The sequence below is a fragment of the Panthera uncia genome (assembly GCF_023721935.1).
Source record: "Panthera uncia isolate 11264 chromosome B2 unlocalized genomic scaffold, Puncia_PCG_1.0 HiC_scaffold_25, whole genome shotgun sequence".
NCBI classification, from domain to species: Eukaryota; Metazoa; Chordata; class Mammalia; order Carnivora; family Felidae; genus Panthera; species Panthera uncia.
Genome location: NW_026057581.1, coordinates 23,276,833 through 23,348,921, shown reverse-complemented (window position 1 = coordinate 23,348,921; position 72,089 = coordinate 23,276,833). Strand labels below are relative to the sequence as shown.

At 45.8% G+C, this 72,089-nt stretch overlaps 1 protein-coding gene across 1 annotated transcript; it reads right to left on the bottom strand.

Moving 5' to 3' along the window:
* Positions 1–37,208: 37,208 nt before the first annotated feature.
* Positions 37,209–66,639, bottom strand: PXDC1 (PX domain containing 1). Its single transcript, XM_049655094.1, has 5 exons — positions 65,817–66,639; positions 51,567–51,658; positions 50,750–50,867; positions 42,517–42,628; positions 37,209–38,456 (listed from the first exon to the last, which is right to left on the bottom strand). The coding sequence occupies exons 1-5, from the start codon at positions 66,070–66,072 to the stop codon at positions 38,339–38,341; spliced, it is 696 nt and encodes a 231-aa protein (XP_049511051.1). The 5' UTR covers positions 66,073–66,639; the 3' UTR covers positions 37,209–38,338.
* Between the last annotated feature and the right edge of the window lie 5,450 nt (positions 66,640–72,089).

Here is a 72,089-nt window from a genome sequence, read left to right as displayed (position 1 = left end):
GATGGTATTTTTTAATGAACATAAGCATTACCCCTTATGCCATCTGTAATCTCTCTCCCCCACCCCCATCTCCAGGCAGCCACTGATCTGCTCCCTGTCACTACAGATTAGTTGCCTTTTCTACAAGAGTCTATAGATGAACTCATATAATATGTAATTTTTTTGTCTGATTTCTTTCACTCATCATACTTACTTGGAGATTCATCATGTTGTGTGCATTAATAATTCATTCCTTTTTATTAACTCTTGAGAAATAGAGGCACACGAATGATTTAATTTTTTTTAACGTTTATTTATTTTTGAGACAGAAGGAAACAGAGCATGAACGGGGGAGGGTAAGAGAGAGAGAGGGAGACACAGAATCTGAAACAGGCTCCAGGTTCTGAGCTGTCAGCACAGAGCCCGACGCAGGGCTTGAACTCACGAACCGCGAGATCATGACCTGAGCCGAAGTCGGAGCTTAACCGACTGAGCTACCCAGGCGCCCCATAGATGATGTAAAGAATCCATTTAGGAAAGCTTGTTCCAGAACCTGGTGTAAGCTCTGTGGAGATTTGGCCACACTGCCCTTCTGCATGCACTACATCCCCCAACAGCAAACAGGTCAACAACTTCACACATATTACTCAGCACATGCCACATGCCAGGCATGAATGTGACACTATGGGAAACAATGGTGAACAAGTCACCACTCTACTGTCAAGGAGTCTTTAGTCTGGTGAGAGAGAATAAGCCTTCATGGTGAGACATTCAGACTTGGTGAGATCTAGAAGTATCTCCTGGATAAAAGGAAGATTAAATTACTTTACCTTTAGTGATAAGTATGTTTTATGACATTTTTATATTTTTGTACTAAAAAATAATGTATTAGTTACTACTGTTATATACCAGATTTCTCCCAAAATTTAGCAGCTTAAAACAACCAACATCTGTTATCAGGCAGTTTCTGTGGGTCTCTAATCCAGAGGCAGCTTCTTGGGTGGTCCTTGCTCAAGGTCTCTGAGGAGGTTGAAATCAGGCTGTCGGATACTGCTGTAGTCACAGGAGAAGTCTCAAGTGATGGAGGATCTGCTACCAGGCTCGCCTATGTCATTGTTGATGGTTCCACTCTTCACTGGTTATTGGTCAGAGATATTTAGTTCCTTGTCACAGGAGCCTGTGCATTGGCTGAGTGATCTCCTGGCCTGGATCTGGATCCCTGCAGAGTGTGATCTGCAGAAGCCACAATCTTTCGATAACCTAATATTGGAAGTGACATTCCATCGCTACTGTCATATTGCATTGGCTGCAGAGATTGGTCAGTAAAAAAAATTTACCCCCCTGGTAAGATGAGAAAAGGACAGCATAACAGTGTGAATATAGGACGAGGCCATCTTGGGAGCTAGCTAGCACGAGATAACTTTGAACAGATGTGTTTACTTAGTCATCATACTTGGTTCTGGGGTGTATTCTGTATGAATGGAAGTTTGATGTGATTAAATCTGCCAAGAACATTGAAATACCACAATGGGTTTGAATAGGACAGATTGCTGGTAAAAGAGGGAATATTGTTGCCATACCATCACATTCATCCCCATTTATTTACATGTCACGGATTTGTTTCACTAAGACGGTCCCCCCAGTTACCATGGCAACAGTTTTCAGAGGTAAATTTCACTCAAGCACAAATGCCTTGTGAGAAACAAAATTAAGGAGACTTGGAACAAAGAACAGAACAACTGTCTTTATTTTTACCAATGGGCCTGGACAATTTAAAATTAAGCAAGGGAGGTCAAAGAGAGAGTCTCCAAAAGAGCTTCTTTTTAAAGAAATGTTACAGAAACATTAAAAAAATTAGAATTGTGATAGAAAATACTCAAAACGTCCACAGTAAATGACATACAGAAATGTGAAAAAGAGCCTCAAGTGGGGTGGGGAATGGAGGAGTGGAAATGGAGGGTGGCAATAAGGACTCCGGAGACCTAAGAAGGAACTGGTCTCAGTCATATCTCCTGAATTAATTCTCTCCAGAATTTGGTTCTGGTGAAGTCTGTGGTTTCAGCTAAGTCAGTTGACCTCTCAGTGTCATGGACACCTTCCTTCCATCTTCTTCCCAAAGCTGTGTTGGACAATGTGAAACCCACATCTGAGGCTCCCAAATGAAGGGATCCTTCCCTTGCAGAACCCCCAAGTGCCTCCCAGTACCCCCACGTGCCCCAAGTGCCCTTTCCTTGCCTGTTCATTCCAGGTCAAATGAAAAAAGATCAACGCAGGCCATGCAAAGCAGACTCGTTGGGAAACAATCTTGCCATGTGTGGGGTAATAGAAAATACATACTGGTATCTGTCCACAGTTCCTGGCACACGGCTCCTGAAACCCTTGCAATTTCATAAGTGATAAGAGCTCAGGAGCATTTTTTGACCCTGGGTCCTGACACGGAGCTTTTGAAAATCTTGTGATTTCATAGGCAATAGGAGTGTCTTTTGTTCTAATGAGGCAACTCTGGGTGAGGTCCTGGATGAAGGCTGGTCACAGGAAAGACCAAGCCATGATTAGGAGCTTGGAATTTTCAGCTCCACTCCCATTCTCATGAGAAGGGAGAAGGACTAAGGGCTGAAAATTGAGGTAATAATTGATCATGCCTACATGAAGCCTCCACAAAAGTCCCAAAAGGATGGGGTCCAGAGAGCTTTCAGGTGGTTGAACACATCCACCCTTGGAGGGTGACACATCCCAACTCCATGGGGACAGAAGCTCCTGCATTCTTGCCCCTCCCAGACCTTGCCCTATATATCTCCTTATCTGGATGCTCATCTGTATCCTTCATTGGATCCTTTAATAAACTGGTAAAAGTAAGTGTTCTCCTGGGTTCAGTGAGCCACTCTAGCAAATTAATCAAATCCAAGGAAGAGGGACTTTAGAACCTTCAATTTATAGCTGGCCAGTATGAAGCACAAGTGATAATCTGGGCTTTCAACTGGCATCTGAAGTTGGGGAGAGGGCAGTCTTGTGGGACTGAGCTCTTGACCTGCAGGATGTGATCTCCAAGCAGATAGTGTTAGAACTAACTTGAATTGTAGGACACTCAACTGGTTTTGCAGAGAATTGGTGGATCTGTGGGAACCCCACCCCCACAGTGTAATGGCTCTTAAAATCAATACACCATGCATAAATCTTGAAACATATGTCTCAGGAAATTGAGGTAGGAACTTCTCACTGCCTGCCCAGGGCTTTCCTGGAGCAGTTGACTCCTCTACCACCTCTGAATGATGTTCTGTTATCAAGTAAGAAAGGGCAACTAACAACGTCTGACATAAACATTAAAATTTCCAGGTATCATTATGAGTTTGGAAATTTCTCTTTGTAATTCTGTATATTTTGAGCCTATGCTTGAAAAGCATATAAATGTGCCACATTTACATGTTTTTGGAGTTTTTTTTTTACCATTAACTAATGATTGTCTTTATCCGTATTAGTGCTCTTTTTATATCCTATTTTTTTCTGATATTACTTCTTCTGTATCACCTCCTTCTTAGTAATGGTATTTTTTTGACTATTAAATTTTATGTGTGTTTCTTATAACATCAATTGACTGGATTTTGTTTTTTATCCAAGTTAAGAGTCTCTGTTTTAAAATAGGTAAGTTTAATGTGTTTATATTGATTGAATTATGAATATACTTATACTTATTCTGCCATCTTCTTTTGTATCTTCTATTTACTGTATTTTCCCTCCTTCTCTTTCTTTGTTCTCCTTTCCTGTCTTCTTACGGGTTTTCTTTATTCCATTTTTCTTCCATAATTTTTATTTATTGTATTTATTTTCTTAAAGGGGAAATCTCTTTCTTTTAATGAAATGCTGACAAATAAATATAGAAGGAATGATAGAATTAGTAAAAACCATTTTAAACCACTACAGCAGAGATTGAGGCAAGAAAAAATCCTCCATAGATGCTAAATCCGGAAAGGAAATTTTGATAAGGAATGGGTTATTTATATGGTCTCAAAGTGTCTCCCCACAAGTTACTTATTAATTACAAAAGGACAGATTTTAGGAAGATGGCAGCGTGAGAGGACGCTGGACTCACCGCGTCCTGCTGATCACTCAGATTCCACCTACACCTATCTAAATAACCCAGAAAACCACCAGAAGACTAGCAGAATGGATTCTCTGGAGCCAAGTACAGATGAGAGGCCCACCAAAGAGGGTAGGAAGGGCGGAGAGGTGGCGCACTACACGGACTGGAGGGAGGGAGCCAGGTCAAAGCGGCAGCCCGCTGGCCAAGCAGAGGCCCCGAATCTGGCTTGCAAAAACAGAGGGGCCAGACAGAGTGTGTTCAGACAGCAAGCGGGACTTAACATCTGGAAGGTTATAAGCTAACAGCTCTGCTCGGAGAGCGGGAGGGCTGGAGGACAACGGGAAGAAGAGTTGTTGAGCCCTGGACACAGAGCTCAGCATGGCGGGGAACAAAGGCGCTCGCCAGTGCCATCACCCTCGTCCATCCCCCAGCCAAAATCCCAAAGGGAACCAGTTCCTGCCAGGGAACTTGCTTACACCACGCAAACACCCAACGCTGTGCTTCTGCAGATCCATCCCTCTGGGGACAGGTCTGACTCCCTCCCGGTGTCGCAGAGCCCCTCCAGAAGCGGATCACCGATGGATAAGCCAGTTGAGCCTGCCCCTCCCGCCCCTGTGCACCTTTCCGATCCACCCCAGCTAAAACGCCAGATCTCTAGCACCACAAGCCTGGCAGTGTGCAAGTATCCCAGACAGGCCACGCCACCCCACAGTGAATCCTGCCCCTAGGAGAGGGGAAGAGAAGGTACACACCAGTCTGACTGTGGCCCCAGCAGTGGGCTGAGGGCAGACATCAGGTCTGACTGCGCCCCGCCCACCAACGCAAGTTATTCAAGACAGCACAGGGGAAGTGCCCTGCAGTTCCGCACCACTCCAGGGACTATCCAAAATGATGAAACGGAAGAATTCCCCTCAAAAGAATTTCCAGGAAATAACAACAGCTAACGAACTGATCAAAAAGGATTTAAACAATAATAACAGAAAGTGAATTTAGAATAATAGTCATAAAATTAATCGCTGGGCTTGAGAACAGTATAGAGGATAGCAGAGAACCTATTGCTACAGAGATCAAGGGACTAAGGAACAGTCAGGAGGAGCTAAAAAATGCTATAAATGAACTGCAGAATAAAATGGAGATGACCACGGCTCGGATTGAAGAGGCAGAGGAGAGAATAGGTGAACTAGAAGATAAAATTATGGAAAAAGAGGAAGCTGAGAAAAAGATAAAAAAATCCAGGAGTATGAGGGGAAAATTAGAGAACTAAGTGACACACTAAAGAGAAATAATCTACGCATAATTGGTATTCCAGAGGAGGAAGAGAGAGGGAAAGGTGCTGAAGGTGTACTTGAAGAAATAATAGCTGAGAACTTCCCTGACCTGGGGAAGGAAAAAAGCATTGAAATCCAAGAGGCACAGAGAACTCCCTTCAGACGTAACTTGAATCCATCTTCTGCACGACGTATTATAGTGAAACTGGCAAATACAAGGATAAAGAGAAAATTCTGAAAGCAGCTAGGGATAAACGTGCTCTAACAAATAAAGGGAGACTGATAAGACTCGTGACGGATCTCTCTACTAAAACTTGGCAGGCCAGAAAGGAATGGCAGGCAATCTTCAATGTGATGACCAGAAAAAATATGCAGCCGAGAATCCTTTATCCAGCAAGTCTGTCATTTAGAATAGAAGGAGAGATACAGGTCTTCCTAAACAAACAAAAACTGAAGGAATTTGTCACCATTAAACCAGCCCTACAAGAGATCCTAAGGGGGATCCTGTGAGACAAAGTACCAGAGACATCACTACAAGTATGAAACCTACAGACATCACAATGACTCTAAACCCATATCTTTCTATAATAACACTGAATGTAAATGGACTAAATGTGCCAACCAAAAGACATAGAGTATCAGAATGGATAAAAAAAACAAGACCCATCTATTTGCTGTCTACAAGAGACTCATTTTAGACCTGAGGACACCTCCAGATTGAGAGTGAGGGGATGGAAAACTATTTATCATGCTACTGGAAGCCAAAAGAAAGCTGGAGTAGCCATACTTAGACAAACTAGACTTTAAATTAAAGGCTGTAACAAGAGATGAAGAAGGGCATTATATAATAATTACAGGGTCTATCCATCAGGAAGAGCTAACAATTATAAATGTCTATGCACCGAATACCGGAGCCCCCAAATATATAAAACAATTATTCACAAATATAAGCAACCTTATTGATAGGAATGTGGTAATTGCAGGGGACCTTAACACTCCACTTACAGAAATGGATAGATCATCTAGACACACGGTCTATAAAGAAACAAGGGCCATGAATGATACATTGGATCAGATGGACTTGACAGATATATTTAGAACTCTGCATCCCAAAGCAACAGAATATACTTTCTTCTCGAGTGCACATGGAAAATTCTCCAAGATAGATCACATACTGGGTCACAAAACAGCCCTTCATAAGTATACAAGAATTGAGATCATACCATGCATACTTTCAGACCACAATGCTATGAAGCTTGAAATCAACCACAGGAAAAAGTCTGGAAAACCTCCAAAAGCATGGAGGTTAAAGAACACCCTACTAAAGAATGAATGGGTCAACCAGGCAATTAGAGAAGAAATTAAAAAATATATGGAAACAAACGAAAATGAAAATACAACAATCCAAACGCTTTGGGATGCATCAAAAGCAGTCCTGAGAGGAAAATACATTGCAATCCAGGCCTATCTCAAGAAACAAGAAAAATCCCAAATACAAAATCTAACAGCACACCTAAAGGAAATAGAAGCAGAACAGCAAAGACAGCCTAAACCCAGCAGAAGAAGAGAAATAATAAAGATCAGAGCAGAAGTAAACAATATAGAATCTAAAAAAACTGTAGAGCAGATCAACGAAACCAAGAGTTGGTTTTTTGAAAAAATAAACAAAATTGATAAACCTCTAGCCAGGCTTCTCAAAAAGAAAAGGGAGATGACCCAAATAGATAAAATCATGAATGAAAATGGAATTATTACAACCAATCCCTCAGAGATACAAACAATTATCAGGGAATACTATGAAAAATTATATGCCAACAAACTGGACAACCTGGAAGAAACGGACAAATTCCTAAACACCCACACACTTCCAAAACTCAATCAGGAGGAAGTAGAAAGCTTGAACAGACCCATAACCAGCGAAGAAATTGAATCAGTTATCAAAAATCTTCCAACAAATAAGAGTCCAGGACCTGATGGCTTCCCAGGGGAGTTCTACCAGACGTTTAAAGCAGAGATAATTCCTATCCTTCTCTAGTTATTCCAAAAAATAGAAATGGAAGGAAAACTTCCAGACTCATTCTATGAAGCCAGTATTACTTTGATTCCTAAACCAGACAGAGACCCAGTAAAAAAAGAGAACTATAGGCCAATATCCCTGATGAATATGGAGGCAAAAATTCTCAATAAGATACTAGCAAATCGAATTCAACAGCATATAAAAAGAATTATTCACCATGATCAAGTGGGATTCATTCTTGGGATGCAGGGCTGGTTCAATATTCGCAAATCAATCAACATGATACATCACATTAATAAAAGAAAAGATAAGAACTATATGATCTTGTTAATCAATGCAGAAAAGGCATTTGACAAAATTCAGCAACGTTTCTTAATAAAAATCCTTGAGAAAGTCGGGATAGAAGGAACATAGTTAAACATCATAAAAGCCATTTATGAAAGGCCCACAGCTAACATCATCCTCAATGGGGAAAAACTGAGAGCTTTTTCCCTGAGATCATGAACACGACAGGGATGTCCACTCTTACAGCTGCTGTTTAACATAGTGTTGGAAGTCATCAGCAATCAGACAACAAAAGGAAATCAAAGGCATCAAAATTGGCAAAGATGAAGTCAAGCTTTCACTTTTTGCAGATGACATGATATTATACATGGAAAACCCAATAGACTCCACCAAAAGTCTGCTAGAACTGATACATGAATTTACCAAAGTTGCAGTATACAAAATCAATGTACAGAAATCAGTTGCATTCTTATACATTAATAATGAAGCTACAGAAAGACAAAGAAACTGATCCCATTCACAATTGCACCAATAAGCATAAAATACCTAGGGATAAACCTAACCAAAGATGTAAAAGATCTGTTTGCTGAAAATTATAGAAAGCTTATGAAGGAAATTGAAGAAGATATAAAGAAATGGAAACACATCCCGTGCTCATGGATTGGAAGAATAAATATTGTCAAAATGTCAATAATACCCAAGGCTATCTACACATTCAATGCAATCCCAATCAAAATTGCACCAGCATTCTTCTCGAAGCTAAAACAAGCAATCCTAAAATTCGTATGGAACCACAAAAGTCCCCAAATAGCCAAAGTAATTTTGAAGAAGAAGACCAAAGCAGGAGGCATCACAATCCCAGACTTTAGCCTCTACTACAAAGCTGGACAGCATGGTATTGGCACAAAAACAGACACAAAGACCAATGGAATAGAATAGAAACCCCAGAACTAGACCCACTAACGTATGGCCAACTAATCTTTGACAAAGCAGAAAAGAGCATCCAATGGAAAAAGACAGTCTCTTTAACAAATGGTGCTGGGAGAACTGGATAGCAAAATGCAGAAGGTTGAAACTAGACCACTTTCTCACACCATTCACAAAAATAAACTCAAAATGGATAAAGGACCTGAATGTGAGACAGGAAACCATCAAAACCCTAGAGGAGAAAGCAGGAAAAGACCTCTCTGACCTCAGCCGTAGCAATCTCTTACTTGACACATCCCCAAAGGCAAGGGAATGAAAAGCAAAAATGAATTACTGGGACCTTATGAAGATAAAAAGCTTCTGCACAGCAAAGGAAACAATCAACAAAACTAAAAGGCAACCAACGGATGGGAAAAGATATTTGCAAATGACATATCGGACAAAGGGCTAGTATCCAAAATCTATAAACAGCTCACCAAACTCCACACCCGAAAAACAAATAACCCAGTGAAGAAATGGGCAGAAAACATGAATAGACACTTCTGTAAAGAAGACATCCGGATGGCCAACAGGCACATGAAAAGATGTTCAACGTCGCTCCTCATCAGGGAAATACAAATCAAAACCACACTCAGTACCACCTCAAACCAGTCAGAGTGGCCAAAATGAACAAATCAGGAGACTATAGATGCTGGGGAGGATGTGGAGAAATGGGAACCCTCTTGCACTGTTGGTAGGAATGCAAACTGGTGCAGCCACTATGGAAAACAGTGTGGAGGTTCCTCAAAAAAATTAAAAATAGACCTACCCTATGACCCAGGAATAGCACTGCTAGGAATTTACCCAAGGGATACAGTACTGATGCATAGGGGCACTTGTACCCCAATGTTTATAGCAGCACTCTCAACAATAGCCAAATTATGGAAAGAGCCTAAATGTCCATCAACTGATGAATGGATAAAGAAATTGTGGTTTATATACACAATGAAGTACTATGTGGCAATGAGAAAGAATGAAATATGGCCCTTTGTAGCAACATGGATGGAAGTGGAGAGTGTTATGCTAAGTGAAATAAGCCATACAGAGAAAGACAGATACCATATGTTTTCACTCTTATGTGGATCCTTAACAGAAACTTAACAGAAACCCATGGGGGAGGGGAAGGAAAAAAAAAAAAAGAGGCTAGAGTGGGAGAGAGCCAAAGTATAAAAGACTCTTAAAAACTGAGAACAAACTGAGGGTTGATGGGGGAGGGGAGGGTAAGTGATGGGTATTGAGGAGGGCACCTTTTGGGATGAGCATTGGGTGTTGTATGGAAACTAATTTGACAATAAACTTCATATATTGAAAAAAAATAATTACAAAAGGACAAATAATAACTGTACAGTAGGGAAAGCAGAACAAAATACAGGCTGTTCCCTCAAACATGTCCAAAGATTTTCACTTATTCCTTACTAGGAAGGGAATGAGGAATAAGATCAGATCCCACTGACTGTATCACATACGTCTTTGTTATAAATTCTATGCTTGAGTTTACCACACAAGGTACGTACACCTAGAGGTAGGGTCATAATTAACCACTCCCTTTACCCTTTCCATAAAGCCTGGGTTTTGTTAGAGAACCATGCCACATCCAGATTGAGCCCCACCTGATCCTCCTTCAAAATCATCAGCATTCAGTATTGAGAAACAAGGCAAGGGACTGTGAGTGAAAGTGAGTGAGTTGAGCCTTCACTTATGGAACCCTAACAATGCCAAGGGCCCTCAGGCAGACAACCAGCACATATGTGTGCTACCCTTCTGTGCCATTCAAATCACCTTCCAGTCCTGTTGTATCTACCTAATATTCAAACATCAAATTGTGGCCTACGTGTCTTTCTCTACCTCCAGCAGAAAACCCCAAAGGTTAAGGACCTTTTCCTTTTTTTTAAATTTTTAAATGTTTTTTTTTTTAATTTATTTTTTAGACAGAGACAGAGCATGAGCAGGGAAGGGGCATAGAGAGAGGGATACACAGAATCTGAAGCAGGCTCCAGGCTCTGAGCTGTAAACACAGAGCTTGACGTGGGGCTCGAAGTCACGGACAGTGAGATCATGATCTGAGCCAAAGTTGAATGCTTAATCTACTGAGCCACCCAGGTGTCCCTATTTTTTAACTATTTTTCACATTCATCATTTAATATCAGAAATTTTTAAACTTCTTTAGCAGCAGGTAGTGGGCTGAATATATGTCCAGTCCACATCCTAATTGCCAGAATGAGTGAATGTGATTTTATTTGGAAAGAGACTTTACTAAAGAGTCTTTCCAGCTATTATTAAGTTAATTAATTAAACTACATTAAACTGATCTTTTTAAAAATATAATTTATTGTTAAATTGCCTAACATACAGTGTGTACACAAAAATAAACTCAAAATGGATGAAATACCTAAATGTGAGACAGGAAACCATCAAAACCCTAGAGGAGAAAGCAGACAACAACCTCTTTGATGTCAGCCACAGCAATTTCTTGCTCAATGCATGTCCAGAGGTAAGGGAATTAAAAGCAAAAATGAACTATTGGGACTTCATCAATATAAAAAGCTTCCGCACTGCAAAGGAAACAATCAACAAAACTAAAAGGCAACTGATGGAATTGGAAAAGATATTTGCAAATGATATATTGGATAAAGGGTTATCCAAAGTCTATAAAGAACTTACCAAACTGAACACCCTAGAAACAAATAATCCAGTGAAGAAATGGGCAGAAGACTGAATAGACACTTTTCCAAAGAAGAATCCACATGGCCAAGAGACACATGAAAAGCTGCTCAACGCCACTCATCATCAGGGAAATGCAAATCAATACCACACTGAGATACCACCTCACACCAGTCAGAGTGGCTAAAATTAACAACTCAGGAAACAACAGATGCTGGCCAGAATGTGGAGAAAAAGAAACCTTCTTGCACTTTTGGTGGTAATGCAAACTGGCCCAGCCACTATGGAAAATAGTGTGGAGGTTCCTCAAAAAATTAAAAATAGAACTACCCTACAACCCAGCAATAGCACTACTAGGAATTTATCCAAAGGATACAGGAGTGCTGATTCATAGGGGCACATGTACCCCAATGTTTATAGCAGTGCTTTCAACAGTAGTCAAATTGTGGAAAGAGCCTAAATGTCCATCAAATGATGAATAGATAAAGAAGATGTGGTTTTTACATACAATGGAATACTACTTGGCAATGAGAAAGAATGAAATCATGCCATTTGCAGCAATGTAGATGGAACTGGAAGGTATTATACCAAATGAAATAAGTCAGTCAGAGAAAGACAGAGATCCTATGTGGACCTTGAGAAACTTAACAAAAGACCATGGGGGAAGGAAGGAGGAAAAATAGTTACAAACAGACAGGGAGGGAAGCAAACCATAAGAGACTCTTAAATAGACAACAAACTGAGGATTGATGGGGGTGGGGGAGAGGGGAAAATGGGTGATGGACATTGAGGAGGGCATTTGTTTGGATGAGCACTGGGTGTTGTATGGAAGCAATGAATCCCGGGAATATACCCCAAATACTAAGAGCATACTTCTTCCATAATTTTTAAAGTTAAACACTCAATTTCTATTCTTCTTTTGATTATCTTATTTTTGATATGCATTTATAATTTATATTTTAAAAAGGCAAAAAGCTAATCAATATGTTTGTCTTATTCTTCAAAAAGTCAAGGACATCTAACCTTTCTTCCATTTCCTACATTATTATTATCTAGTATTAAAGCTTCAGCATGTTTTTAATTGTCTCTCCAGAGTGAGTTATGATTAAAATTTTAAGAGCTACTTTTTTCTAGTTCTACCAGCAGGTCATTCTAATATTTTTGCTCAACATTGCTTCCTGCATCCTACTCTAGTTCACTTTTCTTCTTGCTAAAGCACTGCCTTCATGGGTCTTTGAGCAAGAGACCAGTAGATAGTAAAATCTCTTAGATGTTGTTCATCAGAAAATGTATTTATTTTAGTTTCTCACTTGAATGAGAGATTTGCTAATCATAAAAATCTAGGTTTTCAGTTATTCTTTTCTATCACTTTGAAGATATCATTCTGTGGTCTTCTGACATTTGTCACTGTTAATGAGGAATCTGAATACTATTCCTTTGTAGATAATCTGTACTTTTCCTTCAGTAATCTGTATTGCCTGCAGTAATTTTTAAGATATTTCTTTGCCTTGTTTTTGTGTTATTTTTTTTGTAAATTCATCTATTTTTTTTATATTTGTTTTCCTTGAGATATGGCACAGTTTCAATATAAAAAGTCATCCAAATTACATTATTAGAGATAATCTGATGAACCTGGAGTTGCAAAATCATAGAATTAAGTTGTCTAAGCACATAAATTTAGAGGCATGTTTTAAAAAACATAAACACACAGCTACAAAAAGATAGCCTATAACACAGAGCAGAATCCTGAGCAGATAGGAGAGTTTGCTGTCCATTTAATCATGAAAAAGATTCTGCTCTTTACCTTTCTATGATTTTGTTTGCTCATGCTGAAGGGTGCAAAGAAGAGGACAGAGGTAATCTTGTGGTTGCAAAGGAAATGGCTAGATATATATTTAATTAATACAAAGCTGCTGAACAGGAAGGATCAGTTATAATGATAATTTTTAGAAGGTTACAAATAAGGAAAATGACAAGGCAAGAATAAACCCTCTAGTGCCGGATTTATAGGAAGTATCATTAGGAACTCATGGTTTTCAATATAAAGGTAGATAGGTAGGTAGGTAGGTAGGTAGATAGATAATAGAACTCATGATCTTCAATATAAAGATAGATAATAGATGATGATGATAGACAGATGATAGATAGATACAAATATGTGTCTATGTGTGGGTTAGTATAAAAAATACATTTATTTTCTAGTCCTGTTTGCTTAAAGGGTCTAGAAACTATGATACACCAATAGCAATGAACGCACATAGTGCCCAGATCTTCATTTCTAAATACCAGTCTTCAATAAAAGGAACCAAAGATCCATGAAGGACTGACTGATTCCAGGGCTAGGATAGGATAAATGCAATAAAAAGTGCCAAGGACATATTGCAGTACCAGAAAGTGAGGAAATGTTCAAAAAGGGTGGAGCTTGTCAAAAGGGCATGGAGAAACCAATTGCCAAAGCTGACACAATTTTAGCAACAAAATAAATAGCAAGAGCATTAGTTATAACCTACAGAATAAAGCCAATATTTATGAGTCCATATTAATAAATATGTAGTTGAGTAAATAAATATTATGGGGAGAAAAGACAGCTCTTCCTTACAGAAAAATTCCAATTAGTAAAGGTACAAAGAATGAAGAAAGTAGAAAATGGCCATTAGAAATCACAGAAATAGTTATTGCAGACAAGATCCTCTGATGGGTGTCAACATTAGTGAGCCAAAGTTTGAGGAGAAATGGGATATTTGCATAGTCTCAAAGTATCTCACCCAAGATAGTATTAATTATAAACGGAAAGATAGTAACTTTAGAGTGGAGAAACCCAACTGACATTACTTTAACCAAGTGCTCAAGGTCAACAGCAGTAGTAAGAGATAGCGACATAATTTTTCCCTTGATATCATGCGCTGAGGAGGGCACATCACTTTTGTGATATTCTTACCAAAAAGGTAAAACCTTAATCTAATTATCAGACAACACCAACCTGAGGGGATATGCGACAAAAATAACTGACTGGTATTCTTCAAAGTGAAAGATTATAAAAGATAAGAAAAGACTGAGGAATCACCAGAGATTGGAGGAGACCAAGGAGCCATGATGTCTAACACAAGGGGAGCCTGAGCTAAGTGATTTGGGGCAGCTCTTCAAAGGTGGAGGAAGGTAGGAAGACAAAGGCATACTTGAGAAAATATGATTAAACCACTTGGTAATTCTTCAATTATGTATAATAATGTAGGATGTTTGAGGTAACTGTCCGTATTTTAGCATTCAGTTTTTTTTAAAAAAATCCTGCTCTAAAATGAATTCTATATTTTTATTTAACAGCATAAAATGTTCATGTTTCATTATTGCACTAAAACCTTCTGCTTTTAGTTTATAATAAAAATATGATTGAACTGAAAAGCACATGAGGCTTAGTTAACTGTCCCTCCTTGATTAGCCACGGCCTCCTCACCATTCACCTGGCGGGGGCTTATCCTAACATCTGGCAAAACATCACAGAAAATGAGCCATTATATGCAAGTGTGTGTTCTTTTTTTTAAGTTTATTTATTTATTTTGAAAGAGAAAGATCAAGCAAGCAGGGGAGAGTCAGAGAGAGCCAGAGAGATAGAATCCCAAGCAGGCTCCGCACTGGCAGTGCAGAGCTCGATGCGGAGCCCAGATTCACAAACCATGAGATCATGACCCAAGCTGAGATCTAGAGTCAAATGCTTAACCAACTGAGCCATGCAGGTGCCCAGATGCAGGTTGGTTTTGTAAACCTGCAGCTTTAAAAAGGCATCCAACAGTACAGACCAGAAGCCTGAGCAGAAAAGAGTTTGCTGTTTATGTAGTCAAGGAAAAAATTTCTGCTCTTCCCTCTCTACAATTTTGTTTGTTCACACTGAGGGTAGCAGAATCCTGAGGAAAGAAGCAGCAGAGAGTTCAATCATATCTTAAGAGCATTAGCAGCCTGAGAGGATGGGGCCTCACCTAGAATTTCCCTACTTTACCAAGGATTCTTGGGGCAGGCTCTTCAACCCCCTGAAATCCTATAGAAGATCTCCTCCCAAAGTAAGACATGTATACATGTAGACAGCAGGTCCTCTTCATGATTCCAGAAAAGAATGGTCCCTCCACCCAATGGAGAGAGCGCCTAAGGACAGAAAAAATGTCTCTTTTTTTTTTTCATAGAAATGTCTCATAGACATTGTTTGTAGAAATGTCTCATCTTTTTTCCCCTAGAATAAAATAAGTAATTCATGGGTCCGTGAGATGCAGATAGTCTTCTGGTGACTTTGGAAGAGTGGAATCTTATGAGAAAAACCTTGTAGTCCTTCATCCATCAAGGTTTAAGTACTGCCTGTGCCATGCCCAGCACTGAGACAACTTCTTAAGAGAGTAACTAGATAGTTTTGTTCACCAGAAATACTGAGTAAGAATTTCTTAGAGGAAAGTTTTCAGTGTTAATGAAGGCCAATGCGCAAGAAAGCCAGCAGCAGAATTCCTGAGGGGACCCTGCAGTAGGGGTGAGTTGAAGGCAGGATGGAAGAAAAACAGGAAGTGGGTGGGGAAGCAGCATGGCAGTGTGAAACCAGGAGATGGGAGAAGGAGAAAGATCTAGTGGCTGCTCCCAGTATGGAACTTTGGAGGGGAATAACATATAAGGTTTCTGAGAGGCTTATTCTATGGTACACTCTGGTACACTGTTTAAACCCCTAGAAGGAGCCTCATTACAACAACAAGTCTACTGCATTTCTTTATTATTCCTCTGGGCTAAAGTTCTTTGTTTTTTGTTTTTGTTTTTTACATATATATATATATTTTTTTTCTTTTTTTGGAGACAGAGAGAGAGACAGAGAGAGTGTGAGTGGGGGAGGGACAGAGAGAGAGGCAAACACAGAATCAGAAGTAGGCTCCAGGCTCTGAGCTGTCAGCACAGAGCCTGATGTGAGGCTTGAACCCATGAACCGTGAGATCACCACCTGATCTGAAGTAGGACACTTAACTGACTGAGCCACCCAGGTGTCCCTGGGCTTATGGTTTTTAGTTGCAATCCATATGGAGACAGGGCCTGGGTGGCCCTGGCAATTTACTATGGCTCCAAATGATGGATTCTGAGATTTCTTCCAAATCTAATAGTTAATTATTGTATGCTTTCTAGAAAACAAAGCTAAGACCGCACAAGCAGACAAAGTGAAGAACGAAGACTTTATCTGAATATTAAAATCACTCAAATTCTGCTCTGAAAAGGGGGGGGGGTGCATTCAACAGTCTGGATTAGAACAGTAGCCCAACTCTACATCATGATGTCATCAGTCTCTCACTTTGTTCTTTTGCTATTTTTATGAATAGACATTATATATATTTTTTCCTTTGGCTTGGCCGTTAGCAGGAGACGATGGAAGCTTGTGAACTTAGCCTTTAAGGCATCTGTCAGGTCCTCCTAGGGAACCTGGATTCCTTCCTGCAGAGGCTTTCCTCCCCCCCACCATGTCTATTGACGCTTAGTAGGAACCAGACCTTGTCTCCCCATTTCCCTGTCCAATGGGCTATGGCACTTCTCCCTTCTTTTTTTTTTTTTCTTCTTTTTCTTTTGTTGAAAATCACTTCTCAGGCTGTTAAACATGAGAGAGACTAATCTTTCCACTTTTTGTATTTTTGGCTATTTTCCCTCAACTTAGAGATAAGTTCACACCCCGTACTGTGATTACATGCTGAGTCATTCATTCCTGCCACCCTCTCCTTCCCAGACTTCATAAGATTCATGTTGCAGAGGAACATCATGGAGCCAGAGTAGGCTGGATGAGTTCATAAACCTTCCCAGCAATGTTTTCCCAGAAGTTGCTTCAATGAAATGTGAGAAATGCTGAAAACATTTAAGGCCACAGAGCAGGCAGACTTTCTGCAATCCGGTCCCCATATAACTTTCTAGTCTTATTCCCCACTACACATCCACTTTGTCAATATCTATTAAGCCATTGTAGGTGCTGGGAATTGAGCTACATGCTGAGGCTATAGGGGAACAAGAACTAAATCCCTGCCTTCATGAGGCTCATAGTCTAGTGGGAGAAAGGAATATTCAACACTGAATTGCACAAATAATCCATTTTAGCTGGGTAAAGTGCTGTAGGTATTGTCGGTACAATGAAAAACTGTATCTGGTTTTTGTCTCAGTTCCTGGCACAGAGTTGCAGAAAGTTTTAGTATTTCCTGGGTGACAGGAGTGTCCTTGTTATACTAGTGAGGTAACCTTGGTGGCTCCTAGAGAGCTTCAGGATGGGACCGGTCACCAGAAAGACCAACCACGTGATTTGGAAGTTGGAATGTTTAGCTGCCCAACCCTCAGGGAAGGCAATGGGGCTGCACATTGAGTTCAGTTGCCTGGCCAAAGATTTAATCAGCAATACCCATGTAATGACACCCCAAAGGACGTGAAGGCAGCGAGGCTCAGTGGAGCTTCCTGGTTGGTGAATACACTGATGTGCTTTGAGAGTGATATGCCCGGATTCCACAGAGAGGGCATGGAAGTTCTGTGTTCCCTCCTTCCCCCATCCTTGCCCTGTGCTGATCCTGATTTGTATCCCTTACAATAAAATCATAATCATAAAGATAGCACTTTCCTGAGTTTTGTGGGTCTCTCTAGGAAATTATCAAACCTAAAGGGAGGTGTGGGAACCCCTGAATTTGTAGTCAAGCCAGAAAAAAAGAATGTATGTGGCCTGGGAACCCCCAAAGTGCAGCTCCCATGTAAAGTGAGGATAGTCCTGATGAGACTGTGCCTTTTGATGTGTGCAATTTGATGCTGACACCAGGTAGTTAAACTGAGCTGTAGGACACCCACTTGGCATTGGAGAATTGGCATCAGAATACAGCAGCACGTGACAAGAGGAATGGGCCTGCTGAAAGGGTCCAGGAATGCTTGAGTCATGGCACTTAAGCTGAGACCCATGGATGTGTTGAAGAGGTGAGGGGAATACTTAGTCTTTGGTGCTCACTCATTCGGCTCTTGCATCTGGAATTCCTCCTCCCCCGTCCCTCCAGATCTGACTCAGAGTCATCTTCCATATGCTTCTCCCTGCCCCGCTTGAGTCCCAAAGCTCCCACCTTCATGTCAGCTACCACAGCCCTCCTTGTCTGCTTTACACCTTTGGGACTGATGGGATGTTGTTCCTTTGCTGATGTGTCTGTTTTGTTCAGAGTCTAAACAATTTGGATTCAACGGCCATGTTCTCCACACAGTAATAATGATAATGGTTAGGGGGGTCTGGATAGTTCAGTCAACTGAGTGTCCGACTTCAGCTCATGTCATGATCTCGTGGCTCATGGGTTCCATCCCTGGGTTGGGCTCTGTGCTGACAGCTTACAGCCTGGAGCCTGCTTCAGATTCTGTGTCTCCCTCTCTCTCAGCCCTTCCTCCACTCATGCTCTATCTTTCTCTCCTTCAAAACTAAATAAACATTAAAAAAATTTTTAAATAATAATATATGTATGTATAGTCCTATACATTGCTAATATATATTGAGTAGGTAATTTGTACCAGCCTCTATACTAAACCCTCCCCAGGAATGCCTCATTTAAACAGCATAACAAATTTATGAGGTAGACATTAGTGTTCCCATTTCAGAAATAAGGAAACTGAGGCTGGAAGAGGCTGAATGATGTGACCAGGTTTCCATAGCTAGTAAGAAGAGAGCTGAGCTACTAGGACCTCTGCACACTTGTCTCATCCTTGCAGTACTTTTCTTGATGATAATAAAACCTGCGTGAAGGCAGTTGATGAAAATCTAAAACTTTTGATAATTGTGGTAATTGCTACAAGATGATAATTATGGGGTGCTAATGCAAGAGCTCCTTAGCCTATATGGTGCCTTCGTGTGAATTAAAAAGATGTGTCCCTCTAAGTGGGCCCAGGGCTTGACTGACAGGACTTGTGGAGTGAAGAGGCACCTTACCTTTGGGAGGCTGCCTGCCTCTGCTCACCAGGCCATAGAATGCTGAATGTTAGTCCCAGTCAGGCACTCGGCTGCCTGCCTTGGAGCAGAGCATTGGTTCTCCAGAGCATGGAGGCATCTCCAGCCCAGACAAGCCAAAGTGTGGGGGCGGGGACAGCAGAGTGAAGGAGCCAATAGCATGTCTCTAGGATCGGAGCTAGGCTCAGAGCCAAATCTCATTCCCTGTGTGACCTGGAGTGAACCAATTCACTACTGAGCTCATTTTCTTCATCTAAAAATTAAAAGGAAGGAAATAATGGTGATGATGGTGATGATAATGATGGTGGTGGTGATGATGATGAGATAGCTTTATTTTGATGATTAAATGAGAAAATGCTTGTAAAGCCCATGGCACAGGACACACTCTTAATAAACGTGAGTTCTTCTTATTTTCAATAAGCCAAGACCTGAAGGATCAATGACACCTGAAGGATCCCTAGGAGAAGAATGGGACAGTGCAAAAGGGACTCTAAGGAGCTGAGTGTGGACTGCTCTCACCCACATGTTTGCTATAAGCTGTCCCTGGATCTGGTACATGGTCTGCTGGCACTTCTGGGAGCTGCTTGCCCCGTCCAGACACCAGCTCTTCCAGGAAAGGATGGAGCTACAGCACTGTTGTCCTGTCTTCCAGCAACTGCTGGGAAATTCATCCCTCTCCCTCTCCACCCCAACACGAGGACAGCCAGTGAATTCTGAGGTCTGCAGTGGATGGATTAAGTGCCATGGATTAATGGATTAAGCTGGTTGAGCTCAACTGTCTGCTAGTGGCCAAAATGGCAGGGACCAAGTAGTAACAAGGAAAGCCTGCTCCCAACCACCTGGCCGGTTCCTCTGGCCATAGTCAGAACTCTGTCCAGACTCCTGAATTAAAACAAAGACAAAGAGAGACTTCAATAACACATCTGCTGAGTGTGTGTGTGTGTGTGTGTGTGTGTGCATGTTAAAAGAAATGGCAATGTCAGAGGTGAGGTGGGAGCCATTTATTTAGTCACATTCTCCCCCAGCTGTTTCAGGAGTTACCACCTCTGGAGAAATAGTGCACTCACAACCCAGCATGCAGGGTGACTGCAGCCCATAGCTGAATTAGCCCTTCAGATTCTCCCATTTCTCCTTTCATGCACATGGTTATGGAAACAGAATCTATAAGTAACTGCTCCTTAAGGATTTCTCTATGCCACCTGGAGGACTAAAGCCCCAGGAGACCTAGCCTCTCAGATCAAGAGAATGTGAGTTTGGAAGTATATATAGAACCCTGGGTTGAAAACTTGATTTTATTCAGATACAACAATCCATAGGTTCCCAGAGAAGAAAAATTTGCTCTATTACAGCTTCTTTTTTTTTTAGTTTATTTATTTATGTTGAGAGAGAGAGAGCACATGTACATGCAAGGGAGGGGCAGAGAGAGAGGGAGAGAGAATCCCAAGCAGGCTCTGTGCTGACAGCACAGAGCCTGACACTGGGCTTGATCTCATGAACCATGAAATCATGACCTGAACCGAAATCAAGAGCCAGATGCTTAACCGACTGAGCCACTCAGGTGCCCCTGCTTTATTACAGTTTGTGAGACCAGGATGGATCTTAGAACTTCACTTCCCTCTCTGGAATCATGACAGACTTCTGCCATGATTTGAGGAGGTGTTGTCGATGTTTGCCCTTTATGAGATGCAGTGAGCAGATTGCTATAGTTGTCTGGAAAAGAGATGGTGGTGAATGGGACTAGCCAGTGGCAGGTGGCAGTGGAAAAGAAGAGAGGTGAATGGATGTGAAATCTAATTTGGAAGTAGAATCTACAGGATTTCTTGATGGCATGAGTGTGGGGTAGGAAAATGTTGGGGCTGTGTCAAGAATGGTTCCCAAGTTTCTGGATGGGTAGATGAAAGTGCCATTCACCAAGATGGAGATTGCTTGGGGGAAAGTAGGTTTGGAGAAAGAATAAAGAAAGAGAGAAAGGAGAAATAAATAAAGACAGAAGGAGAGAAAGAAAGAAAGAAAGAAAGAAAGAAAGAAAGAAAAGAAAGAAAGGAAGGAAGGAAGGAAGAATGGAGAGATAAGTTGCTTTGGACATGTTAACCAGAAGAATATGAAAGGAGGATTTTTTTTTTTTTGTGGTAGTAAACACTACACCATATCTGCACCCAGTAGATAGAGAGGTTGAAGAGGATATAAGAGGAAACAGCAAGGGAGTAAGATTCTTGAAAGATTGAGAATGGATGGGATCAGGAATTCCATGTTGAGAGACTCTGGCCCACAAAGAATAAAGAAGAGGAGAGTAGATGCAAATAGGTCTGTGGATTTGGCAGCAGGAGCTCCCATCTGATGGCTTTTTTTTTTCCATTGGAGTGTGAAGCAAGGTCATCAGCTGAGAAAGAATGTGGAGAGGTGAGGTTTTGGAAAACATGAAGGTAAGAAATAATCGTTTTGGAGAGTGGAAAGTTCAGCTTAGCGGAAAAAAGAGTAAGACTACAGGGCAGTGCTAGGTATTCATTTGGGAGAATGATTACGAATTTATAGTGATGTGAGTCTGCTCTGCTGTCTCCAGAAACATCTTACTGAAGTAAGAGGACTGAATGAGTTAATTCACATAAAGTTCTTAGAACTGTGTGTGGCTCACAGTGAGCACTCAGTGTGTGTTAGGCTGTTATTATTGTAATATTCACAGCAGCAGCGGTGGCAATCAGAGTAGTAGTAGTGCATCAGTTCAGGCAGGGAGAAGGCAGATGGTTGGGCACCCAAGCTTACGTGAAGAGAAGAGGGAGAAGCCAGGGAGTTGAGAATGTTTGCAAGAAACCAGTGATAATGATGGGCCATGGAAGAGGGACTGAATGAAAGCGTTGATAGACTGGAAGAGCTCCAAAGTAAAAAAAAAATTCACAAATAGAAAAATTCATCTTAAAATTTATATGGAATCTTAAGGGACCCTGAATAGTAAAGATAATATTGAAGAACAAAAGAAAAAAGAAAAAAGGTAGAAGGTTCATACTTCCTAATTTCAAAATTTGCACAACTACAATAACCAAAATAATATGGTGCTGGCATAGAGACAGACACATAGATTAATGGAAAGGAGAGTCCAGGAATAAACCTCACATATATGGCCAAATGACTTTTGGCAAGTGTACCAAGACCATCCAATGGGGAAAGGACAATTTTTCCAACAAATAGGTCTGAGACAACTAGATATTCACATGCAAAAGAATGAGGTTGAGCCCTTACCTTATACCATATATAAAAATCAACTCAAAATATTTCAGTGATCTAAACATAAGAGGTAAACTCTAAAACTCTAAAACTCATAGAGCAAAAGCTTCAGGACATTGGATCTGGCAATCATTTCTTGGATATGACACTAAAAGCACAGGCAACTAAAGTAAACAGATAAGTTGGACTTGATCAAAATTTTAAAACTTTGTGCATCAAGGAACACAGTCAACAGAATGAAGAGGCAACCCACAAAAAGGGCAAAAATATTTGCAGATCATATATCTGATGAGGGATTCATATCCAGAATATGTATGTTTAAAAACCATACAACCCAACAACAAAACAACCTGCCTGAAAAATTGGCAAAGGACTTGAATAGATATTTCTCCAAAGAATGTATACAAACAAATGGCCCGTAAACACATAAAGACATAGATGTTTAGCGTCATTGGCCAGTAGGGAAATGCAAATCAAAACCGTAATGAGAGACTGCTTCACACCCATGAGGGTGGCTATTATAAACAAACAAACATGTAAGTAAGTAAATAAGTAAGTAAAGAAATAAACAAACATAACAAGTGCTTGTGAGGATGTGGAGAAACTGAAATTCTCGTGCATTAGTGGTAGGAATGTAAAATGGTACAGCAGTTATGGGAAACATTTTGGTAGCTCTTCAAAAAGCCAAACTATATGACCCAGCAGTGCCATCTTTGGATATATGCCCAAAATAACTGAAAGCAGGGACTCAAAAAGGTATTTGTATAGTCATGTTCATAGCAGCATCATTCACAGTAACCAAAAAGGTAGAAACAACCCATCAACATATGATGGATGATCATATCCATCAACATGTAAATGGATAAACAAAATGTGGTCCAAACACGTAGTAGAATATGACTGAGTCCTAAAAAGGAAAGACAGTCTGACAAGTGCTACGACACAGAGGAATCTTAACGACATTGTGCTGAGTGAACTAAGCCAGTCAAAAAAGGACAAATACTGTATGATTGCACCTATAGAATAGTCAAACTCACAAAGAGAGGAAATAAAATGGTGTGTGCCAGGGGCTAGGAGGAGGGGGTGGGAATGGGGAGATAGTATTCAATGGGGACAGAGTTTCAGAAGATGAAAAAGTTGTGGAGATGGATGTGGTGATTGGATGCACTACAATGTGACTGTACTTAGCGCCATAGCACTGTGCACCTGAAATGGTTTAAGTGGTAAATTTTACGTTGTGTATGTTTTACCACAAATTTTTTTTAAAATGAGAATCAGTGAGCCATCGAGCTAGAAAGAACAGGAAGTTGTGGCCAGAGACTGACGTGTTTGGTTTTATTATTTTGGAGCTGGTAATTATATCATTAAAGTCTAGAGTGTGGCCATGACAGTGGGTGGCTTAGGGGGAGCAGGATGAGATGTTACTGGGAGGAAAGAGATCAAGGAGCTAAGGCTGCAAAGTCACCATCCCTGTGAGTGAGGAGAGGGACTTTGAACAGTGCTGCCCCCTGGAGGTCAGGCATGACTGGGGGTAGAGAGGCACCAGCCTCCTTCATAAGGGGAGGGAGTTTTGATCAGCCTGGGATAAGATGCAAAGTTTGGAACGACCGGGCTGTAGGAAAATGAGCATTCTCCACTGCAGTGGGTGCAGGGAAAGGGGTCCTGGGGCAGAACCAGGGCTCTGCTGGATGAGGTGAAGTCAGGCAGGGAAGGGGCGCAGGGGCCCTGAGAGGCTGCTCTGGCCATCTGGATGGGGTATCTCGGAAAATCTCAGCCACCTCATCAGCAGTAAGAGTCCATATCTGTCTTAGGATTGAGCTCCATGTCCTTGGCTCTGTTGGTTTCCAATTTCATGCACTCCAGGCTGGGAGGAGAATTTGTGCCAAAGATCTGTTTCATGAACACATTTTACAACAAACGATCAAGAATGCAAACACATAAGAAATCTTGGCAGAGCTATCACCAGTTGAAGATCAAATATAATCTGGCCCCAGGAGCCATGGCCCAGAGACAGGGTCTAAGCACATTTCTCCTCCCTGTCCAGAAAGTATAGGCAAAGTCGCTTTTCACACCAGCAGACAGCTGCATCCTGAAGTCAGCATAAGTCATCACTGAACAAACCCTTCTTTCCATACACGAATGAAATCATCAAGAGGCCTTGTCTCCCCTGCCAAACGCTGTTCACATAGCCTCTTGTTTACTAGTAAACCCGCACTGCACACGCCAATTCGTCGTCTTCAATAATTAATCCAGCACATATGAATAATTAAGGCTCAGTTGAGACCTATAGCTGAGAAATCCTACGGTCATTAGGCTTTCTCACGCAGTGTAATGGAAGGAACCAAGAATTCTTTGACAAAGGTACAGTGACAGAGTAGGAAATACTCATGCAGGTGGCCAGTCCCACAGGGAGCCAGATGAGGCATCAACCACCTGCTGCCCAGCCCCGAGGCAAAGTTACACAATCTCACCCCCTTATCATTTTACACCCCAGTCCTTCTGGAGCTGGTGTTTCCTTGTGCTGTGTGAGACTTCGGGCTTCCTCGATCCCTGTGGTGGCAAAATTTTCCAAATTCCAGAACATTCACTTTTCATGAGGGGAAAAAATTTTACTAGCATTTTAATAATAAGAAGATGGTACCCCCCCTCCCCACCTGCCGGTGGCTCAGTCGGTTAAGCATCCAACTGTTGATCTTGGGTCAGGTGCTGATCTCACAGTTCATTAGATCAAGTCCTGTGTTGGGCTCTGCACTGACAGGGTAGAGCCTCCTTGGGATTCTCTCTTTCTCTTTCTCCCTGCCCCTCCCTAATTCTCTATCTCTCTCAAAATGACTAAATAAACATTTTTTAAAAATAAGGAGAAGATAGGCATTCACAGTTCTTAGAAAAAAGAGAGTACTGGGGGAAAGGCAGCCAGTCCCACAGGGTAGCGGGCCAACACTGTGCAAGACACTTCATATTCACCGTAGCCTTTCACTTGTCCTCTTGAACAATTTTGGGGAAAAGCTGGTAAACAAAAGTGTGCCCAAACACTCAGGGTCAAGATCCTTCCTACTCAGGGGCTGTGGTCTTACCATTCCTCTCTGGAGCTGTTCTTTCCTACCACCACCCCCTCACTAATCTTCCCTCTTCATTTCAGTTTACCTGTCACTCCCTCAGGAAAGCCCACTCAGACCCTTGTGCCACACCAGCTTCCTCGATTTACATAAGCTCCTGCTCAACTCTGCTTCCCTGTTGTGATTAAACACTGCCTGATGTGTCCCCGTGTCGCTGTTCCTCCTGCTAGAATGCAAGCTATCTCAGGATGAGGGTCTTCTTCTGTCCTTTTATGCTTGCAGCCCCGGGGCCTGGTCCAGCTGTAATGCCCTTCACATACTTACAGGATGACTCAGCCCAGGTAGGAATGAAGATTTAAACACGCATGGCTCGGATTCCAAAGCTCAGGTGCTTTTGACCACACCAAATGGCAGCAGAAGCGGGGGAGGGGAGGAAGGACTTTAGTGCTCATGATCACAGCTATAATATGTAAGTGGCTTAATATAAACTAAAATCGTAGTGTCCTCCTGAACACTTGTAGAAGCTGCCAGCTGGAGGTGGCAGTGGTAGAGCAAGGGCTTGCCTAACGTGCTTGCCCCAGGGTCAAGTCCAATCATTGGGGAATATGGCTCCTCACAGTCCTGAGGCAACACCTGGCACTTCATCACAGTGTGCTAAGACAATTCAGGGTCCATGCCCAACACTATTTCAGTGTCCGCCTCTGGGTGTTATTGTGATACTGAATCCCCTATTCGTCCCTTGTGCACAGAGACCAAGCCCTGAAGTCCCACCCTCTATCTGCCCTTTGGTTTGAGATTTTGATCCCCTGGTAAAACTTTTAATACCCAGAGGAGGGATGACTCCCTATACTTTAGTCAAGCTTTGGTGCTCCAGGAGAAATAAGCAGTCTGGGAGCTGTGAGAGGCTGTATGTGAGGACATGTGGGGGGGACTCAGGGCCAGACAACAGATACATGATTGACATGGGGAGAGAGATTGCAGATCTACATGGCGCCTAACACCTTTCCTCTCTGAGTTTGCATAGTGATAACAAAAGATGGTCAAAGCAAAATACAGAGTCCTTCACCCTTTGTCTTCACTCTATTTTCCTCTTGTTCCTTGAGCATATTCCTCAGATGCATGCTGAGTGTTTTCAGCCGAATTATCCATGAAAACATCAGACATGAGTCCGTTGGATGATCTGTCCAGGTCACAGTCACCAGCATGGAGCATGAGATGCCCACGAGAAGGCAGCATTTGTACCAACCTCAAAGCCAACAGGTCCCTGTGCCCACTTCCTCAGTTTCCCCCTGCCACAGCTGTAGATATGCAAACTGCAAGTCACTTAATCCTTCTGGTACTCACTTAGAAATAGAAATTTGTATATATAAATATGAACAGTGTGCTTCATCTTTAAGAAAGCAAACAGAAGTTGTTCTAGACCAAATTCCAATATACATTGCTTCCAAAATAGATGCATAGAGCAGAATCTATCATCTATTGCCCACATATTATTTCCTAGACCCTAGAGTTTCACATTCCTTATTTCATTAAAATTATTTAACAAATCTATGAAGAAATTACCATTGTCCATGTTTCCAGCTGAGTAAACTCAGACTCAGAGAGGTCATGCAGCCAGCTGAATTTATGGCCATTCAGTGGTGTGGTGAGATTTGAACCAGGTCTATCTGGTTCCAAGGACTGTACTACAACTATGATGTTATACTGCTGGCTTTGTAAGTTATCACAGCAACTTTGAACCTTGTCCTTAATACATAACTATAAAAGAAGAATTATAGTTACTATTTCCCCACTAAAGGGTAACAATTATGAACTACGATGACCTAACAAGAGACTGGCACTTGAACCCAGTCTACTTAAGATAATCAGAGAGGGAAAGTAATAAATTATGGTTTACAGAAAAGGTTTGGTGGAAAAAGCCAGGTCATAGGAAGAAGAGGTGATACCTACCACCAACAATCAGGCCACCCCAAACCCACCGACACCAACCTAATCTTGGCCCTGCTTGGTATTGATTTTCAAATTTAATTTTTTTAAGTTTATTTATTTATTTTGAAAGAGAGAGAGAGAGCACATGTGCGAGTGAGGGAGGGACAGAGAGAGAGTGAGAGAGAAAGAATCCCAAGCAGGCTTCCCACTGTCAAGCCCATGAACTGTGAGATCATGACCTGAGCCAAAATCCGACTGAGACACCCTGATGCCCCAAAATTAATTTTCAAGCTGATAAGAATCCGTGAAATCTAATCAAGCTCTTAGATTTTTAGAAAATATTGGAGAAAATACAACGTCTTAGGAGTTCTCCATTTAATTCATCATCGAAACTCATTTTTATCTCACTGTGACAGAGCCAGCAACACAGAATGGATTGTGTGGGTTCTAGGCAGTGTATTTGGGGGTTTTGGGGGGGAAGGTTTAAAAAAATTTTTTTTATCGTTTTATTTACTTTTGAGACAGAGAGAGACAGAGCATGAACAGGGGAGGGGCAGAGAGAGAGGGAGACACAGAATCGGAAGCAGGCTCCAGGCTCTGAGCCATCAGCCCAGAGCCCGACGCGGGGCTCGAACTCACGGACGGCGAGATCGTGACCTGAGCCGAAGTCGGCCGCTTAACCGACTGAGCCACCCAGGCGCCCCAATGGGGGGGGGGAGGTTTTAAACAAAACATGCCAAGTGATAAATCTACTGGAAGTCAGAAGCCCCACTCATGGTGGTGCAATGCTCTGCTGTTGGCAGATGATGGGATGGTGGACCGTGGGCCACAGGGTTGTGGCCACAGCTGAACTGCAGAAGCAGGGTGCCTTGGCAGGAGATGGGCAGGCTGTCAGAGCTCCACACAGAACAAATTGGATTCAGGAAAGGCCCCACCCCTCAGGCACCTGGATACTTCAGCAAACCCAGACTAAAGTCCTGCCTTTCCAGCGAGCAGATGCGTCAGGGGCTGGATCAAAGCAAGCAGCTCCTGAGCACCCAGACCACAGCCCACCTGCTGGTGGGGAGTAGTTTGGACTACCCAGCTGCTACCTGCTGTAAGAGCTGGGACCTTTGGAATCCAAACTTGTATGTTGCTTCTAGTGATCCAAGCAGCTAAGTAACCTATCATCCACAGGCCAGGAGAGCACACCCAGGGTCTTTGTCATCCTCAGGTGCCAGTCACAAGGATTTTCCCATAGCAGATAAGCCAGACACAGAGAAAGTATGGTTTATGCTTCCTCATTCTTTCTTCTTATTTTCTTTGTGGTGAGCAAGAGGAGAAATCCCTTCTGGTGAGGGACACGTACAAGCCAGGGCCCATGCTCCCACCCCCACCAGGACTACTGAAGATCAAGTTGAACCAGATTCCCAGAGAGAATAAATAACTCCCCAGGGCACTGTGGGTGTTTGGGGAAAAAGTATTAACCCATTCCGGCCATAATGACATGCTCTCACGACATGCCACCACTTAGCGCCTCCCTGTGTGCAAAGCATCTTTCTAGGGCTGGGATGATGAGGTGAGCAAGACACACTGAGTCGCCGGTCTCACTCAATCAGATCCCAGGCGCCCTGAAGGAATTCCCGAGATTTTCAAAGTGCTCGGCTCTTGTCTGCATGCCGATCTCATACCAGCGGAGTCTAGTTCTAAAGAAAGAAGTTCCTGGGCTTGTGACTCTAACTCGCAAATCCTAGCTCAGAGTGCAGACCAGACTCAAGCATAAAGACCACACAGGCTGTGGACACTGTGCACCCGGCCCCACACTCAGAGGTAGATTGAAAGCTCAAACTGTTCTGTGAGTTGCCTAGTATCTTGAAACTAAGCAGAGGTTGAAGGAGTCGGGGCCCATCTACAATGGTTAAAGAGCACCTTCAAATGCCCTACCAGGCAGTTAGTCAGTACACACCTTCTCACTATCCTTGCTTTTCTGGAATTCTTTTTCTTTCTTGTTTTTCTTTTTCTTCTTATCTCCTCCTTCTTCTCCCTTTCCTCCTTCCTACTATGTTTTGTTTCATGTTTTCACAGGCTAGCTGCTGTCAACTCAAGACTTAGCATCTTAGACACCTCTGGCCACTTAATGTGTTGAGCAGTGCCTGAGACATAATAGATGCTCAACAAATGTTCCTTCTCTTCCTCCTCTTCCCACTCCCTGTCAAGGGCCTTCCGTGGTTTCCCAGGCCTGGATGTGGATGACAACAGCCATGTCACACCAACCCTCATGCCTCAGGGTTGGGAAGTCATTGTCAGCTGTTTGCCTAAATTCTCAGAGGACTAATTTCATGGATTTTATTGCATGCTTCTCTCTCCCAAACAGGAGGCTCTTGGGCTGACTTAATCAAGTCAACACCACTCACAATATGAAAAGAAATAAATTGGGTGGAGAAGTGTCAATCAGACTATTCTCAATGAGTCAAAATTTCAAGTCACTGGGGAACTTTTAATCTAAACATCCAGCCATTCCAGTCCATTTCTGAAAGCCCTAGCATGAATGTTGTTTCCATTTAAACACATTATCAGCTGAAATCAGCAAAATCTTGCTGGGTTGCATGGGATGCCTGAGGGATACCTGATCATTAAGCTCCTTTTGAGTGAAGGAAAACAAACTGTTCATAAAATAAAACTTTATTTTCAAAACCACAAAAATGAGGTGCATCCCACATTGGGTAGCAGCCTTCCTCCCTGGGTCTCACTCCCACTAAATCTATGTCTTTTCAGAAGAAATAAACTCCAGAGCGAAAAAGCTCATATTCTAGACCTGAAACTGCTTTAGAGTCCAGGGCTTGGAGACCATAACTCATGTGTCTTCCACCCTAGCACAGTACCTGGCTTTATTGATAATAGGGACAAGACTGACCCCAAATACTTAAAACAGAGAATTAAGATTGGGCCTTTAAGGGATATAGTGGATTCATTGCAGTAATGGCTCCAACTTGTTCAAACCTCCTTGTACCCATATTGTTGGTAGTGTCTTTCCACATGGACCTGAGTCCATGGACCTGAGGCTTAAACCAATGGACCATAACAAATGTTATGGAAACAGCCTTGAAAAACATTTGCACATTGGGGCTTCCCTTCTTTCTGCCTATGGAATCCTGAGTTCCCATGTGAAAAAGCTTGACTTGACCAGCTGGAGGAGGAGAGAACACATGGAGCAGGAATGATGAGCCATCCCAGGAGCTCTCCTACACCAGCTCTCCTGCAGAGAGCCCAGCCAAGATTGGCCAAGAGGGGTCCCAACCAGCAGAACTACCCGGTGAATCCCAGGACATGGTGCTGATCCACAGAACTGGAAGCTAAATAAATAGCAGTTCAATCACTAAGTGTGGAGCTTGTGTTATGCAGCAAAAGCTAAGTGATACAAAGGCTAATTTCCTTCATTGAAAAATGAAACAAAAAACTCCTACACATCTTTCACATGTAAAAATACTTCTACCGCCAATAAGGCTTTATTCAACAAATACATTCATTCTTATTCGTGAGAAATTTTATATGCTCAGGTATACTTTTGCTTCTTACTGTGGCAATGGCAAAATTTTTGAAGCAATCGCACTTTCCATCAATAGAGGCCTAGTTATATTCACATGAATTGTTGGTGGGTGTACAAACTGGTCTAGCTCCTGAGGAAGACGATTTGACAATGTCTACCAAATTATAAATTAATGTACCCTGTAACCCAAATCTTTTGCTTTGGAGGGATTACTCTACAGATATATCTAGATGTGTATTGTAAAAAGGTTCTTCTCTGCAATATTGTTTGTAATAACTGAAGAATATTGGAAACAATGCACACATCTGTCTGGGGACAACTGGTTAGATAGAGTACTTCCACAATGAAATGTTGTGCAGATGCCAGCCAAGGATGAAGAAGCTCTTTCAGAATTGATAGATAAAGACGCTCAGGGTATCTTTTTAAGTAAAAAAGCAAGATATAGAGAAGTGTGCATAGTATGCTACCTTTTGTGTGAAAAAAGTGGAGAGTACAAAAAAAATGGGTAAATGTATGCTTATATTCATATAAAAACTCTTGGTCGACAGATGAGGAACAATGAAAGTGGTTACCCAGCTGGGGGTAGAGGGTTGGGGGAAATGGTATATGGGGAAGACAGGAAGGAAAATTTTCATTGGTTATCTTTTTATTCCAATCAGGTTTTTTCCCTCATTATTCCACCAAAACTGCTCTTGTTAAGGTCAACAATGACTTCCACTATGCTAAAATCCAATATTCTTTTCTCCATTGTCACCATACTTAGTTATCAGGAGCATTGAACACACTTGATCTGTTTCTTTTCCTGAAATACCATCTCTGCTTAGCTTCTGGACTCCACATTCTCTCAGTTTCTCTCTTACCTCACTGGCCCTTCTGATTCTTGTTTTCTCTTTTCTTCTTTTCTCTCAGTGTTGAAGGGCCCCAGGGAATAATCTTCGGAACTCTTTTCTGTCTACACCCACTCTTATGGTGATCAAATCCAGTCCCATGGCTTTAAATAGTTTGTCTTTTATTTTGGTAATTCCCAAATATCCACCCTCAGATCTGCTCTCTTTCCTGAACTTCAAAGCCAAGTAATAGTGATAGTCATTTCAAATTTAACATGTCCAAATTATTTCCTGCTCTTCCTTTCCAAAACCTGCTCTGCCTTTGGCATTTCAGTTGAGGGAAACCAAATGATCTGGTGCTTGGGCTCAAAATCTTGTAATTACCCTCTCATACCCAGTGACCAACCCAACCACGGTTCCTTACTTCCAGTGTTACCACCATGGTCTACAATCATCTCCTCCTGGATTACTGAAACACCTCCTGACTAATCTCCCTACTTCTACTCTGCCCCCTCAGTCCTATTCTCTACCCAGCAGCCAGAATGACCCTTATATACATCATATCTTATTACTCCTCCTTTCAAATTCTCCCTGGGGTTCAATCACACAGTAAAGCCAATGCCTTACTGTGGCCTATAAGATCACCCCCAATATGTGCATATGTTAAAGAGCCAGGTGAATACATTAAAATGTATATACATTCATATATACTTCTGGAGTATACCCAAGAAACTGGTCATAATCATTGTCCCTAGGGTAGCTAGGGCATAAGGACGAGCAGGAACTTGCTTTTCAAAGAGCACCACTTTGTATTATTTTGAATTTTGTATCATGTGCAAACAATATCTACTCAGAACATAAAGTCAAATAAGATTGCCATTGAGAGTTACATTCCAAAATTAACACTTAATTGATTAGAATTAAGATATGCGAATTCTCCTTTAATAGGAAGAATGGATCCCAAGACTTGACTGCAAGACATGTCTGAATATATTCAAGTGTCTCAAGAAAGAATGTGTCTCAGAGAAGAAGTGCATTGCAGAAGCAAATCTGTTCAGTGCCTACCAAGCACCATCCATTCGAAAAATCTTGATCCACCCAACCAACTCTGAGTTTTTGGTCCAGTAGGAAGCCATAATTGTTCGATCCAAAAGAACATAAAGGATGAAAATTTATATGCCCCCACCTCCCACCAACAAACTCTTCCTGGAGAAGTGTTTCCCTGCTGAGCAAGGATGCTGCAGGGCCAAGAAGAGGGTCTACCCTCCCATAATCCTCATCTGAATATTTGAGTCAGATAGGCAAGGCCATCCTGACTTTGGAGATGTTACTGCTTGTAACATTGGTGAGGTCATCTCTATTGTCTTTTCATTCAACTCTTGGGTTTCCAATAATTCATTGCTTGTCCATGACAAATTTTCACTTGCCTGCAGAGAGATGAGAAAAAAAACATAGTCACTTTTAAAAACTGTGAATCTGTTGACTCTGTGTGGTGTCAAAATGCCTTCCATAAAACTCTAGAGTCTTGGTATCACTGCTATTTCTAGTGGCATTTAATATAATTAATCTCTCTTCTAATTTCCATATTCATGAACAAGCTTTAGATCATTATTCAACTTTTCTCACTTGCCAGAAGTGAAGGCACTGGCCAGCCATAACTTCTAAGGATTCTGGTTCCTGGATCAGTTGTCTCTGATGTAAATAAATAAATGACCAGGCCCTTTGGTGTTTAGACATCTGTCTCAAGATTGTTTAACATGAATATGCCCACAGAAAAAAATTGCTCTTGGGATTTACTGTCTTAACCAAGGGCAGCCCCTAGCTTATGGCAAATTCACATTCATCTGTCAATTCCTACCACTCCTATCCTCACCCCCACCCCCAAAACAGACAGGAGCAAATAAGAGAAATGCTAACACTGTGCCCAACAATCTAATAAAATTAAGCATGTCTAAGATTTGATACACTGCACACCTGCCAAGTCAGTTAGCTGTTCACACTCTCTGATTAGGAGCAAAATTTATCAAGTTTGAGCAGACTATTGAATTCTGAGGTGCTTCAAGACACATTGTTATTGACCATGAATGCTAAGTTATATAGACTTAAGAAGACTTCTTTAGTTATTGTCTAAAAAAATAGGTATATTCATATTTGTTTGGTATTTTCATAAGGAAATATTAGAAGCCTGACCTAGAAACTAATCGGTATTAGGGAAGATGGGATAGAGGCAGGAATAGGAATGATACTTTCTGTGCAAAACCCTTTAAATCATTTTGAATTTTGCACCACAGGAATATATTACCTATTCAAATGAAGAAAAAGTAACATCTATGGGGTGCCTGGGTGGCTCAGTTGGTTGAGCATATGACTTTTGATTTCAGCTCAGGTCATGATCTCACGGTCATGAGATCAAGCTCTGTATTGGGCTCTGTGCTGATGACACGGAGCCTGCTTGGGATTCTCTGTCTCCCTCTCTCTCTGCCCTTTCCCTGCTCATTCTCTCTCTCTCTCCCTCTCTATCTCTCAGAATAAATAAATAAGTTTAAAAAAAGATTTAAGAAAAAGTAATGTCTATATCTATATGGAGACCTGTACCTGTTGGAAGATTTTTGCCTGAGGCACAATGTCATGCCGCAAGTTTGATTTTCTCTGTGTCCTCATCAGGGGATAAAATCAGATCCCTCTGTAGACCAAGGACTCATAGGGATTAATATGTGTAAAACAGCATCTTCTAGTTTCTGTATTTGATGCTTAGACATCTTGAGGTCTTGCTCATATCGGAGGGGCTTTCCCTCCATGGATTAGCCAAATCCTAGAGATAGTGAACAACTTGCCTTTGAGTATATGAAAACCAACCAATGCAGAGTCCACACCCTCACCACCTCCTTTATGGGCTTTCATACTTTGGGTCACTGTCCACCTGCCATAATCTCCTCAAGGCCAGGTATCCTACAAGTAGGGACAGCCCTGTGCCCCAGAGCCCACTGAAATTATTCAACCTAGCCAATCCTAAAGCTGCTTACCCTGCCTCTGTTTCTGTCTGTAGAAATAACAAAAAGGCTCTTGCCCCCAGGCCCTCCCTTCTCTGTCTCCTGACCAGCTCTAGTGTCTCTCCATGTGGTCCTACATAGTGTTGTGCCTCCCTCCTTTTGGGATCTGTGAGTAACAAACTATCTTTTCAATGGGAATCATCTGATCTGGTGGCCTTGCCATACCTGTATAACCATAAAATCTACATTTTAATTTTTTTCTTTTTTTTTTTTTTTGAGAGAGAGAGAGAGAGCAGGGAAGGGGCAGAAAGAGTATCCTACACCAGCAGCACTGAGCCTGATGCGGAGCTCAAACCCATGAACCTTGAGATCATGACCTGAGCCAAAACCAAGAGTTCGACTCTTAACCAACTGAGCCACCCATGCACCTTCCCTTCCCCTCTCCCCCTGCTGTAAAATCTACATTTTAAAACAGTAGGACCCTAGAGTAGAATACTGATCTGCAGCGGACACATTAGTGCACCCGACATGGGTCAGAAACTTCACCTGCAATAAAAATGCTTGTAATTTGACAGAATGCCCTCTTAAATGAAGACCAAGAGTGCATTCTATCCCCAGCAGGAGAATGCAGCCAAGGTTAGGACACATTGCTCAGGGCAGTTTGGCTGCCAACACCCCTGCATATATTGCTATTAATGAATGTTCTGTGAGAACTGTGTGGTTATTAATCACCCCCCAGCCTGCTCAATTACCAGGTAGCTTGTGCTTGTCTGCTGTCCCACAGCAAGGACGCGTCCTGCTCAGCATGTCAACTCTGCAGGCTCGTCAGAGGGCAGACCTAGATCATGTCCTCATTGTGCATCTTCCCTTCAAGCAAACCTCCTCCGTGAAATACAGCATCTATTTACGACACAAAGAGCAGATGACCACCCCCCCCACCCCCCCCACCCCCTGCCTATAAATAGCCTTTGCTGAAGGTTCCTATTGAATAGGAAACTTAGGCAACTTTCATTTGATTTGCTAAGAAATTGTTTTAACTGCATACCCCTTCGCAGGGGCCTGTCTAGCAGAGTAAATGAACTTCTTGACAGTAGTCCTCAGGATTCAGTAATAAAGGGCAGTATCCAGGCCACCCCTGCCAAGGGCCTCCTGGCTACCAGGGCAGCACAAGGGACATGTCACAGAAGAAATAAGATGAGAGGCAGGTTGTTCTAAAAGCATTCTCTGGAGAAACATGTGAGGGCAAGAGTGCAAAGTTCCCACATGAACTTGAACTCCTCTGGTGTTGATTCTCTGAACTGATGGTTTAGAAGCTCAAAGTTCCTTATTCTTTTACTTGGAAAAGTTTCTCATCACTGTTGTTTTTTGTAGCCCTTCAAAACTGGAATATTTCATATGAAAAGTCCCAATTTCCAGCTCCTACTGAAAAACTGGGAGAACTGGCCACACTGGGCTCACACTACTGGCTGGAACAGTCCGCTAAACTGAGCGGTGGGAATGGGTCCCTTTCTACAGTGCACAAGCTGTGCATTTGCTCCAGTCCCCACTGCTCCACACTGACCTTCCCACAGTGAGGTTGAGTGCCAGCAACCAGTTACCATGCCACTTAAAGAACTATTTATCTGTACTTCTGTTTCAAATGTGGGAACATGAAGAATGAGCCTACATTGTGTTTTTTCGGGGAGGGGGAAGGAAACCAGAGAATATTCTGATGTGCTTCATAGAAAAACAAATATGCCAACAGCTGACTCTTAGTTGAGAAATCTTACGGTGTGTTGACTGGAAATAGTGAAGCTTCTTCAGTGAAGGCAGATAGGGAGCTTCTGGAACCAACCTTGGGACCTGATGGGGAAATACAGTCCAAGTCAGCTGAGAACCACAGGCAGCTGCCTGACAGTGGCTGGACAGAAAGGAGAAGCACTTCTGGGTAACAGGGATAATGAGGATCAACAACCGAAGTCTAGGTGGTGATTAACTAAATGTGGTGATTGATTTCCAGTCTTAACTGCCAGGCAAGCAGCCCTATCCTTGGAAAGAATGCACTTCACCCTGCAAGATAAGAAAGGCAACTGGTCAACCGCCATCAGCCACCCAACAGCCTATTTGAAAGCAGAGTGTATTAAACCAAATGCAGCTGGAAGGCAGAAGGGAAATATAGGTGCCATGGAAATCCCATATGCTATGCACTTGGGTCACGGAGGAGGTTTCCTGGGACTGCCAAAAGGAACATGGAGAAGGTGGACAACCTGAAGTAAACAAAGAAATAAAAAAAAACAAAACACACACACACACACACACACACACACACACACACACACACAATATAAGCTGTTTGCTCACATTTCAGTTTGGACAGATTATTCCTAGGGTGAGAACTGAACACATTTCCTGCAGAACAATGAGACCAGAGTGCCCCGTGGCCAGCTCTGAGGGTGCACGGAATAAAAAGAGCCATACCTTGACACACCAAACATCTTAAATCCACGAGTAGAGTAATACACTTTATTTAATTAAAATAGATTAAAAAACAGACTGTGTAAAAGAATTAGGATTCTCAATAATTTACTAGTATTTACATTAGCAAATGTTGGTCGTTAGTAGACACCATGAGGAGAGGAGCACACAGAACCCAGACCCGCCCGCCCAGGGGCAAAGGGGAGACTTAGCGCTTTCCTGTTGATCCCCCCCTGCAGGTCAATACAGCATGACATCACTGAGAGTTTGGTATACAGCAGGAGAGGTGAACCTCCCATGGTCCGCGGTCCAGGGGTTACAGCACTGTTACCCCACACTGCAGGGCTGAAGAGGGGCTGGCAGGCCAGGCAGGAACTCTCTTCCTCTTGAGGAGAATCAGCACTTCTCAGTATCCGCTCACGGGCACCTGCTCAGCAACGGCTTCCCCTGTCTCCACAGCCAATATGCGCCATTCACAATGACTCTTCTGTGAAGAGCCCCTTTGGCTGACACAAAACCCACAGTTTCCAGATAGAAGATGAAAAACAGAAACAAAAGCCACACATCCTGGTTCCCAGGGAAATCCTGGATTACCTAACATTCCCCGTGTATGTCGTCCAGAACTTGGCAACCCAACACAATCTCACAGGCAATGTTTTGTGCGCTTGTTGTATGAAGGAATGGTGGGGAGTGAGGGTGGCCGGGTGGCCTTGGGCCCCCAGCACCCAGAGGAAGGCTCCTCTCCAGGAAGCAGTCATGGAGAAAGGAGGAACCTGGCCGGGCCCTGGGTGTCTACCCTGGCACCCACATGTCCTGCAGGCACTTGTGGGTCTCCCACACGAGGGTGAGGAGCGAGTCCCAGGGGTGCAGAGACAGGCCGGTGGTGTCGGGTGCAGAGAGAAGAGCCCTCAGAAGCAGCAGGCTGTGCGGGACTCTGGTGACCTGGCTGACCTGCGAGTCAGCCCTCACTCCAGAAAACCCTGCTGCTACACTGGCAGGACACCTGGGCCTCCCGGGCACCATCCCCACAGAGGCACCACCTGGCCCAGGCCTGGGGCAGCGGCTCTGCCCACTGCAGCCAGTGCCGAACCAGCAGTCAAGGGTTGGGGAGCAGTGGGGGCCCAATAGAGACTCAGTCCAAAATGTCCGTCTCAAAGGGGACCAGGTGGTAATAGGATAGGTTGGTGACATAAGCCGCTGGGTCATCGCCATCCTCCAGCTCTGAGGTAAACTCACTGCCATTCTCAAACCTGAAATGGAAAAGTCCAGAGGTGAGGGCTGGGGCTGGCTCACTGACTCCCCACCACCACTGAAGAGGAGAAATAAAGGGCAGAAGGTCATTGGCAAGAGGGCGCTTCAGGGTCAATGCCAAACACTGTGAGAGGGCCTGTCCACAATGCTCTTCAGGATACACAGGTGCATCAGACCAACAGGCACAGTCCTTTCAATGCATGAAGTATGGGGAAGAACCATGATTACAAATTAATTAGGTGAAATGGACCCTTCTCTAAAGACTGTGATAGCTCTGCTTTTTACTGCCTTAGAGACTGCTATCTGTATTCATTAGCCAATATTTACTGAGGCATTCATTCATTCACAGAGTGATTATTTTTCTCTATCTAGGGATCCATTCTGTGTCTGGGGACACAGCACTTAGCCAGGCAGGGAGTGGGTCTGTGGGAACGCAGACAACAGCAAAGATGAGTGAGAGAAGCCACTGTGGTCACAAGCTCACAACCTGACCACATCCCTGGGACACGTGCACAGGGGACTACGGGGACTGAGAGCAGCGGTCCAGAGAGGTGTGGGCAGGGCAGGGGGCAGGGGAGGTTCATGGAGGGAGGGCTCCTCTTAGAGGGGGCCTTCATCTGACTGGCGGGTGTACCTGGGGGGAGGGGAGGCAGGTGGATATGTACCTCAAATGTAAGGTGACTAACACCTTCCTGACATTCCCCCATGAATTGAAACCATTTCTAATCCCTGTCTAACCCAGACAAGGCCTCCTAAGCTAGAAAAAAAAGACTCCAAATTAAAAAAAAAAAATGCCTAAAAGAGAAAGAAGCACCTGAAGGACACTCTCCCCAGGAAGGGAAAGAGAGAAGTTGCTTGGGCTGTTTCCACTTTCCTAGGCTAAGGATCAGTCCCAAAAAGCAGGGCAGGGCAGAGGTGGGCTGATGCAGGCTCCCCCTCGGCTCTCCCAGGAAAGCAGAGGCCACAGTGCACACTGTGTCCCTATGCTGATTCCCGGCACTAAGCAGTACAGCTGTAAGAGCTCCGCTGTACCTGGAAAGGTTTGGCCTAACCAGGAAGGGTACGAACCGAGCAAACGAGACGGCAAGGGGAGTCTGCTTGGCTGCACCGGCCAGGGGGCCAGGGGGCTGCATGGGGTGCAGAGAAGAAGCCCAGCCCATGCCTGCAGAGCACACTGGGCAGAATCCCGCAGATTCAGAGGTGGGGCTCCCAGGGAAGCAGGCTTCCTCTCAGTGGAAGCTGAAATTTAAAAGTGTTGGAGGAGGTTCGAAATTGGACAGAAAAGGCCACAGAAGCATGTCTTCCTTTAATTCCAGAGTGAGGGGTGTGTGTGTGGATGCGTGGGGCCTCCCCACACCTGCAGGGGAAGGGCTGGGGGCTCAGCTACTCCTCCCCACACTGCCCGCCCAGGTGGTAGCTCCAGGCTGCGGAGAAAGAGATGTAGCGTGGACACAAGTGTGCGCAGCCAGCCAGGCAGCATGTCTGGTGGAGGGAAGACCAACTCTCCAACTTTATTACAGGATGTGAAGTCTCTTCCGGAAAACCAGCATTGGAATGAATTAAAAGAGGACTTGGGTGTAGGGGAAGGCTCAAGCCAGGGGAGGGACAGGACCAAGATACAGCCCTGTGGGGACAACTTCTCACCCTTCCTACACGCCTGCCATCAGATCAGGTGACCCTGAAAACCCAGGCAGGGAGGGGAGGCTGGGAGGCTGGGGAAGGTGAGTGACCAGGAGCAGATACCTCTGCTCCTATCCTGTGAGGACAGGGTGGGGGCTGCCTCAGCCCTGAGTGAGTTTCCTGGGAGCCCGGGCACCACTCCAGCCAGCTAGGATGGTCACCAGGCAGAGGCCCCACTGTCACGCTGACTACATCTCTGCTAGGCATACCCCATCCCCCGTTCCCTGAGTGCAGTGGGGTCTCTGTCCTATCTGCTTGGCTTTACAGCACTGGTCCTACTGGCAGGCTCAACAGCACCAAATTCCCAGTGTCAGGGCCAAATGGTAACTCCCGGGTACCACTGAGGACAGCTGTGGCAGGGAAGCACAGCCTTGTTACTCAAACATCATCTCTGCAACCTCCTGTCCCATCATCACCCCCCTCCCCTGCTGCTAACTCTGTGCAGTGTTAAAACAGGCTGCTCTTGAGAGACTCCAGCAGCAGACCGTTAGCTCAGCTGTGCTGCTCTACATTAGGCACCTAGAGAAAATCCTGGCAAGCCCGAGTCAGGAATTTCCTCTAAATGCTCCCCTGAGCCATTTGGAGGCAGACGTTTCTTTGTTAAGCTTTTCTGGGATCACAGAGGTTTTTTCTTGCTGGCTTCCTGCCAGCTGGGCATCCTGGAGCCAGGGGGCCACATACTGGGGGTGTGCCATGCTTGTCCATGCAAAGCCACGGGGGGGGGGGGGTCACATGACCACCCTTGCTTTCTCTCTGCGTGCCTCTCCTCGGCAAAACTATCCACAGGTTCAACTTGCTTGTCAAATCTGGCCAGGTGCAGAGATGGCATCCTGAGGCCTCCTGACGATGGAAATGGTCCCCCCTGGGAATACTGTGGGGCCAGAGCCAAGGCCCTGCAGGGTGATGAGGGAGGGTCTCCACCTGTTTCTCCTCCACCAAGACAAGCTCTCTCCAGAAGCTCCTCCTGTGAAGGTAAAGGGCCTCTCCTTCCTGTCACCCACTTAATGCACAGCCATATTGTTCCCCCATGATGCCAGCCCCATGCCAGCACAGAGGACCGTTGGGTCAAGAACTAATGAGCTACCTATATACACATACAGTGGGTGCGATGCCATGTGGTGTCATGGCAAGGCATGCAGAAGAGACAATGGCACTTCAGAGAAGGGCCACCCCTCGCAGCCTCACCAGCATATCCTTTCAAACAAGTATTTCATGACATCACCATTGTGAGGGATCCCTGTGCCATCCACCTAAGAGACACCTGGGAAAGTGGGTGCTGCTGGCCAGAGCCAGTTCCATGGGCTGGACAGGGCTCCTGCTGTGCTCCGCCACACAGGAAGAGTCCAGTAGAGGAGGCTCCAGTCGCCTGTACATCCTGGGGTCATGCTCTGTTCTGCACTCAGCTGGTCTGGGTGTGTCTCAGCACATGAGTTTTCCTAGTTCATTTTTATTTGCAGCTCAGTTGGGTGGGGCAGGATGTAGGACCCCAAGGCCCCTTGATCCTGGGATGAGCTGCCCATGTACCCACAGGAAGACCCTGAGCACCCAGAGCTGCCTTCAGGGGCTCCTGGGCCAAATGTCTCACAGTTACCATCTGAGATCTTTCAGTGACCCTGTGAGAGCATAGTGGGCCCCACTTTGAAGAAAAGAAGCCAGAAGAGGTTAAATAGCTTTCTGAAGTTCACACAACCAGGAAGAGCCCTGGGATTGGCCTTGACAGTCAACAGAAGCCAATTTGTGATGTCCCCTCAAGCTGCCTCCCAAGGACTCCCAAGGACATGACCTGGAAGTGAACCAACGATGAAGGTGCCCCTCAGAGACCCCAGGGTTGGGCTTTCCTAGAGCACTTATCATGGTCAAAGTTCCCCATTATTAGGGGAAAGAAGAACAGGGAAGGCAGTGGTGTCTTTGGTGGTCCCACCTTCACTAATCAGACTCCATTAATCAGCAGACCCAGCAGGGCCAGGCCTTAGCCTGTGAGCCACACAGAGGCCACCTCAGAGTCAGGAGAACCTCCAGCCCTGCGATGTAAGACCATGCAGGTGACACTTCTTCCCATCCCAGGAGACCAGACCCTTTGAATGAAGAGGCTTATGGACCCTATAGCCCCAGCTATAGATCTGAGCCTGGCAACTTATCCTCAATGCCCCCTCACAACCAGCCACTTGGTCCCACAAAGTTTATGAATCAAGCTCTCACCATCCTCTAGAAGAGGCAAACACTTAGGATAAGTATCCAAATACAGATAGGATGGCTCAATGTTTCTGGCCACATCTACTTCCTCTAGAGCTCTGTCTGGGGAGAGAAATCCAGTCCCTGGCACCAGCTGACCATTCAGGCAGCCCTTCTATAAAACTATATTCAAATCAATGTACTTACAAATGCTCTGTGGGATCCACACCCAGGTGTTGGTCTTTTCCGTTCGGTATACTGTGGTCAATAACAATTGTTTCTGTATTTGCTAAGCAAAATCCATTGGACCTCATGATTTCTGAAAAATGAAAGCAACAAAGTAAATATTCAGGAGAGGCCAGAGTTTGAAGTTTTGGGCTTATACCAATCTCCCTATTTCCCCCTCCATCTACTGCCCCAGATTCTCCCCCATGCTCTGAGAGAACCTTCTGTACCCCAGAGGCCCATTCTGGAGCTCTACCACACAGATTCAGGAGCCGATGCCAGAGGTTGGCATCAGCTCCACAGAAACCACACCTGTGGACCCCATGCAAGCCAAAAGCCACATCACTCCCCCGAGAAAGATGCTCTGGTTGCACAGCACCCTCCCCAAATGCCTTCCCCATTGGTTTACAGCTGGGGTAGAAAGACTACTGAGCTCATATCTATTGGTCTGGCACACACTGCCATGAGGCTCTGCACAGGGTATCCAGTCTCCCCCGTGCCTGAGATGGGGATAACACTGTCTACCACCCTGGGTTGCTGGGAGGGTCAAATGAGATCAGTATGCATTTTATTTATCTACATATATTTTTTTAAGTTTATTTATTTATTTTGAGAGAGAGAGAGAGCGCGTGTACAGGGTAAGGGCAGAGAGAGGGCGGAGAGAGAGAATCCCAAGTAGGCTCCACACTGTCAGCACAGAGCCCAACGTGGGGCCCAAACTCACTAACCATGAGGTCATGACCTGAACCAAAATCAAGAGTTGGATGCTTTTAACTGACTGAGCCACCCAGGTGCCCTGAGATCAGTATGTACTTTAAGCCAATGGGCAAATTCAGTTTTTTACTTTATATAATTCTATAAACAAACTGATTTTTTTTTTTTACCTGTAAGCACAAATCTTGGTAATTTAAAAAGGCCAACAAAGAATGCGTCTTCATATGCCTATGTTGGCTGTATGGGGACAGCTTCCAAGGATGGAAGGCTGGTGCTTACCCAGCACTGGGAGAGGAAAGAAAAGGGATGCGTGAATGTGTGGTAGCTGAAACAGCACTGGCTTGGGGCCTGGACACTGCACCTCAGCCCAACAATGAGTTCCATGGTCTTGGGACTCAGTATCCTCAACTGGAAAGTTTCAGAATACTTCTGGGTGATCTCCAAGGATCCTTTCTGCTCTGAACTCCCATGAACTTCCAGATTCCATCATGTCATCTGGTCCATTTAAGTATGAGGAGCCAATGTGGCTTGATTCACTTGTAATATCTGGCATAGCTTTTATTTACCTTTCCCCAGGAATGTGTTTCTTGTCACTTCAGTAGATTAAACATACTCCAAGAATATATCTGGTAGCCATTACCAGTTCTCCTTGTTGTTGTAGTTCTCCATCTCTCTGTGAGGCTGGCTTAGCCCCTAACCTCAGCTCTTAGCTAAGCTCCATGTTTATGGCCCTTGTCTGTCTTCTCAAATCAGGCCCTCCATTTACCTCATCTTAAAAAACATGCTTAAGAGGTGCCTGGGTGGCTCACTTGGTTAAGCATCCAACTCTTAACAGCAAAGCTCAGGTCATGATTTCACAGTTCGTGAGTTCGAGCCCATGGCAGGCTCTGTGCTGACAGTGTGGAGCCTGCTTGGGATTCTGTCTCCCTCTCTCTCTGCCCCATCCCTGCTTGTGCTCTCTCTCTCTCTCTCAAAATAAATAAAAATAAACTTAAAAAAAAAGGCTTAAAATAGACTCCAAATTTCTGGGGCATTCTCAAATTCAAAGGATTATCCTCTCCCCATTCAAGGTCTAACACATAGAAACACACACATCTCGGGGCGCCTGGGTGGCGCAGTCGGTTAAGCGTCCGACTTCAGCCAGGTCACGATCTCGCGGTCCGTGAGTTCGAGCCCCGCGTCAGGCTCTGGGCTGATGGCTCAGAGCCTGGAGCCTGTTTCCGATTCTGTGTCTCCCTCTCTCTCTGCCCCTCCCCCGTTCATGCTCTGTCTCTCTCTGTCCCAAAAATAAATAAAAAACGTTGAAAAAAAAAAAAAAAAGAAACACACACATCTCTAAATAGCTTTCCTCTCCTACTGGCCCAGCCCAGCCAACAAGAACATTCCTCACTATCCACAGTCTCAGTGGGCATCTGATGCAATTGTTTGGGGGATTGTTTCCTTATATTTTTTTCTTATATCTTGTTGTAATTTAGGTTATTTTATTCCCATGTGTGGATTTGGTTTTTTCATAAGTATAATTACAACTTCCTGTTTATTTTTAATCTTTCTAGGTATTTGGTTCACAGTTCTTCAAAGTTTTCTCCATACAAAGAGAATTAGGGAAACCACACAAAAATGAACAAAGAAAAACAGAAGATTTCCTCCTTACCCCACAGGACTAAAATGACTCTTCCTCAACCAGATTTGCCAAGTCATTGCTAAAATTTCCTCCTGACTTTCTGCAGAAGTGACAGGTCCAGTGCCTTTGGTCTTTTGAAACACCAGCCCAGTTAATCACACTCTGGGTGACATCAGCACATTGCTCTTCCTGCCCACCCCACCCCTCTGGATTGAAGCCCACCTGCCTTCCCTGTGCAAGAACAAGCATGGAGAGCCTAAGTCATGAGAAGGAGCACCAAAACCCTAGGAGAAGTCAGTGCTTGGAGCCTCTGGGAACAACAGCATTTCTATGTGAGAGAAGATGTTTACCAAAGTCTCAGTGAACAGACTCTGAAGATGACTAACTCTTAACAGGAAAGATTAAGATTCCCTCGCCGCTCAAATAAAAATCTATGGCAGCACAGAACCACTTTCTTTACTGTGTTTTCCTGACTCAAATCTGTCTCAGAAGCACATAAAACCTCAGCCAGCTAATAGTTTCCAGCCCCTCTCCCGCCCCTTTGCTAAGGGAATTTGGAGGGGAAAACCCTACAAGTGAAAACGAATGTATATGCAGCAAAACATTTCTGAACATGTTTCTGAAGAGTTACCTTGCATGGGAACTTTTGAACTTCCTAATTTTTCTTAAATATGAAATTTGGAACTCTAAAACATGGAATGTTTGCCAGCCCCCCAAAACAGATTTGTAACAAATCATCCCTTAACTGCTTATGCAAAGAAACCTCTGTACATAGTCATGTGGTTTAATTTTTTACAAGGCAAGCTGGAAACTAGTTCTGCTACTTGTGCATGAGGAGCAGGTTACTGCTTGCTCGGTTTCTTCATCTACAAAATGGGAATAATGGTGCCCATCCTAAAAGACCTAGGTGGAGATGACATGAGATGGTATTTGTAAAGAATCTAACAAATGTGGAGGGCTTGAAAAACGGTAATGATGGTATCATTATTGCTAATGTCAAGCAAATAAAAAGAACCAAAGAAAATGTTATTATTACAGAAAAGTGCTAACCTCTGAAGGCTATCTTCAAACATACTTAAAATGTGAATTTCTTAGAAGTCAGCTTAGTACCTATAGCAAAAATCACTGGCCAATGTAATTGCCTTAATCACATACATGACTGATTTCACGAAGCCGTTCACTTTCAAGCTACTTTTCTGCATTCATATTTTTTTTTCACATGAAGAGTTCTGCTTTGCCATTTAACTTTTTATTTTGAGCTAATTTTAGAATTACAGAAAAGTTACAAGAATAGTACAGAGTTCTCACGGAGCTCCCCCCAGCTTCTCCTGATGTTAATATTCTACATAACTATGGTGCTGTGAAGAAAGCTGGATATAACTAAATACTTCCCCTACTTGAGTGTCACAGGCTTTTTCACTAATGTCCCTCTTTTTTTTTTCTGTTCCAGACCCAATCCAGGATCCCTTATTGCCTTGAGTTGCTGTGTCCCAGTTTTGTATGACCTCTGATGGTCCCTCGATCTCTCCTCTCATCTCTCATGAAAGTAACACGTTGGGCAGGACTGGTGAGGTATTTTATCGAAGGTCCCTGGATTTGCCTGATGCTTTTGCGATGTGACCCAGGTGGTGCATTCCAGGCAGGAATCCTGCAGGGTGACCCTGTGTCCCCTCCATGCATCCTGCCAGGGGGTGTCTGATGTCAACAGGCCTTTTTTCCAGGATGTTCATCAGGATCACTTGCATAAGAAGTTTCTGCCACATTTACTCTTTCTCTTTGTAGTTAATAAATATCTCAGGGGAGATGCATTGAGAGTGTGTAAAACCTTAAACTTTGCCCTACTATCTTAACAGGAAGGATAGGGTCTTTACTGCAACAATTATACTTGACCCTTGAATGATACAAATTTGAACTACATGGGTCCACTAACATGTGGATTTGGTTTTGGATAAATATAGTACAGTACTGTACATGTATTTTCCTTATGATTTACTTATTAATGTTTTCTTTCCTCTAGTTTACTTTTATAAGAATATAGTGTGTAATACATATAACATACAAAATATATGCTATCAACTGTTTATGTTATTGATAAGGCTTCTGGTCAACAATGGGCTACCAGTAGTTAAGTTTTGGGGGAGTCAAAGTTATACATGGATTTTCAACTGTGGGGAGTGGGTGCCCCAACCCCCATGTTGGTCAAGGGTCAACTGTACTACTGTGGTGTTTGCCCAGTGGCAACTTCTCTATCTTTTTATCTGTAGCCATGTTTTCATATGCCCCCTAGGCCATCATTCCTTCAGTTCAGTAATTCATACATTCCTTTTTTCAGCAGACATTAGCTCAGTCCTGAAAGCATTCATAGCGTAGCCACCCTCCATCTAAATCCTCTCTCCCATTCATTATATTTTCAGTGTAGTCCAGCAATAGAACAAAATCCAAAGCACCACCTTTTTATTAATTGGCTAATCGGACTAACCTTTTAAGGTAAAAGTTAGAGTTGAGATTGTACAGATGTTTGGTTAATGAAATATGAAATTATAGGTCATTTCCAGGCCCCCCAAACCTGAATAATTAGATTTTTATGGCTTATGTTGATGAGTCCAAGTAGCCAGATCTCAGCTGGGGTTTATGCTTAAAAGCACAGACACAGCCACAGTGTAGAAAAGAACATTTAGGGTTTTTTTTTATTCCATAAACATTTAGATTAACACAGGATGAAGAATGTTTAAGTCTGTACTGGCCCAAAGCATTGCTGAAGGGGCCACAGAGTTTCCTGACTGCCTTTCCTGGGCCCCAGGATGTGGCGTGGTTCCCACACTGCTAGCGCCTGGCGCCATCTAGTGGAGCCCCGACCACAAGGCGGTCTCAATAGGAGAAAGAAGAGGCTGTGTGCCCGCCTACCCGTAAAGGGAAGCAAGCCTCTGACAGCCTAGGTCAAGTGCCTGTCCCCCATGGTGCCACCTCCATAAATGCCACATCCACAGCATAAAAAGACATTAAGAAATGAGACAGGAGAGGAGGAGGAAGGGTGCAATGAGTCGCAGGAGGCAAGGACGTTTTCACGACTGAGTGCAATTTAGTGGGTTTTTACCACTGAATGGAATTTAGCAGGATGTGACAGACAGGCAGAGTTTGTGTGAACAGAGGGAAGACAGGGGCCCACAGCCCTGCAAAGCCCCACTGAGGGGAGGCTGAGGGTCTGGAGCAAAGGGTTCTATGGTGACAGGATCAGACTCCGGCATGCCTGGAATGACTAGGGCACTTGGCCTTTACCATGAGTGTAAGGTCGTGAGAAAATGGGTGAGCCCAGGAAGTCAGAGTTATGACCGACCTCAGTATTCAGGGTGTGTCCTGGGGCATGTTCCCAGGCTGGCCATGCTCTCCAGAGCCTGAGGCTCCCCGAATTCATAAACACCCACACAGGGGAACCAGCCAGCATAATATGGCTTGCCCCTGTGCAGACTAGTTCCCAAAAGGGCTGTTTGTGTTACTGTAAGTAGAAGTTTCACTGAAAAGTATTTTTGAATTTACTATAGTTCATTGTCTTACTGGATTGGTTTCCTCCCTCTGTGAATAATGAAAGTACATCTTACTTCCTGGGGAATGCCCCCTCACTGCCTGCACATGTACACACTAATTTATGGTGAGAATCACTCACTCAGACAGAGTGAGGGCTGGCTACTCCTGGAGCAAAGATGGGAAGCCTGGGAAGCTTCCAAGGGAGAAGCCCCAGACTTGGTGCCCAATAGATCAGAGCTGATGAACAGGATAAAATCCCCAGGAGTCAGAGAATCTTAGCCCTGGAGGGGTGGAGAGGCTTCTCACAGTCTGCTAACCCTGAGAGGGATGCCTCTGATAGGCCCCCTGGCCTTTGCACGGAGTGTAAGTCTTTCAGCACAGATTTACAATAGATGTTTACAGACTTCATTGTTAGGCAGGCACAGTTGTTACAAAGCGTTCTGTGCGGAGCCAAAATTGTTCCAGTTTCTTCCACCTACTGCTGTGTCCCTGCAGGCTGAAACCTGTCCTGAGTCCTCGCAAATAGACCCAGAGAATGTAGTTCAAATCTCACCTGGGACACTACAGTTACCCCTGTTAATTTTCACCTCATTACTCTCAGCCCTTTAGGGTAAACATGGGTTCTGTGTTTATCCAAGCCACAGGTACAAACAGGACATGGAGACAAAGGGAGTGTTCCAGCTTGCTGCACTCCAGGAATGAATCAGAAGCAACTCCATGCAGCTCAGCCACCAACACAAGGTCTGAAAGGGTTCTGTGGCTCTCTGTTGTCCTATTTGCTCAAAACAGAAAGAAATAAGGCAAAACAGAGACACCAGTTCTGGGACTTTTCTGCTCAGGGCTAAAGAACAGACACTCGCCCACAGTCCCGGTGACTGCAAGTAAAGCCCAACATGACTGACAGTTAGGTTCCCGGAGTCCTGGTTGTGCCCTGCAGGACTGGGGTCCGTAGACACCCAACCAAGATAAGTGACTGCCATTTCTCTTATAAAGGAGTTTCTGGGTGCCAGGTGCCAGCTAAGGAGAGATGCCCAAACAACCCTGCTCTTTTAAGAACACACAGGAAGACATCAAAAGCACCAGACCCCAACAAACCCAGGCCTAACAGCCATTCTGCTTACATGTAGCCATATCCAAACGTGTTTTCCACTCCAGGGCCCCAGGACTTGTCCATCCTGTCCACACCACCACCGCACACAACTAGGAATCTCAACCCTGCTGTGTGACACATAGCTGAGTAAGGACACTTTTCTACCAAAGATATCGGCTGCCACCATCCTGATTTGTCCTATGTCTCCCCATCACCATGAACCCCCCATGCCTTCTTATGAGCCAGCTCTGGGCTCAGATGTGCTCTCATCTGTGGACTCTTCTTCATCAACTTCCTGAGTCTTCCTCCTCCACTGCTCCTTCTTCTCTCCTCCCTCCTCCATTCAGAAATAGATCCACTGCCTGGGGGAGCCCCGTAGCTGAGGCTCCCAGGACAGAGCTCTTTTCCCCACAAAATGCCCCTCAGCAGCCTTCACCACAATCGTACTGCAAAAATAAAAGTCTACTGTCCTAGCAACAGGTGTGACCTAGATTCAGAAAGCTACCCAACAGGGTGAAGTCCAGGCCCGCCCTCCCTTTCCATCCACCCCACAGCTGAGCCAGCCAGCAGCTCCTCCCAGCTGACCATTCGCTTTTCCTGCTGCTGGGACATCTGCCTGTTCGGCGCTAGAAGGCATGGCCCGGCATCAAGACTGGTGATACCCAAACTGGCTTCCCTGTTTGTCCTGGGTGCCCTAAAACCAAATTCATTGCCACCTTACAGAAATCATCTTATTTTAGCACGCTAGGCTCCCAATTACAGTAGTTCGCTTCAAAAAGCCTTATTAATGTTTTCATCATATATTTTTTTTTAAGTGTCTTTATTTTGATAGAAAGAGAGAGTGAGTAAGTAGGGGAGGGGCAGAGACAGGGAGAGAGAGAATCCCAAGCAGGCTCTGCACTCTCAGTGTGGAGGCTGACTCGGGGCTCAAACCCATGAACCGTGAGATCATAACCTGATCCGAAACCAGGAGTCAGACACTTAACCAGCTGAGCCACCCTCTCGGGCCTCTCGTTATGCCATTTCTTAGGTAAGTTCCAATTTACATGCCATGTTACTCACTTTGGAAACAGGAAAAGTGTAAATGCAGGTCAGTAGGTAGAAAACGCAGTGTGTCATGAAAATCAGGCCACAGCGTATACCCACTATTCTGGATCCCCTAGAAGGGGATGCCCACCACACAGACACTGAACTGGAAGGGCTTCTGGGAAACCGCACCCATCAACAGCAGCACCTGCCCCCCGCCATGCCTTCCCTGTAGCTCTTACCTGATATTTTCACTGGGCTTTGAAAGCTGGGTTGAATTTTATGGACATTGTCATTTTTTAACACCTGATCCAAAGGAGATCTTTCAAAGAAGGTGAGCACAACTTCTGACCTAGAATACTGGGAGTAAGTACATTAATTACTAAAACTTCATCCTCCGTCATGGCAGCCTCACCTGATGTTAACGTCCCCATACTGTTCAGACGCTCTGCGGGACTGACCACACTGATGAGGCTTCAATAATGGCACACTCTTCATTTACTTTGGGCCCCACGTGGCAAAACTGCAAGGCCCCAGGGACAGATAGGATGGGGTTAATGGAAACGCTGGTGAGTTTTTCTGAGCGCTTGGTATGTGCCAGTGTTCCGCACACAGGTCCCTTCACTGTACAATAAACTGCGGTGTGTCGACTTTCCCCGTTCACAGGTGAGGAAACGGATGCTATGGTAGTCAAGTGGTGACTGCCTGACTAGAGTCCAGGTTCTTCCTCACGACCCCACATGAAGCTTGCAAACTTCATCTACTAACACTCTTCTTGGCTCCCATACACCCTCTTCCAAAACACCCGCTGCAAGACGAGTGGGCTTCTGAGTGGAGGCAAGAGAGCAAAGACCACGGCAATGGAAGGACCTTGCCTCTTCCTACTCAATGTCTCCTCGGCCCTTCATTCCCGATTCTTCCCCAAGGAGAAAACACTGGAGTCATAACACCCCACAAAAGTCTTCCTTTCCCCTGGCTATTCCTACCCCCCCAGGGAGGGGGCAGCTGGCCGGATGTGTCCTGACCTCCCACCTCCAGCCCAGCCCAGGTGCTACTTACTTTGCACGGCATGCTTATGATGGTTTTCAGCAACTTCTCCACTTCATTGAGCCTGGTCTCTATATCATGCGCATCCTTTATGGCGACCAGTCCTAGAATTGAGACAGAAATGCCTTAAAGCCAAAAAGTCAGACCAAGAACTGTGCCCCTAAGTTAAATACAGAACAACAGGCATCCCATGACAAGGATGCCCTGTGCCATCCTCCATAAAAGATGTCTGGGATTATTTCCTTAGTCCTACCCTGAAAGACCTCCTCTAAACCTCATTTTGAGTTTCAGTGACCCATTGAATGATTTACACATGTGCCGAAGTGGACAATGTCAATCCAAAAGAAGTCAGGCAGGCTGGGGACAGTGGAATGAGTGGGGAAGGAAGGTGTAAGCCACATATCAAAGTCTCCTCTGAATGGGACAGTCTGGGCCAGCCCTGTAAACACCCTGGAGAAGGCCACAGCTTGGCTGGGGACCACTCAGCGCCTGCCAGCGTGGTGGCCACAGCCAGGGGAGGCTCCCCAGGACCTGCCTACCCCCAACCACACAGTGGAAGGGCTTGCCCTGTCAGCCTCAGCTGACCTCACTGCAGGGCATATGTAAATGGAGCCCATATTTAGGCAAGTCATTTAAATGCTGGGTTTGGAAGGGGAAAAATCAGACCTTTAACCAGAAAAACCCAAAGTGGGTATGACTCACAGCACTTTTCAGGAATCTGAACATCTATCCTTGTTACACTTACCAGAAGTCCCAAGGGGCTGTTAGAAAGTATAGTCCTTTGTTTGTAAAATACTACAGCTGGCAGCCTGGAGGTCCGGGGTATGTTTCCCTCTCCCCAGGAACAGTAAAGGACACAAACCTTCCCCTTTCAGTTTCTCCACATCGGGGTCCTAGAGACAGAGGAATAGGAGATTCCCATGGGCACTGGCCTCTTCTCCATACTTCGTGTGACCCAGCATGACTGTCCCTGAGTCATGACCAAACCAGACGCCAGAACCCCAGAACTGTTGTCACTTGCTGAATCTAAGTTTTTCATTTCTGGTTTGGTTTTGCTTTGCAGGAGACAGGTTCTTTTTTTTTTTGTTTTGCTTTGTTTTTTAATTTTTTAAGTTTATTCATTTTGAAAGAGTGAGTGGGGGAGGGGCAGAGAGAGAGGGAGAGAGAATCCCAATCAGGCTCTTTGCCGTGTGGGGCTCGAACTCACGAACCACGAGATCATGACCTGAGCCGAAACCCAAGAGTCAAGCGCTTAACCAACTGAGCCAACTGAGCCACCCAGGTGCCCCAAAAGGGTTGTTTGTTTTTCAGGCAAGTCATTGACTAAGACTACATCATGATAAAATTAATTGCCTGAACTATATGATTAAAATAAGACAACCAGAACATACATTTCTTGGAGCCAGGGACACCCCCAAACATGAGTGAGGACATTTCTAAAAGCCTGGGTGGTAGCAGGGGGATCCCTCCCATCAGCATGAGTCAGGGACAACTTGTAGTCAAGGCTGAGAATTGTTCTCTCAACTTCCTAAAGTACAGGCCACCTTGGGTATCAGAGGGGCCGTCTGGCCCTGCCTACCTCCTCAGCCATGCAGGCCCAGGTGGCCAGCCTGTAGCTGTTCAGGGAGGAGTCCCAGAGGTGGGTGGGCTGTGACTTGCCTGCTGAGAAACCTACAGCCTCTGTCCACTCGAACACACACCCCAGTATGACATCCCAGCAGTCACTAGAGAAAGGGACCGGGCCTTCTCCCCTTCTCCTTGGGTTACCAGGCCCTACCACACCACCCTTCATATTGTGGGAAGCAGGGAAAAGAAAGAAAATAGTGCCAGATTCTCAGGATGCTTCTCCCCTAGGCCCTAAATTCCCTGCTTAGAAACACACACACACACACACACACACACACACACACACACACACACTGTGCCACCACCCTTGGTACCAAAATGCTTTCTTCTTCTGCTTACCACATGGGAGTTTACACAGGAAAAGAGGGCCAATGCAAAACCCACTGCAAAACTGTTTTTAAAGAGAGGACAATTAAATAAATCATCTCCACTGAATGCATCTGTATCCTAAGATGATCAAAACTATTACTAAATTACAACTTTGATTACCTCTGGAACATAAGTTTTAAATCAATCAAGTTTATGACACAGTAGCTGTATTTTAATATTCTGTACGTACATTTGTAGGAAGATTAGCCTCTCATATAATCAATGCATGCAACATACTCAAACCCATTTTATAGAATATAAATCATAATTTAACAACCTTAAGTTAGCACAGAGGTTTATAATTCTTGCATTTTTGCCTTAATGACATAGTTTTGGTTACATCTTTGATTTCATTAATGTTCAGCTCCTGGTTGGGTCTATGACCTCAAAGGGTAAGATTTAGTCAGATAAATACATTCTTTTCTATACTGATTTTTTTAAGCATGGTCGGGTTTAGCAAATAAAACATGGGACACTAGTTAAATAGGAATTTCAGATAAGCAGTGAATAATACAATAGTATGGATAGACTTCTACTGAAAAATTATTGGCTGTTTATCTGAAATTCAAAGTTAACTGGCGGTTCTGTATTTTATCTGGCAATGCTCTCTTCCTGGTAGAGTATTCCATTTTCCAGAATGAAGTGGAGAAAGGCAGGAAATACCAGAAGAGGCCTCTGGAAGTATCTGATGAAGAACCTGATGAAGATACTGGAAAAAGTATGGGTATCTGAGCTCAATGCACAGACCCTCCATGACCAACCCCACCCCACCTGCCCAGCTCTGTGCCCTGCCATCCCCATACTCTCATGACCATCGAGAAGGTCCATGCTACCCAAACCCCTTGACCTTCCCCCACCACAGTATTTGCTACTTGGCACTGTGACTGCTCCTCGACCTCTGGGTCTCCCCAAGCCCACTGTGCAAAACTGAGGGTAGGACGTGCCTGTGGCTCATCTCACCTTTATCATCACTGAGCACAGGGCCTGACACAAGCAGGGGATCCATGTTTGTTAGCCGTTTGCTGACTGAGTAAAGTTGCATAAGAGAGCACAGAAGTCTAGTATTAGCGAACACAAGTCAAGCATGTGTTATCTTCCAAGCGTGTGCTCTGTCTTGCCCACGGGGCAGTGACCCTAATTCCTGCTTCTCAGCACCACACTCAGCCAGACCCCAGCTAGAACCTCCTGCCAGCCGGCTCTAGGTCACAGGCCTCACAGGAGAGCTGCCTGAGAGCAAAGGGGCATACCGTGTGAGTCACCGGCCAGTCTGGCTCGATTTTATTTGTGAAAGTGTGTGGAACCACACTGCTTCCTTTGACCCGTCTTTATGTTTCCGAATGGCGGCCAGATGGTCCTCCTTGGAAATGTAAACATGTTTCCAAACAAAAGGAGGCTGAGGAAATTTAACCAGGGAAAGGAAGATGCTGGAATCCCTCACTGCAAGAACAGAAAGGACAGATGATTACTTTTTAAACTCTGGGCCTTTTGCTGGGGGCACATTTTATCATTTGCTTCTCTCTCAGGGCTTCCCAGAGACAATCACGCTGGCAATCTGGATCAGCTTCCTCAAGGTGCCGTCCCCCTCTCTCTGAAGAAATGTATCCACGGGGTGACAACTAGCACTGGCCTCTTCCCCAGCAGGGGCCTCAGCTAATAAAAGGCAGAAATTTATGAAATGATGGATCTAGCAGAATGTGGTGAAAGCCGTCTAACAGCCACCACCAGAGCTAAGAGCACAGCAAGTCTCCCAACACCCCAAACGCAGGCATGAAGGAGTCACCACTCTCCAAGCAGCCCCTGGCTGCCTGGCCAGACATCTGCATTTTCCTCCTGTCCTGGGCCCTGGACATCACCCTTCTGGACTGCTTTAAAAGTGCCTCCCATTGAACAATGGGTACCTGAAATGCTTTAGGAAAATATTTTTAAGAAGACACACCCCAAACGGCCACAGTGCAAAAATGAAATAAGTATTTATTTTAAAATTTCTAATTGTTGGGGTACCTGGGTGGCCCATTCGGTTAAGCATATGACTCCAGGTTTCAGCTTGGGTCATGATCTCATGGTTTCGTGAGTTTGAGCCCCACAACAGGTTCCACACTGACAGTGCAGAGCCTGCTTGGGATTCTCTCTCTCCCTCTCTCTCTCAAAATAAATAAATTAATTTTAAAAAATTTAAAATTTCTAATTGTTTCATACTCACTGGTTTCCTTTCAGGTTTGTTTCATAACTGGTGGAAACCTCAGACACCTGCTGGCGACACTCAAAATTATTATAAACTCTCAAAATGCTACGAGCGCTGATGAGTGAAGTAGTGAAGAGAACCCACATGTGGGTCATTGCGTTACTTTTCTGTGGCAGGTGGCCAAGAACTGAGCCCATCCCAAACAGACTAATTCTATGCATTGGGGTTGTTTTCTACCCTAACGGTTGTGTTTTTCCTTTGTGACGCAACAGCTTTGGTTTTTAATGGCTGCTAAAGCTTCTCCAGATAGCAACTGTTTACAGTGAATAACAATTTTAAAACTTATTTCAAAAATATGTTTAAATACAACAATGTAAATACTTTTAGGTTTTTATTCCAAATATTGTGGATGAAATGATAATTCTGTGGAGATATTGTTTGGCTCCGTTGTACTGAGATGGTGATAACAAAAACTGCAGGCGGGCCAACGGCTGTGATTTTGCACAGCCGGATGGAAAAACTTTATTATCTATTGGTACTGAGAATGTCATTCCAGAACTGGCCAGCAGAGGGGGCCAGCACTCTGTGGAACCCACGGGATTTAATCCAGTGAGGATAGAAAGATAATCGTCCACCTGCATTTTTAGTTGTTAGGAAGTTGACTCAGAAAACTTCACGGCCCCTGGCAATTTTTCTAATTTCTGATAAAGCATAATCACTTAATATAACCTCAATTTGTAAAATTACAATCTACACAGTTTGTGACGTGGAGATTTTAACCAGATTATCCTAAAATAGAGATTTGAATCCGAAAGACTGATAATATGATTATATGTAAATTACAGTGCGCCAATTTAACATAAATTTGGTGGCCAAAAATCAGCCTAGAGCAGCCAGGGTGCCCTTTATTTCTAAACTAGTTTGGCACTGAAAATTGAGAACAGAAAATGTGATTCTGTCACCTTTCAGGATTAACCTCTTCATGCAATCATAAACACCTGACTTATTCTTGGAACCCAAACTGAACATTTCAGGGTCAGCACAAAGACTTATCAGTAAGAGCTAATGTAAACAAACCAGTTTCCTAACCTCAGAAACGTGGGTCCAAAGTCCCACTGTTTCAGTAAGTGGAGGCTTTGGGATGAACTCCTCTGATAACTGAGCCAGGCTTCCCCGGGGGGCTGGGCTTCAGAGGTCGGAATCTAACCTGAGTGCCGTCTTCCATCATTCCAGAAATAAAGACAAGGTGCCTCTTGGGTCAATTGGGAAGGAAGAACGTCCTTTTCAAAGCACATTAAGAAGTGCTCATTACCCTAAGAACACAAGTCTCTTAGAGGAGATTCTCAGAATACAGCCCTACGGAAATTTTCTGTAAAGTGACCTTTCAAACTGACTCAAATGATAAATTACATTTAAAGAGGTCCTTTTCCATTTAAAAAAATGTGTCCATGAACACACTGTACAGCAAGGCAGATTGCTCGGGTGAGGTGAGGAATGCAGAGTCATCCTGGGAGCATAGGAGTAGGTATTCTTTAAAGGTTGCGTATGAGTTTTAGAAGCAAAATATTATAAATCTTCTAAGGGAAATTTTCAGTGCTCATTTCCTAAGTGCCTGTTTTCTAGGTAGGTACTCAACATTCAAGAAGTGGCAAGTAAATAATGATTTGCTTGACAGCGTGACCCAGCTGGTTATTCTGTGCATACTTAAGCATCTCAGTGGAAGTTCTAATTCCCTGGGAGCCCGTGGTTACTCTATGCAGGTCTCCTTGTTCCCATGTGTGGGGTATTGCACAGCATTTCTGGAAGGACAGAAACCCTGTCTGTCCCTCGCTCCCAGCTGACGGTGGTACCTACCCTCCCTCTTATAGGCTGCTCTAGTTCAGTGATGCTCACACCTGCTGTAAGAGTGGGAATCCTGATGGGCATTAATTTCTTTCCTGCATCTTTCCAAGAATGAAAAGCAGGGGACAGAAAGGAGGAGGAGGACACAGAGAGGCAGAGAAGAAATAGCACCTCCCTGAGGATCGAAGAAGGGGCTGAGAGAAGAAGACCCTCCTTCCTTTGCTTCTTCTTGCACCTGGGAGGTGCTCCCTTGAGTGACACATCCTTTTACCAGCACAAGAGAGTGAGTGCTTGACTTAAACGTACTGGTCTCTACTGTGCCCTTTCCCAATCCCTCCTTCCCTGGGCCTCTTCATTATTCTCCCCCAATAAAAGCACAGTTCCCTTCCTGAACTTCACACTTCATGAGTTTAAGATCCACTCACTCGGCCAGTCTGTCTTCAACCAACAAAGGTATTCAGGGCACCCCATCCCATGCCACACTCACAAAACAGGAAGCATGTATTTACCCACACATGCTGAAGTACTGACTGGCCAGGCACCCTGTCAGGTGGGGGTGCCGTGGCACCCCTAGATCCCCAGAGTTTTCCTGAGAGCCAGGAGAACGGAGCTGTGGCAAACACTGGACACAAAGAGTAGGGTGTCACATGGGGGGCTGGGAAGACTCCCAGCAGGGAGACCACCCTCTCTAGGCAAGGAAGCCTGAAGGGTGAGCAGATACAGGAGGCAGGGAGGGAGGACAGGAACACGGAACAGGGTCAGGAAGTGTAGAGGCCCTAAGGAGGCTGGAAGGTGAGGACTGAGACAAGTAGGCCCTTACAAACTGCATTAAGGGTTTGCCCTGTGGCAGGCAATGGGGAGCCGTGGCCTCCTATGCAGGCTCTGGTCCCAACTCTACCCACTTGGCAGTTCTATTTCTTACGGTTAATACATATACCTGCCCTAGGAGTCCACCCTAATCTGCCCCCTGTAAAACCGCCCCCTGGAGCACAGTCCCCAAGCATGACCCATGTCAAACACCAAATTCTAGTTTCTGGATAAGCAAAGCCACAGACCTGGTCTGTAAGCATCCCACTGAGGTAATTTCGGTGACCCCCTTTGTGGGCTCTCTTTAGCCTAGGCAGGGGCTATCACCATCCCTGCCTCCTAGGGACATGAGGACGAAGAGCCACACCTGGAGAGGACGCTGTCAGGGGCAGCAGACCGGGCAATGATACTCGCACTTGCCCATCTGGTTGACTCTCAGTGAGGGAAGGCTGTGTGTTCGAGAGCAAAGGGCAGAAGCTTCAGGGACACATGGTCCTGAGTCCAAAGCAGCTCTCCAGTGTCCACCAAGGTGCTGGGTACTTTGTGGCTGTCACTGCTTCTGTACTCCAGCAGCCTGCCTGTGGATATCATTACTGCTCTTTCATCAGTCAGGCAGTGGGGCTTGAGGAACCAAGCAGCTTGCCTGAAGTCACCCAGCAAGTAGCAGGTGACAGAGCCAGAGTCTGAATCTTCACCCATCTGGTTCCAAAGCCAATGCCTTCAACCACTCAGCCTGATCCTCTTCCACGGTGACACTGCTGTATCCATAGGTGAGTCACTATGACCCTGACCTCTCCCACCTGGACCCTCTGTCCCCAGGTGGGTCCTCAATCTTGCAGGGCCTTGGGGATTTTCTCCTGAAGGACACAGGAGGGGCTTCTGGTGGGATTCAGATTCTCTAGGTAAAAGCTTTAATCACATGTTATTCCTTCCCTCCTCCCTCTCTACCCTCTGTCGAATTGCCGTGCATCATATTTTTCCTGCTGATTCTAAGTTACGTACCTGCAAAGGGTGATTAAGATGTTTTGTTCTTAAGACAAATATGAAAACTTGCCAGTGTAAATCAGCCAAAGAGCTAAGTGGCTCTGTCCACAGTCATGACTCAATTTAGGGGGTGGGGTGAGGAGGGTGGACTGGAGGAGTCTGTCTGGAGAATACGATCATCCCCGCACATGGGTCTGTGCCGGGCGTGACACATCTGTGCTCTCACCATTTAAGGGAGGCTGCAGCCTGGCCAGGAAAGGATGGGGCATGGACACCTTCGCCCCCACGTCGTCCCTGCCCCACCCATCAATCAAAGAGAGGATGCAGATGAAGCGGCCCCGGGGAGCTTCCCAGACCCGTTCCAGGACACGGGGTCCATGTTTCAGTGATGACGACCAAAAGTGTCCAGTGGATGCCTACTGTCACCCAAAAAAGTAAACGTGAACACAAACACCAATAAAAAGCTATTTCCATGGATTCAGTGGACCAGCAACCAACTACTGATGAGGACTCACTTCAGTTTACTGTCTCTCCCACTCCCTCCCAAGGACACACAAAGAGTGGGCCATGGCCAACGTCTGTCGGGGAGGCCATGAGGGTAAAATGCATATTGGGTTCATACTCCTAGCCTGTCCTCACTCTCCCGAATCCCACCCCCCTCCACACGGAGCTTCACTGAGAAGTGGCAAACTGATCAAATTATTTTTTTTTTTTATTTTTTAAATACTTATTTTGAGAGAGAGCGAGACAGAGACAGAGTGTGAGTGGGGGAGGGGCAGAGAGAGAGGGAGACCACAGAATCCAAAGCAGGCTCCAGGCTCTGAGCTGTCAATATAGAGCCCAACATGGGGCTCGAATTCATGAGCTGTGAGATCATGACCCAAGCTGAAGTCAGACGCTTAACCAACTGAGCCACCCAGGCACCCCAATCAAATGCCCATTATTTCAGTAACTTTGCGTGGCACTGTCACCATCCACTAGCACTTTGAATCTTCCTTTTACTTGACTCTTCACAACACAGAAACATCTTTCACCGTTTGGAAAAGTGTCTGTAAAAACAGACAGCAGAGACACAGGAGGCCCAGACTTGTTTTAAAAGGGAAGGGGACCTGTGTCTCCAGGGGGCTGGTTCAAGGGCAGCCAAGATGCCACCAGTAGGTTCACAATGCTGTCTGCTCAAGAAGCAGGCCAAATTTCTCCCTGGAAATTGGGCGGAAAGTCACCGTGACCTAGAAGCAAGCTACCTAACCACCTGTGTAAGTTTCTGGCTGGCTCCTTCTCCAGCTGAGAGGTTAGGTCAGGTCACCGGGGGCCCACAGCACAGTCTGAGATCTGATGGGATAAGATCACAGGACCAAGAACCAAATTCAGCCATGTGGCCACTTAAAGAGAAAGGAGAGGGCCCTGGAGCACTGGAAAAGGAAATCACAGCAGAGGCTGGGTGGCAGCAGGGTGCACATTTGGGGAAGAAAGAGAAAACAGAAGGCAGAGAGGAGAGAACAAGTTACAAGGAGGCGGAGGTCCTGGTGCTGGGCTAGGGCGGCACAGCATACCCCGGGGGCCTGGGAAAAGCACACCAGCCCCGGCGCCCTATACATAGAAGAGATTCAAAAATACATCTGTGAATCAAAAACACCCCAAATCCCTGTGAGAAGTGAAGTTGCCCCAGTCAGAAGGGGCAGGATGCCCTAAAGTGAAGCCATGCATGGGGCCTGGGGAGCTGTGTCAGACCCACACCACTGAGAACCACGCTGCAAGGGTCCACTGGGCTAGGCAGAGGTGGGCTTTCTGTCTCTGGTCTGCTGCCTGGGACCTCTGTGGCCTCTAACCTTTTTTCAGCCACTTTCACTAAGAAAGTAAAGTCAGTGGCTTTGCCCCTGCATCAGGTGGTGATCTCCCCTTTAGTTTCAGGGTAGCACAGACCTTTGCCCCCGCAGTCCACATGAGAATAAGCATGCAGGCTTAGGGCCTGGGGGCACAGTCAGGCTTGTGCGAGCTGGGCAAGTGGATCCATGGCCAGCCCTTTCTGCTGCTGTCCTGGATGCCTTAACTCCATTCCTCAGATCTCAAACTGAAGAATAGACCGTCTGCGATATGCAGGTAGATTAACGTCCTTGGTGATACAAGTGAATACGGGCCTGTATGCTAGCAGCACAGCCAGGCCCTCAATGATGGGCTTTATTTAGAGAAAATGCTCAAATACCACACTCAAGCTGGGCCCCAACACCAGCCCTCCTGCAGGCTCCCCCATTCCAGGAAATGGCTATTCTACTTCTCACACTGAACGCTGTGGTGTGGCCCTGACCCTCCCGTACCCCCCACCTCTGGTCTCTCAGTAAATCTCATCTCTCTCCCTTCCACACACATCAGTGTTTGACCACTTCTTACACCTGCTCTGCTGCACCTGGCAGGATGCCCTAGCACCTGTCTCCCATCTCCTTGACTCTCCCTTGCCCACCTCCAGTCTTTCTCAGCGGCCAGAGTATTCCCAGATCTGCCCATTCCCTCCTCTCTGGTCACCTACTCTCCATATCCTACTCTCCACTCCAGCCATGAGGGCTGCCTCTTCACTTCTTGAAGCCATCAGGCACATGCTGGCCTCAGGGCCTTTGCACTTCTCACCTCTGTCTGGAATGCTTTCTTCCCCAGGTATTGACAAAATGGCTTGTTCCCTCCCTTCCTTCAGGTCTCGACTCAAAGTTCATTTCCTTTGAGATTTTCTGGAGAACCTTATCTGAAAGTTAACTCTTCCCCTTAGAGGTCATAGGCCCTTTCCTTGCTTTTTTCTTCTGAATACTTATTACTATCTAACATATTATTTATTTGTCTTTCTTGTTTATTATTAGATTTATCCCAACAAGAGAATGAGAGTCATGAAGGCAGGGAATTTTTTTTTTTTTTTTTGTCTCTTTTGATCACTGCTGTGTCCCCACCACCTAGACTAATTCCTGGCACATGGTAGGTACTCAGCGGATACTCACTGAATGGATGAATGTGAAATCAAAATGTTGACTTCACAGTAGTCAGGAATCAAAGATCACCTGACTATTTTGGAAATAGAATTTCTTGCTGCAGTGGTGACCAGATGACTTCACAAAGCCTGATATTGGTGCTATTAAAAAAACAAAAATCAGAATAGTCCAAGAGCCCCAAATGGTCAATCAGAGATTCTACAAGCTGATGCTTTAACATGTTAAACCTTCCCAGATGTAAGGGATGTAATAGGCAGGAAACCTTGGCCACAGTCAGGAAACTCTGAACCACACAAGTATTATGCAGAGGGAATTCAACTTAAAGACCCAGCCCCACTGGGTAGAAGGTGTAGAAAAGGCAAAAGGAACCCCTTGGTCACCCAGAGATAATATCCACAGGAAGCAGCTGTCTCCATCTTCTCAGGCTGGGGCCCAAGAAAGGACGGGGTGGTCAGCCCTGCCCAGAGAGGAGGCCAGGAAGGTAAATTAGTAAGCACTGTGCCTCTACCCATGCAGGGCTTTAAGTATCTCTGCGCATGTGTCTCTGTGAAATATTCAAGGCCCACGGACGGTTGCCGAGCTTAACACCACAGTGCATGTGCACAAGGGAGAAAAAAGCACACTCTCTCCACATAAACATTTTCCTCCACTGCAGTACTTGGGGGACTAAGAAAAAGGGCTCAACATCCCTTTAATTGCATGCAGATTCAAAAATGCAAGTAGGGGCCAAGGCTTTCACACCCCATGAGGGTGTTCAGTCAGACATTTATAAGAGCTACCAGCCGGCTGCCAGCGTGAGCTCTGAAACCCAGATTTCCTCACAAAGCTTTTTAATAAAAGTAGAGAGCCCAGATCTAGCCCAGCCCAGAACTATTTCAATAAATTTCAAGCGAGGGAATCTGATGGGGAATTATACTGAGAAAACCTGGCATTTCCAATAGAATACATGCACCTGGTTACCTTTTGTATTTACAGTTTGTATATCCAGACAATGTTTTTATGCAAATAATAAACCTGCATAGAAATAAGGTAGAATCTTCTCTTACATTACTGTTATGTGTTTTACTCCGTGAACAATTTCCCTGGACTTAAAAGGATCTAAGAAAGGAAAAGGGGTTCCCCTGGGATTGCGCCCCAAAACTCAGGTAGTGCAGTAGGGGTCAGTACCAGCTTGCCCCCAGGCAGAGAATCTAGGACCGGAACAAAGAATTAAGGTCACGCCTTCCTCTGGTCCGAGTGCCCCATCTCCTCCCCTCCAGGGGGTGCCAGCCCAGCCCTGGCAGGAGGTCTCCACTGGACAGGACTCTAGCCCAGGAGGTAGTGCCAACAGTTCCAGTACAAAGCCAACCACTGGTCCCCGTCCTGATCACCTCCACCGCCCCTACCTCTACCAGCAGCCTGGCTAACACCCAGTTCTAGTCCCCCTCAGATACCTGAGCAGCCATCCTGTCCCTCTGGATCTTCTTTTCTCCCTGATAATCACTTTCTTCCTAAACCTTTCTCACTTGTAGATGCTCCATCTTCAGACGCATGCTACGTGTCTCCGCATCACGAACCCAGAACGGATCCAGAGCGTGAGCACAGAGAGGACAGAGCCTGGCTGCGTGTGCAAAGTAAGTCTGGTGCCTCACACTCACCCCCGCCTCTGCTCCAGGCAAGGTGTTTTCACTACCATATCCTGGGGCCTCCCAGCTGGCTACAACCCTTGCCAGAAGTGCTGACGCTGAGGGTAACAGTAACAACTAGAGTATAGGAAGGACTAACTATTGCTGGACACTATACTATGCATTGTAATTCTCACCAAAAAAAAAAAAAAGGAAAAGAAAAAGACAAGAATAGGAAAAGTACTATGCTACGGGGTGGGGTGGGGGTGGGGGGACAATTCCAGCCAATCTACCTGCTTGGGGTCACACACCTGAGCTGTGTCACCTGACCAGAGTGAGACCTAGAGCAGGGGTGGAGGGGGTGTGTGTGGGGGGGAGCACAGAGGGGAGGGCCAGCTCTCTGGGGCTCTCATGGTCAGCCTTGTTCCCGCAAGGACGTAAGTCAACAATAAACTGCTGTTCCTGCATCTAAGCTTTCCTGATTCAGGCATTCATTTGGTAAATCAGAAAATACAACAACATCCACACCCAAATAGCAAATCCAAGGAAAACTCTGCCATGCTGAAACAATACAAAGCTATCTCCATATCCGAAATCAATGTGAGAATCTGGGGGGCAAAGAGAAGCCTGAAAGGCAGGCCCTCTGGCTCAGGGCCTTCAAACTTGCTGGCTTTGGGAGCCTTTCCAAAGGATGTGTCATGAGAACTGAGCTAATTATCCATATAATTCACACACTGGGGCGGGGGGCAGGGGGATCGACCTGGGGAAGTAGAGGTTATCATAAGACCTCAGGCAGACCAGCAGCTAAGGAGACTCGTCCCGGTCACCCTCTGCTTCAGTAAAGTGCCCCCAAAGGAGCCCCCAGGTATGTTTAGAAGACTGTGGACAGGACGGCCTCTGGGTGACGTGTGACCATTCTCAGCGCTGCAGGTGGTCACAAGCCGTGGTGGAGGAAGGTTGCTCAGAGCCCTACAGCCTTCCCTGGCCCCCTCTCTCCCAGCCCCTCCTACTTCTAGGCTCGCCTCGCTCAGGCGCTTCCTTCCCTCTGGCGGCCGGCCGCCTCTCCTGCTGCCTCCCAAGTGCAGCCCCTGGAAGGGCGTCAGCCTGGCAGAAGGAAGCCGCGGCAGTTCTCTGAGAACTCAAATCTCCAAGGGGCAGGGCAGTCACAAGGCCAGGGAGGAGGCTGCCGCGGTTAATCAAACCCAAATGTTGGACCCACCCCTGGGGTGGGGACCGGGCTCTCCCTAGTAGTCGCCAGAAGGGAGGCCCCTCCGGAGGAGTGACAGAAGGCTGCGTGGCACCTCGCACCCAGGCTCCTCCGTCACCGGAGGAGACCGGAGACACAGCCCCTTCCAGCGGAGCCCTCGGAGGGGCGGCTGCCAGAGCCGACGCGACCCCAGCCGGACACTGTGGTTAACTCTTCCCAAATGTTTCACCGACTCTCTCCTGTCCCCTTCCGGGCGAGGCGGGGGTCGCAGCCCGCCCTCCCGGGGGTTGGGAGGTGGGGAGGCCGCCAGTCCGGAGCAGGGGCTGGGTTCACCCCAACACTGGCCGCTGCACTGGTACTGGTCAGGGACTCGTCCCTGGGGACAGTCAGGGCGCCTGTCTTGCCAATCTCGGCCCGGAGGCCCCAGGGCTCCACGGGCTGACTCCTTGTCCTCCGACCACTGCCGCCTCGGGCGCCCTTCATTTGGGAGCGGAGGATCTGAGCGTCCCGTCCCGTGCCAGGGATGGAGGGGAAAGCCGCAATCTCGGTTTAAGTAACTTCCCCTCCTCCCTTCATTGCGCTGTAAGACGACCATGCAACCACATCTCCGGCTAAGATCCCATCCGAGGCGCCCCCCCGGCCCCACCCCGGTGCCCGCGGCCCCCGAACCTTGTCGCAGCGGCGCGCGCGCTAGCTCGGGCCGGTCCTCGGGGAAGGCGTCGCGGAGGCGCTGCCAGAGGCGGCCCAGGTCTGCGAAGCTGCGGTGCAGGTAGAGCACGCTGCGGTCCGACCACTCGGTGCGGATCTCGAAGAACTCCTCCTCGTCGCCGCGCCGGCTGACGATGAGCCTGCGGATGCCGTTCACCCAGCAGCCGCGCACGAACATGTTCACGAGCGAGGTGCCCTCAAACACCGCCGAGGCCATGCCGCGGGCCGCTCATGCCCCCGCCTCCGGGGGCGCCTTCGGCCCCCGCCCGCCCACCCGCCTGCCGGGCCGGGGTCAGTCCGAGGTCTCCGGAGCCGGGATCGGGCCGCCGTGTGCCTGCGGTCTGCCCGGGATTGAGGTCTATCCGGGGCCAGGGTCCGTCCGATGTCTGTCCGGAGCTGGGATCGGGCCGGGGTCTGCCTGTGGTCCGCTCGGACCCGGGATGGGGCCGGAGTCCGCCGGCCGTCCGAGGTCTGTCCGGAGCCGCGGTCCGTCTGGCGGCTGTCAAGGGCCGGAGTCCGTCGTAACCCCGGTCTGTCTGGGGTCAGCCCCCGGCCTCTGCGCGCACTCCAGGGGAAGCGCGGCGGCGAGTCGGTCGGGCCCGGCCGAGTTGCGGCTTTATAAGGCACTTCCCATCGCGGGCGGCGCGGTCGTCGACGTCGAGGCCGCCGCCGCCTTCCTCCCGCCTCCGGGTGAGCGGACGCGCCGCGGGCCGCGGGCCGCGAGCGGAGGGGGTGGCCTGGCCCGCCGCGCACCGCGCCGCCCACGCGAAGCCCGTGCTGCTGGGGCCGCCGACACCCTGGCGGCCGGGAGCCCGGCCGAAACCCGAGCGCCGGGCCCCTCCCCCGCGCCCTCCGCCCGGGCCCGGACCCGGACCGCCCCCGCCGCTTCCTTCCCCTCCCGGCCCCTGAGCCGCCGACCGGTGACTGGACGAGAAGCTGGGAAGGGAGGGCGGGGGCGGGCCTGCACTCCCGGGGCTCGCGGTGCAGACTTTCTTCTCTTCCGTTTCTCGGTCCTGGGGAACTCGTGGGTGGGGGGCTGCGCGCCCCACCCGGCCGGCGACCGGGAAGGAAACTGCACGTGTGCCGGGGCCGGGACGAGGGCTGGGCGGAGCGCGGGCGAGGCTGCGGTGCCAGAGGTCCGGTCGCGCCGGGCGTCGGGACTGTTGGCTTCGCCCTAGTCCCTGAGCCGTCGCCCACCCACCCCAGGCAGGGCCGGGAGCCGAGGTCTAGGGCAGAGACCCGCCTGCCCCGCGTTCTCTCCGCGCCCGGCGTCCCCTCCCCGTGCCCAGCGTCTCCCCCCCCCCCCCCCGCGTCCGCTCCCCGCCCCGCGTCCCCCCGCGCATTCCAGTCGTGCTGCAGCAGCCCAGACGCCTGCTGTAGACCAGGACGCGCCGGGATGGACAGACTGAGAAGGGGCGTCTCTTAAGATCTCGTCCGGCCAGCCAGCCAAGCGGTCGCCCCCAAAAGGAAAAGAAGACCCCAAATCTTTTTAAGAAGTGGGACAAACCGGTGGTGGGAAAGGCGTCTCCTCTGAAAGAGCCTCCCCCGGAGCCTGGTAGCCCTTTGTGAGACTGGGATTTCGGAAGTCTAAGTGGGTTAACTGCCCACATTGAAAACTGGGATCTATAGCAGCCTTGATTTCTTAGGCTGTTCCTCATTGGTAGATAATTTCAAGCGATAGTTTAAGAATTGGAAATTGGGTCCTGAAGTGTCTCAAGTGACTTCACATCGCTCTAGGCAGGGGTGGGAGAGACCGGGTTGGCTCTTCACACTTTGCAGAGTTCTAGAAAGTATCGAAAGGCCAGCTAGTGCACAAAAACTTTAGAGGTTGAGGGCGGGTTGCTGGTCACTTGACTGACTCCAGACCCAGACGTGTCCTCCTTCCCACCCCCATCACCCCGTCACCACTACCAGGTTTTATTCAGACTGCTCCAGTGACTTGTAGGTATCCTATCTTCATGGTTCACCATCTAGGTTTATCTTAAACCACCCCCCACCCCCGCCCGGTCCCCCGTGCTGGTCATAGTCCCCGTTTGCTGTGCAAACTGGGAGGAGAAGGGGTTTTCCACAATTTGGCATGGCCTCCTGGCACTGTGGTGGCAATCAGTAAGTGTGGTGTGATTGATAGGCTGACCCCAGGGAGTCTGCTCTGTGCACCCAGGGGCCTGAGGGCAGAGGCTGAAGGAGTGGAGCAGGGCTGAGTTTGACCTCCCTCAACAAAGCCCCACTGAGCCCCCCAATTCTCCCCCCCCCCACCTGCCCCCTACGGTCACCCTCCCAGGACACACACCCTTTTTCTCTTACTGCCACTGGGCTGAACAGCCATCCCTAGTACTTTAAAGGCCAGAATTAAGGTGCTTTTAAGCATTCTGTAAAATCTTGCCTAGGAACAATCAGGTCTTTGGGCCCCTGTTGCTAGGGAGACCTAACTTTGTAAAGTTGCCCCTCAGTCTGTGGCGAGCATTCCTGGTCACTAAAGAGAAGAAAGTGTTTTCCTATCAGTGATATTTGTTTCAAGAGACCTGGAAGGAGAGAAAACCAGGGCTAACTAAAAAGTAATGACTGCCCCAAAGCCACTAGTAATTACAGAACTTAAGATTGAAACACAATGAACTACCATTTTTTAATACATTGCATTGATACAGATTTCTAAAAATCTGTTAAGAAACTTATCCAATATCTAGAAAGAAGGCCAAGAGAATAGTCACCCTCTCAGTCTATGTCCTTTCATAGTTATTGGGCATTGTTTCAAAGCCCAAGGATTACTTAATTTTCTAGCAGAATGCACCATTGTTTGATGTTGCTATTTACTATTAATGAAAGGCTAAGACTCTATAAAGTTATATATTAACTTGTAGATTTGTGCTTGGTAGAGATGCAGATAATTTTCGCCCCAGAGAAAAGATAACTTCACAGGTTATAATTTATTGCCCTGTAGGACATTAACCATTTTTTAAAATTTTATTTATTTGAGACAGACGCAGAGAGAGAGCATGCACGTGTGCATGCGAATGCAGGGTAGGGGCAGAGAGAGAGAGAGGGAAAGAATTGCAAGCAGGCTCTGTGCTGACAGAGCTCATGTGGGGCTTAATCAGGCTTGATCCCAGCAACCATGAGATCATGAACTGAGCAGAAATTAAGAGTCGGCTGAACAGAAATCAAGAGTCCGATGCTTAACCTACTGAGCCAACCAGGCACCCTGGACATTAACCATCTTTATGTCTAGTCTAGCAATATTGTTTTAATATATTTTAAGGATTGTATAAACCTATTTCTTCAAATGGTCTTCGAATCAACTTTTTTATCTTACAAATTTTCTCATTAATTGATGAAGTAAAAAAAAATTTGACGTATGTGCATGCCATATTTGTAGAAACATTTGAGAGTTGTATTTAACTTTTGAAAAGTATACTTGGACACGTCTGACAATAAGGATTTTTGCAAGATTATGGACAGTCACGTACCCTCATACACTGATTTGGTTGCATCAGATGGGACAGGCTCTTTGGAAGGCACTTTAGTAGTTGTTAAAATTGCAAATGTGTGTAACTTTTCATCCAACAACACCTAGGATTCTATCCTAAAGAAGTATTTACACGTGGACAGCAAAAGAAAGGTACAAAGACACTCATTGTTGCAGTGTTTGTCACAGTAAGAAATTGGAAAGGGCTTCAACATTCATCAAAAGTGGAATGAATAAATTAGTGACACGTGATAGAATACAATACAGCTACAAAAAAATGGATCAGCTATAAAAGTATGATAGATCCCAGAAACAAAATGTCAGTGGAAACAGCTGATGGGTATAGTGTAGTAATAAAGATATGTATGACAAAGCAATTCTAAATTTAGAAAGATACTGCCAAATTCATAAAGCTACCTTTGGGGTGGTGAATGAGTCCAGATAGGAGGGTGTCAGAGGGATATTGGCTTTATACTGTTCTTATGTATATTTCTGAATTAGAGGAATTCACATACCATGTAATTTTTTTAAATGTTTATTTATTTTTTTTTGAAGGGGAGGAGGGGCAGAGAGATAGGAGACACAGAATCCCAAGTAGGCTCCAGACTCCGGGCTGTCAGCACAGAGCCTGACGCAGGGCTCGAGCTCATGAACTGTGAAATCATGACCTGAGCCGAAGTCAGATGCTCAACTGATTGAGCCACACAGGCGCCCCATATACTGTGTAATTTTTAAAAAGGCTAGGGTGCTGTGGGGGGCTGGTAGTACATAGCCAGAGCGTTCCCCAGTGCTAGCGTCTCGGTGGTGGGAATAATTGCTAATGAGATTTCCGTCTTAGTATTTTTTTGTTACTTAAATATCACCATCTGATGGTGATGAATGGATCTCTGAAATAAGTACTAGCACTTCTGAGTTCTGGTCCTGTCGAGCCACTGACTGATTCCAGCTGTTTTACCTCAAACCCACCTAAACTTTCTTGGCCTGGATATGCCTTTCTGTGAATTAGGAATTGTAAACAAGAATTTGGAAAAGCCCATGCCTGTTACTAGGACAGATAACATGGCAGGTGGCAGAAAGTGAGCCGTGAACACCTTTGAGGCCCGTAGTATATAAATGTTAGGACCAGATACACAGGAGGTAGGGTGGTTTCAGGCTGTAAATCAAGCTGATTATCCAGCTCAGTGCCTGAGCCTGCATAATAGCGTGTGAAAGTGGAGAACAAAGAGGAGCTCTCTGGCTCACCTTGTCCATCTTTCAAGCCCGGTGCAGAGTTACACAGGTGCAACGCAGGAAGAGCCCTGCTCTGGGTAAGAGCCATGGAAACCAGATACTTCAATCGGATTCATAATAGCAAATGAGCTTCAAGGCCTTTACTTTTGAAGGGAGGTTGGTTTCTCTGTTTGTTTTTCTTCTCTTGTTGTTTTGTTTTGGCTTTGTCGTTGTTGGTGGTGTTTTGTTTTGCTTTGTTTTAAGTTCTACCCTTTCTCTCCAGGCCTCACTGTTAGGAGGAAGACAGTGCAAAGGTTGGTAGTCACTTCTCCAGGTCACCCTGTGTCCCCCCTCCTGTGTCTGACAACACAACACTATAGGAAGCAGGGGGCTGATGCCAGGCAGTGAGCCGGGGATGGGGGAGGTAGTCCTGGCCCCAGGGGCAGCCCTAACCTCACAGCTTCCACCATTTGTAACCCCTCTCCTAACACTCTACCTCCACCAATATGCAGAATGACTACCTGTGCTTAGTATGCATTTGATAAACTATTTGTATGAGCACCAGGAATTACTTTTGAGTCCCACCTCACCAGTTCCAGACATGGTAAGGTAATTCAGTGAGCATCCTGGAAACCACAGCTCTTCGTTTTTCTTCCAAAGAAGAGCAGTGAGAGGCCAACAGCTGTGAACACCTGTAGCACATTAACGAATCTGAGCCTCCCAACAGCCCCTGGGGATGGGGGATGGGGCGGAGGATAATTGTCCCTTGGCAGGTGAGGACACTGAAGGCTCCAAGAGGATCTAAAGTGGTTCCAACTCATGGCAAGCCCCAGACTGAGGGCCTCCCTGCTCATCCCACCAGCCCCATCTGGTCTTGCTCCAGCCACACTGGCCTGTCTCCACTGTCTCCAGGTGGCAGGCATCTCCACCCAGAGCCCACTTATGGGCCTGACAGGCCTTCCCCATTCTCTCCACCACTTGCCATGGACTGCTGATTCCCACTCATACTTTAGACCAGTGCCCCTCAAACCCTCATGTGCTTGTGGGTCCCCAGGAAGCTTGGTGAATAGCAGATTGTGTTTCATTAGGTCTGGCTGGGCCTGAGAGTCTGTATCTCTGACAGGTTCCTAGGAGATGTTGATGCTCATGGCCTGCAGTCCACTCTGGGTAGCAACAACCAGAGAAAGTGACTCTGGAATATGTCAAGAGACACCATTGTACAATCTCATAATGCCTGCATTCATTCATAATTGTACCTAAGTGTTAATCGTGTTTTCCTGGAGAGAAATGTAATCTCCATGAGGTCAGGGACTAACTATACCTGTCTTGTTCATATTTGTATGCCTCATGCCCAACACAGGGCCTGGCACCTGATGAATGCTCACTGAATAACTGCGGAATGGCTGAATGAGCCAGAGAGCCAACACTGTTCTCCTGCCAAAATGACATCCCTTGATTTCCAACAATTAGACATTGGGGAAGTTTCATAATTTATCATCCAACCCCAGGCATTGAACCATTTTAAAAAGGGACAGACTAAAATTTTCATGATGACTATTTCT

What these genes read in the sequence shown, in the direction of transcription:
- PXDC1 (XM_049655094.1), bottom strand. Translation starts at nt 66,072, where the DNA reads ATGGCCTCGGCGGTGTTTGAGGGCACCTCGCTCGTGAACATGTTCGTG. An exon ending in GCGCGCGCCGCTGCGACAAG is followed by an intron (nt 51,659 to 65,816) that starts GTTCGGGGGCCG and finishes TCTCAATTCTAG; the next exon opens with GACTGGTCGCCATAAAGGAT. An exon ending in AAGCCCAGTGAAAATATCAG is followed by an intron (nt 42,629 to 50,749) that starts GTAAGAGCTACA and finishes TTCATTTTTCAG; the next exon opens with AAATCATGAGGTCCAATGGA.